Raw genomic sequence first — 72,089 nt, forward strand, 5'->3', positions numbered from 1 at the left:
TTGAAAATTTATAGTTTTCTTTATTTTTGGAGAAAGTTATAACCGGTTGATTTGAATTCCAAGTAAAATTTGAAGCGATTTGATTACGAATTAAAAATTTGAGCGAATTGGAAACTAGATTAGAAACTAGCAATAAAATTTTAAGAAATAACAATATAATCGCACGAATTAATTTTATGAAATGTTATGAGCTATAGATTAAAATTGATTTGCTAATTTTTTTTTAAGAATAAACAGAAAAAAGATTAAGAAGAAGAAATTGTGATGTAGAGGAAATATGAAGTATAAAAACAAAACAAAAGAGTAAAAAATTAAACATATAACACGCTGAGGAGACAAATAAAGATGGAGAATTAACCGGTTTTCCGACGGCTCTGAGCCGGTTTTAGTCCGGTTCCGGATTTGACCGGGCCGATTTCGGACCGGTTCACGGGCTGACCCAGCCCACCTCTAAAGTGGATGCTCTTAATCAAATTGTTCCAAACTTGATTTCCTACAAAAAAAAATGTCAAATGAACTTGAAAATACCTTTAATAACAATTCATTACCGGATTTAAACATTTCCTAATACCCAATGATCTTCCTTACTTAAACATTCCTTGTTAACAAATACCAAACAATAGATTAGATTTAAATATTCCATTTGAACAACTACATAGTGACAATGAAAGATATCATAATACCATGATAATGCACCACTTGAAGCTGATCCCTAAAATATTATTCACAATGGTACATCACAAAAGTGTTTGACGACTACTCGACGCAATATTATTTTTCAATCTCTACTTGTGAAGAGTGATAATGGAATCGTAAAAAGGGAGTGATATCTCTAGTAGCATCACAATTTTTTGATAATAAATGTGTAACATTTGGTGGAAGGGTGAAAGTTGCATGGAAAATGGATTGATGGTTGATGTTTGTGAGAACCTTTTAGCACGCTCTAAACAAGTTGTATTAGAATTTGATTAAATTTTTCAATTCCGCTTCGAGATCGCACAATTATTCGGAGAATGTCAACTGATTTAAACATTTCAAAAACAACGCTTCATTAACGAATTAAAGAAGGTGAAATAAAAGCCCACTCCAATTTTTGAAGCCGTTTTTAACCGAAGACAATAAAAAGACGAGACTAAAATTTTATATTTACATGATTAATCAAGACACCATTAACTCAATGCTTTTATTCATTGGTATGTATGATTATGTGCATAATGATGAGAAATATTTTTACTTGACAAACGTTCTGCAAAAATATTACCTTTATCTTCATGAAATCGAACCACTACGTACTTGTAAAAGTAAAAGATTCATTACAAAGATTATGTTTTTAACTGTGGTTGCTCGACCGAACTTCAGAACATCAGACGAAATATTTTCTGGTAAGATTGGTATTTATCCTTTTATTTTTAAGGAACCGACAAAACGAAATAGCAAATATCAAATTGCTGGAACCTTAGAAACAAAGGCCATCGAAAATGTGAATAAAGATGTAATACATTACTGTTTGATTGAGAAAGTTTTGCCTGCAATTCGAACAAAATGGCATGTAGATAGATCAAGGGTCATATACATTTAACAAGACAACGCAAGACCTAATATAAAGTCCAATGAGGATAAATTTCTTCAAGAAGCTCGAAAGGATGGTTTTGATATTCAATTACGTTTTCAACCTCTTAATAGTCCTAATTTGCATATATTGGTTCTTGTTTTTTTAGATCAATTCAATCTCTTCAACAAGAATTAACTTATAAAAATTTAAATTCTATTTTATTTGATATTGCAAGGTTGCATGATTGAGATAATAAAACTCAGAGGAGGAATTAATTATTATATTCCACATATGAGTAAAGAAAGATTAAGGCGAGCGTGTCAATTCATTTCACTTACTATATTAATTTATGAAGTTACTTTGAATTTTAAACTAAAATTCATATCATTTGCCATATTAATTCATTTATAGTTGATGGTCCTGAATCCTTTTTGCCACGGTTGAATAGTAACAACTTTAATTGCAATTTTATTATATATTATTTGATCAGAAATTATTAGACCAACAATCTCTAAATTTTCATAAGTTTTTTAAGTATGAAAGAAGTTAAAAGATTCAAAAGAACCACAAATTTTGAATTAATTTATTAATTTTGCCATATTGTTCAATGGAGTTGCATAAGCAGTTTCGTGCTCGAACTTGTTCACATCTCGTTACTAAAATTATATAGACTATTTTCGATAAATACCGACAAATATAACTAAAAATCAGTAAAGATAATAGTAACAATAAATTAAATAAAAATCTAAACATTATATTTATTTAAATATTAATACTACTATACCATAACAATATTTAGTATCACTTGCATAATATTAGACATAATCTTCTTACATTTGACAACACGCTGACCATTGAGTCTCATTTGAAAGTTTTTGGCATATGTATCTTCAGCATCTTAATGATAACCGGGTCATGTTTTTGAGCAAGATATATAAATGAAACCATCTTCTCTAAGTGGATGATTTAAATCAATCATTAGCTTTTTCATATCATTCTTTGACATGTTTATCTCTGCCTTTTGAGTTTCATTCGTTGCTATGTTCATTTTAATTTTTGTTAAATACGAATGTTTTTTTATTCTTACTTAATAAGACAAGTAGAAAACTATTTATAAGGTTACATAATGATTTGGAACCACAAATAATAATAAATCAAAAACATTGTAAATTGAATTTTTATTTAATGTATTTGAAGATTTTTAAAAGGGTAAAAATGAGAGTTCAATGTAAATTAACACGGAAAAAACGATATGGCTTTTTTATATGGGACGTCCAAAAATATAATATGTCCCTTTTTAGACGGGACAAAGGAGTAAGTTAATTTATGTTTCTTTAACTCTTAAATATTAACATTACAAAAATTAAAATATGACTTCTTACATCACATTATATAATTATTATGCCATGAACTAATTTATACAAAATTCAATAGATATTGATAAAAGGTAAGTATTGTTATAATGCCACTTAGAATTGGGGCTTAATAATCCAGAAATATCTCATCTTTTATTCTTTTCATTTATAACCCCACCTTTCAAAATCTTCAATTTAGCCTATTTTTTATTTTTCAATTTCAATTCTAGCCAATTGTTTAAATTAGAATGGAAAAAAGTTCACATATACTCTTTATATTTCTTTATGTTTAATCATTCATGATATTTTAATCCGTCAAGATCCATGGCTTCCAACCGCTTACCCTTTCTCGGTATCTTCTTCAGCAAACATTTCAGGTCACATTTATAGAATTGTTGATCTCATTAATTCGCTAATACATTTGTGGAATCCGGATCTGGTAAAATATGATTTTTTCCTTCAAAAAGCCAACACCATTTTAACTCTCCCACTTAGTTTTGCAGGGGCATAAGACAAGTTAATTTAGAACTACATTAAGGCCGAAAACTTCTCTGTCAAGTCGGCTTACCATCTCTCAAGTTTACTCCTAGTTTTATATCCATCAAGCAATCTTAGTCATCAATTTAAGAATTCAAACTCCATCAAATGAAATTCAATTTGAAAACTGAAATTGCCTCCTATTATTAGAGTTTTTGCTCGGAAAGTTCTTAATAACAATATTGTGTCAAATGGTAACATTCATGTTCGATTACTAGAGAAGTCTGAGCTTTGCCCCTGCTGTAACAATATGGAATCCACGGTCCATATATTCCTTTTATGTCCTTTTGCGGAAGCAGTCTGAGCTTTGTTTTAGGATGAAGATACTGATCCTCTAGTAGTTACGCAAAGCGTTGAGAGATGCAATAATATTTTTCAATGTCCCAGCCGCAATGTACTCGAGTTGTTCAGCAAGGTAATACCATCGTGAATCATTCATATATTACTCATTGGTTTCCTCCTTTGACCAATAAATTCAAGATTATTTTGATGGAGCTTATCATGCGGAATCAAAGACAGGAGCTAATGGTTCTTGAACTGCCGGTCTGAGTTTGATCCAACCTACAAAAGGAAATAGGTTAGAAGGATTCGAGCCGGTGTTGGCTCGAATACCCTCCGATGCCTAAGTCAGATAGCTTGGAGTAGTGTTGAGAGTGAATATGAGTGAAATTAGGTTTACCTGACTTAGGGCTTGGTTTATATACACCATAGTCATTGTGATGTACTAGGAGTCTTCTCCTTTATTCTGATCTCATCTTCTAGATATGATGAGACGTTCTTCGTCATTATCCCTGATCTTCAGGGAAGCTTGACTTATCCGAGCTATTAGTTAGTTACTGTTAAGTACTGGGTCAAGGACCTGCGACTGGTCCTATCCGTTCTGGATCTGCGTCATGTCGTTGTCTTCTGGTACTGTTTCGGGTGTGATATCCATCATTAATCCCTCCCTAAAGATTGTGTCTCTCAAGTATTTATGCTTGTTGGTCCGGGCCATTCGTTTGGGCCTGTTTCTCGTGGTACGCCTTTGCTTTTTTGCCCGTTAGGAGTAACTGCTTCCTCCCTTGTCTTTTCAATTTCGTTTTTCAAAATTTAAACTGCCATCATTTCATGTTCCTGAATGTCCGCCACGTTTGTATCCTAGTAACTGCTGTCACGGTTACCTAGGTCTTCTTTAAATTTCCTTTTTTTCTTTTCGTTTTCTTCTATCTTGTTCTTTGCTGATTGCTTCTGAAATTTTCTTGCTTTTCTTCGCTGCCATTATTACTTTTCTTCCTTGTGGTTTCCAGGTAAGCTTCGTCTACTTTCTTGATTTTCCATACTAGGTATGACTCGTACTAGGTCTTCTGTGTCTCTCCCTTCATCCGGCGCTGCCGTTGATTATCGTAATTCTTTAAGTTCGTTCGTCACTAATATTGATAGAGAGTCTTTGGGTGAAATTCGTGATGATTTTGGTATTCCGGTGGCTTATTCTCTTTCAGTCTGCGGTGCTCGTATGAGTGCTAATGAGAATGTGGGAGATGGCAAGGTAATCGTTTATAAGGAGCAATTCCGTTGTGGGCTACGTTTCCCTTTAGATCCTTTGATTGAGTCTTTTGTTAAAGACTATGGGATTCCTTTATTGTGTTGCTTTATTGAGTTAGTCTGTGACAAAGGCCTGTCTCCTTCTTTGGGTATGTTGAATGAGCTTTTCTTTATAACGCGTAGGAGTAATGAATTTTATCATCGTTTGGCTGCTCATCGAGGCAAGCGTCTGATTGACGCTCTGCCAAAGATTACTAAGCGTTGGCAACGTTCTTTCTTTGTTGTGGGTCACGACAGTGCTTTTGCTAACTTCCCCTGTGATTGGGTGGATGAGTCTGAGTCCCTATCTTTTTCTCCCCTATGCGTTACTGACTCAGAAGCCCTAGATTCTTTAGTGGATGATGCCCAGTCTCAGTTATTTGATTGTTGTGACTTAGTGGATAGGTACTTGTACCGTAAGTTTCCTCATATTGAGTTGCCTCCTCGTACTGTGGTTGAGGGGCCTCTTGAAAGTGATGGTACCCTGTCCCAGTCTTGCCGTTCTCCCTCACCTCTATCTTTTGTAGATTTGACGTCTGCGTCTCAGGGTATGCTTCTTGTTAGTCCTTGTTTTGCTTTTATTATATTTGGATGTTTATTTATGCGTGTTGCCTTGTGCAGGAATGGGGGAGGACTTTCTTGATGCCTTGACTTTGACTTTTGATGATGATTCTGCTGTCATTACTGGGTCTCGTCCTGCGTCCTTGCCTCCTCGTCCCTCTGTCAAGATTGAGAAGGGCGTTGAGACTGGACTGCCGGCTTCTTCTAGCAAGAAAGGGCGTGATATCCGTGAACGAACCAGACAGGGGCTTGCGAAACGCCTTAAGAAGAATTTAGATGCCTGCCCCAATCCTAGAGAGTGGTTGGAGCAGAATGTTGAGGGGCTGTCAGCTTCTTCTTCTGAGGTGGGTGCTTTGTTTTCTCAATTTGTGCAATTTCCGAAGGATATGGAAGTTTGGGACAGTTGTACTGGGTCAGGTGCTTGTGACCGGATTGATTCTGCCTTGTTGCAGGTATTCATTTCTTCTGGTTTCTTTTCTTTGTGACCTTTTAGTGTCTTCTCTTTCCTCATCCCTTATTTTCTTGTTTTCAGCTTATTCAAGGAAATGTCGTAGTCCGTCGCAAGGTGGAGGAGACTGCGGCGTTGGAGTTGAGGCATGAGAAAGAGATGGCTTCATTACGGGACTCTATGTTCGCGGAGAGGACGAAGCTGAACAAGCAGCATCAAACAGCCCTGGATCGCGTCAAGATCCTAGAGAAGAAAGTTTCTGACCGTGAAGCTACTTTGTTGCAGCTTCAGGCTACATGTGAGAGGTTGTCTCAAGAGCAGCAGAACAACAAAAGGGATGCAAATATTTATGTGAGTGGGTGCTTGACTGACTTTTGTGCCACAGTGATCAAGATAGTACGTGAAGACTATCCAGATTATGACATCAACAAGTTTCTGTCAATTGACCTCCGGGCTCTGGGTCAACGCGTTGCGGCTAAGGTAGCTGCCAAGAAAGCTGGGTTGTCTGTGTCACCGGTGCTTCCTTCTGATGTTATCAGCGAAGGTGTGAAAGATGCTGTAGATCCTCCTGAGAAATTATCGGGTTCTGACCCAGATGCTGGTAGTGACAAGGGTCCTCTGGGTCAATCCTCTGCGTCAGAGACGGCCTTGGTATTAGTCCCAGACTCTCATCTTTCTGATGCTCAGGATCAAGATCCCTTAGCTTCTGATGTAATCGAGGAAACTTTGGAGGACAAGATTCCGGAAGATACGATTGGTCCAAAGGAGGGAGCGACCCGTCCAGAGGAAGAGTGATTGGCCGTTTGTTGGGCCGTTTAGCTAGCTTTCTAATTTCTGTACTACTTTTGCTGTAGCACTTCTGTTCTTTTATTTCTTTTGCTCGGAGGGTTTCATGGGAAACTCTCCTTTTTCTGTCATTTCTGAACATTTTCGATACTTTATGAATATTGTTTCTGTTTGCTTTTTGTTGCGTCTATTCACTGAGTCATGGTCATGCATGATAATTTAGAGGATATGTTAAAAATGGAAAAAATACGAGATGCAACTTTATTCATTATTCGTTTGTTACATCTTTCACTGGAAATATTTCTTCAAATTCTCGATATTACAGGTTCTAGGCAATGGTGTGCCTTCTAACTGAGCTATTCTATACGCTCCTTTTCCTACGACTTCCGTGACTCGGTAAGGACCGTCCCAGTTGGGCTCGAGTTTTCCTACTCCTGCCGCTCCTTTCCCTATTTCTGCTTTTCGAAGGACTAAGTCTCCTTCTGACAGACTTCGTTCTTTGACTCTGGCATTGTGATACCTAGTCATTTGTCTGCGATAAGCTTCTGCGCGTATGGCTGCTTGGTGCCTTCTCTCTTCTAGTAGATCCAGGCACAGCTTCAATGTTTCTTCATTGCGCTCTTCGTCTATGACTTGTACCCTTAGTGTGGGCATTCCCATTTCTACGGGGAGGACAGCCTCTGTTCCGTAAGTGAGTCGGAAAGGTGTTTCCCCTGTGGCCCTTCTGGGAGTTGTTCTATAAGCCCATATGACATGGTATAGTTCGTCTACCCATCTCCCTTTCAAGTCTCCGAGTCTCTTCTTGATTCCAGACAGGATAGTGCGGTTAGTTACTTCTGTGAGTCCGTTGGTTTGCGGGTGTGCTACTGAAGTGAATTTCAAGTTGATCCCTAGCTCGGCGCAGTATTCCCTGAACTTTGCGCAATCGAACTGTTTCCCGTTGTCTGTGACTAGGGTGTGTGGTGTCCCAAACCTGCTCATGACTTCGTTTGAAAGCCAATTGATGATCTTCTATGACGTTATGGTGCTCATTGGTTGTACTTCCATCCACTTGGTGAAATGGTCCACCGCCACCACAATAAACTTGACTTGTCCCCTGGCTGGGGTGAATGGTCCCAGTATGTCCACTCCCCATGTCATGAAAGGCCATGGACTTCCAATTGCTGATTGGTGGGCTGCTGGAGTTCTTATGATAGTGCCAAATCTTTGACACTTGTCGCATTTTTTCACCATTGTTTCTGCGTCTTTCTTCATGGTTGGCCAATAGTATCCCATGAGTAATGCTTTTCTGCTCAGAGAGGCTGCTCCCTCATGCGCTCCACAATCTCCTTCATGGATTTCCTTCAGTACATAGGCTCCCTCCTCTACTGAAATGCATTTGGACCATGGGTGTGTGACTGAGGTCCGGTACAAGGTACCTTCTATCATGGAGTAGGCGGCCGATATTCGCACTAGTTTGGCTGCTTCTGCTCTCCCTTCTGGGACTGTTCCGTCATTCAAGTATGCAACTATGGGTTGCATCCAGGAATCCATCTCTGTGATCGGTAAAATTTCTTCCTCGTCTATTATGGGATTCATCCTCTCCTCTTTCATGTAGAGTGAGAGATACAGGGGGCTTTTTGCCGCAGCTGCCTTTGCCAGGGCGTCTGCCCGTGTGTTTCTTTCTCTGGGTATTGGGATTATCTCCCATTGCCCGCCATGCCTTTCTATTTCCTTTAGCATCCCCTTCGCTTTTTCCATGTATTTCGCCATATTTGCATCTTTCGTCTGGAATTGGCCCAAGATCTGACTTGTGACCAGCTGGGAGTCACTGTGGATCCTCAGCTTTTCTGCTTTTACTTCTCTTGCCAATGTGAGTCCTGTTAGAAAGGCCTCATATTCTGCTACATCATCAGGCAGACATGAGCGTCTAAGTAATTATATGCAAGGAAAAAATATTTGCGTGTTAGCGTACCTGCCACATTGTTAGTAGCTCGAAACTTCAAATGCACTGCATGCTCAACAACTATCTTCTGAGGTCCGAGTAACACTATTCCTGCTCCCGCGCCTTGTTCACTGGAGGCTCCGTCTACGAACAGGTTCCAGGTTATGTCCTCTGAGACTGCGTCAGGGGGTTTCTCAGTCATTTCCGCGACGAAATCTGCCAGTGCTTGTGCCTTCAGCGTCTTTCTTGGCTCGTACCTTATATCGTGCTCTCCCAACTGTACCGACCAGCTTACTAGCCTTCCAGATGTTTCTGGACGATGGAGAGCTTTGCGTAAAGGTTGGTTTGTCCGGACGATGACTGTGTGCCCTTGGAAGTACGGTTTGAGCTTCTTTGTCGTAACCACTACTGCTAATGCCAACTTGTCGATGGTTGGGTAGTTGAGCTCTGCGCCTTTAAGTGTCCTGCTTACATAATAGATAGGTTGCTGTTCTTCCCCTTCTTCTCGGACTAGGACAGATGCGATTGTCTCCTTCCCTACTGAGAGGTATAGGTATAGCGTCTCTCCTGCGATGGGTCTGCTCAGTAGTGGTGGTTGGGTCAAGAAAGACTTCAGATTTTCAAATGCTCTCTGGCACTCTTCGTCCCAAGTGAATTTTTTCATATTCCTTAGTTGCTTAAAAAATGGTAAACATTTTTTAGCCGATGAAGAGATGAAGCGTCCCAGAGCTGTGACACGGCCATTCAACTTCTGCACTTCTCTGATGCTCTGCGGAGCCTTCATGTTTGCTATAGCTTGGATTTTTTCGGGGTTAGCTTCTATGCCTCGTTGGCTGATCAGGTATCCTAGGAATTTACCTGCTCTGACCCCGAAGGCGCATTTGGCTGGGTTGAGCTTCATTCTGAATTTGTTTAAGACTGAGAAGGTTTCTTCTAGATCTTGGGCGTGTGTCTCCTCCGTAAGGCTCTTCACAATTATGTCATCCACGTAGGCTTCTACATTCCTTCCTGATTGATCTTTGAACATGAAGTTGACCAATCTTTGGTACGTTGCTCCGGCATTCTTCAGTCCAAAGGGCATGACGTTGTAGCAGTACGTCCCCTGGTCTGTTACAAAGGAGGTCTTCTCCTGATCCTCTTTGTCCATGGGTATCTGGTGGTATCCTTGCGCTGCGTCTACGAAACTGTACAAGAGGTAGCACGCGGTTGAGTCTACTAACTGGTCTATGCTTGGGAGCGGGTAACTGTCTTTTGGACAAGCCTTGTTCAAGTCAGTGAAATCCACGCACATTCGGTATTTCCATTTGACTTCTTGACTAGGACAACATTCGCTAACCAGTCTGGGTAAAACACTTCTCGGATGAAACCAGCTGCTTCCAATGTTCTAACTTTGTCTGCGATGACCTTTTGTCTTTCTTCTGTGAATCGCCGTTTCTTCTGCACCACAGGTCTGCTCCCTGGTTTTATGTTTAGCTTGTGTGAAGCCACTTCTGGGTCGACTCCTTTGATTTCTATTGGCTCTGTGGCGAATGACTCTGAGTTGTTCTTTAGGACGGACTGTATTTTTTCTTTTACTTCTTTTGGGACCTCTGTCCCTATCTTCACTATCTTGGTTGCAATTATTTTGAAGTCCTCCATGTCTCCGACTGGTTCTGCGCCTTCTACTTCTTCTTTGTCTACGACTATCCCTGGGAAAGTGGCAATTGGTAGGCTTTCTCTATCTTTCGTTGTTATCATGCAGCATTCCCTGGCCATTTCTTGGCTTCCCCTTACTACCACTGTTCCCTCTGGGGTAGGCATCTTTAAGGTCAGTAACCTAATACTGGTTACCGCGCTTGATTGGTACAAGAAAGGTCTGCCAAAGATTCCATTGTATGCTAGAGGTAGATCCACCACGTTGAACTGGGCATGCAGTTTCTTGAGTGGCCCTTCGGTCTTCTCCCCTAGCTCTACATACAGGTTCACAGTTCCTTCTGGCCGTATCGGCTTTCCTCCGAGTCCGATGAGTGGGACAGACGCTTTTCGTAAATCAGTAACTGATCCTTTCATCTCCTTGAAGGCCTCTAGGGTTAGTAAGTTCACCGAACTTCCTTCATCTATCAAGATACGTTTAACCATGTGGTTTCTTATGACCGCCTCTATCACCAATGCGTCATTATGAGGTCCTCGCACATGTCCGCCATCTTCTGGGCCGAATGAGACTTCTTGTGTTACTTCCCTTTCGATTGCGAAGATCGTCGCAGAGCCTCTTCGGTTCCTCTTCTTCTTTTGGGAGTTGCTATAAGGGTCTCCTCCATCGATGACATGTATTACCCCTGCGACTTCTTTGGCTTTCTTCGTCTGTTCTTCTTTTTCTATGGCGTCTCCTTTCCTTTTTTCTCCTGTCTTTTCATGGGCGAATTTTCTTAGCACGCCGGATTGGATTAGCTGTTCTATTTCTCTTTTAAGGTCCCAGCAACGATCTGTGTCATGGCCGTAACCTTCATGAAAACGACAATACTTGCTCTTGTCCCGTTCTTTGTCTGGGTCCATTCTTCTGGGGGTATTGAACAGTACTCGATTTTGTTTCATCCAGTTGAGTATATAGACTGGGGCTCGGTTCAATGGCGTGAAATCGTAAGGTCTGCTCAGTCCTCCAAATCTCTGTGTCCGAGGTCTCTCTTCTTCCTTCTTTCCTCGGTACTTGGGGCTGTCTTGCTTCGTTGTCTCCGACTGCTTTGTTAGGGTTCTCCTTGCTTCGTCTAGTTCCACATATTTGTGTGCTATCAGCATCAAGTCCTGGAAGGTCGTTGGCTTTTTCATCAGGATTTTGTCTCGGAGTTCTTCGAATCGGGTTCCCATCTTCATAGCCTCTATTGCTGTGTCGTGGTTGAGATTCTCGATCTGGACTGCCTCTTTATTGAATCTTTCGACGAAGTTCTTCAGTGTTTCTTGGTCTCCTTGTTTGCACTTTCACAAGTCACTGGAATTTTTCTGCAAGGGAATGTTAGTCCGGAAACGTGCTTTGAATCCTGTGGCCAAATCAGAGAAGCAACCGATTGAGCCAGCTTTGAGGTGTGAGTACCACTTCTGTGCCGAACCCTGCAGCGTTGCTGGGAACACTCTACAGAGCATTGGGTCTGTCACGTCTTGTAGCATCATAATTGTTTTGAACTTAGAGATGTGGCTCTTCGGGTCTCCTGTTCCATCAAAAGAGTCAAATGTTGGTAATTTAAATCTCGAAGTGAACCGTACCAGTTGAATTTCAGATTTGAGGGGTGAGTCTTCGTCCTCCTTGTCTTCGTCTCCTCCCTTTCCTTCCTCTCGAAATTTTCTCATTGCGTTATTGATCTTTTCCTCGATGTCTATTTGCTCCTCTGCTCCTCTTCTCTTGTTTGAGGAGTGGCTTTCTCTGTCTTTCTCTCCGGCCTTCTTCTTTTTCTGCGCTGATACGGCCTCCTTGGACACGCGATCATCGTCAAGGTAGATCCGATTGCTCTTTGTTTTCTCTGCGCCTGCATCCTTCTCTTTGTTCCCCAATTCTCCTTCTTTGTTCTGTGGACGGGCATCCGCCTTATCTTTGTCTGCGTCTTTTCGCTGAGGCACTGGTTCAGATCGCCCTCTCCTCGCTCCTTCTTTCGCTCCTCTACCTTGCGTCTGGGCTTCGAGTCTGCGTCTCTCCACTGGGATCGTAGGTTGTGCTTCCTTCCCTGCATGTCATTCTGCTGACTGGTTGGCTAGTCCCACCAAGTAATCCTGAAAATCATTAACACTTTTCATTACTGCTTCATGGTACAATGGAGGCAATGGTACGCCTTGCGGTACATATGGCGGAACAGTTGTAGTTGATGTCACCGTCCCTTCTGTGTCTAACGACGGGAACGGAATTGGTTGGACTGGTCTTTGGTATCCTTGGTAACTGGGATAACTCCAAGGAGGATATCCTGGGTACCATCCTGATTGCGGATACGACAGAGGTGCTTGATACTGGGGGTGTAATAACCCCATGGGGACTGCGTCTGTCCCGAAATTCCCCTTCTTAGGGGCGGTGGAGTAATGTCGTACGGTACTCCTGTTGTTGGGGGAGTGAGGTTGACTCCTAGTGCAATTCTTCCTCCGGTGCTAGCTATAGGGGGAAGAATTGGGCCGCTGCTTATGGGAAGAGCTCCCGTCGTTACCACCACTCCTGGTGGCGGTGGTTCTTCCTCGTTATTCATTCTCTCGGCAAGAAACCAAAATTAAGAATTTTTAAGTACGTAGAAAACGAACTGATCGTTCCCGCGGACGGCGCCAAATAATGGTTCTTGAACTGCCGGTCTGAGTTTGATCCAACCTACAAAAGGAAATAGGTTAGAAGGATTCGAGCCGGTGTTGGCTCGAATACCCTCCGATGCCTAAGTCAGATAGCTTGGAGTAGTGTTGAGAGTGAATATGAGTGAAATTAGGTTTACCTGACTTAGGGCTTGGTTTATATACACCATAGTCATTGTGATGTACTAGGAGTCTTCTCCTTTATTCTGATCTCATCTTCTAGATATGATGAGACGTTCTTCGTCATTATCCCTGATCTTCAGGGAAGCTTGACTTATCCGAGCTATTAGTTAGTTACTGTTAAGTACTGGGTCAAGGACCTGCGACTGGTCCTATCCGTTCTGGATCTGCGTCATGTCGTTGTCTTCTGGTACTGTTTCGGGTGTGATATCCATCAGGAGCAAATGCTTGTGTATCCAGAAATCAATTTGGGGAAGTCATTGGTTCAATAGCCCGTCGGTTTCTTCATGTGTCTTCCCCTGCTATAATGGAAGCTTTGACACTAGGGGAGGCAATCACTTTAGCTGCTAGATTGAAGCTTTAGAATCCTATTTTTGAGGACGATGTAAAAGGATTAATAGACGTTATGATCATGGGAACGGCGGTAGATATCTATCCTCCACGATTGTCAGATTTTATTGTAATAGTATTCCTTCCCACTCGTTTTGTTTTATTTTTCGCTCTTGTAATTGGGTGACACAATCTATAGCCAAAAAAGTCTTAGAGATTTTGAATTTCATTGTAATTCTCTAGCTCAGATGTTGTGGATAGATTTGAGACTCTCGTATCCGGGTCTAATTTTATTGAAATGTTATCTTTTATTAAAAAAAAAAACTTATTCCCGCTTTAAATACAATTGAAATTGAAAGTTGAGAAATGGGATAAAATTGAAAATTTTAAAAGGTTGGGGCTATAAATAAAAAAAGTCGAAAAGATGATGTATGTTTTGATAGTTAAACCTAGAATATGTATGCCTTTAAACTCTAACTAGCAAAATGGTCAAGCGTTGCTTTGATTTTTATTAATTGTAAGAAAATCAGTATCGAATTAACAGAATTGAATTAATATACATTCTCTAGCAAAACATTTTTTAGTACAATAATTTTCTTAACATTTATATAATGTTAATTTTATCGTATATAGTTCTATTAAAATTTAATATCTTAATGATGCGTATTTTGTAATTTTATTAATTTAATACATGAATCATCATTTTTTTAACTTGATTTTAAATTTTTAATTTTTCAAGCTATTAGTTTACGTTTTTTTCAATCCATAATCAACAAATAAAATAAAAGTGTTCGTGTGAAAAAAGTCATTTAAAAATAAATATTAGTCATTGTAGTAATAAATTAATAAGATATTCTAATTTAACAAATTAATTTATTTTTAAAGAAACAATTAAATCATTATAAAATAAAAGTTAAAGATCAAAAGTGTAACTCTTATACATATATAAGGTGCATAAAGATTACTTTTTCATTTTATTTGACTTTATTAGGCGGCACAATTATACATGTACAGTAACTTGCAATCCTGTACACATTACTTCTTGTCGTTTGCTGCACTTTTATACTTTCAGAATATGACTTTGCTCTATTCGTCATGTCGTTTGATTGTCATGTCGTATGACTCTTAGCTTTAATGTATAGTATAATAGATACAACTTGATCTTTAAAGACTTAATCACCAAAAAGTCCTTAACCTTTTAACCCGTTTTCAGTTTCATCTTAACGTTTGAATTTTGTCTAATTCTTTCAAATTCGCACCTTTGGTTTCTAATTCCACCCTAATAAACTAAATTGACTCTTTTTTTACTTGAAAAAATTCCAGTTTTATCCTTTAATTTTTAATATTATTTAAAAAAAACACTTAATATTATGAAAAGAACACAACACCCTCTTTCCCAAAAATTAAAAAAATTAATATTGAAAATTTATTTTAATATTTAGGAGGAAGAAGGCTTTATCGCAAATTAACTCTAACTAACTAATTTTTTTATTTTTGTAAAAATAAAACCTTTTCTATCTTTACGGGACGGACCCGTAAAGTGTATTATTTTTTGCAATTAACACTTTTTTAGAAATGGCATTTTGTAGATTCTTTCAAAAGTTGATCCTCTTTCCGTTCCAAATTTAACTAAACTATATAAACCCCCCAACCAAAACATGAAATAAAAAATAATCAACACTCACTGCTGCACAAGATATTTTATTCTTCTGCATCTTGTTCACATGAATTGCCTCCATTATCTTCCCAGGTTATTCATTTTGTTCTAAATCAATTACTAATACTCTTATTCATCTTCATTACTCTCATTGTTAATATTATTTTGTTAGTATTTGATTTTGATTTTGATTTTGATTTGTTTGTTCTAAATCACTTGCTAATTCTCTTATTGATCTTTATTATTATTATAATTCTATTAATGTTGATTTTAACTTTGATTTGTTTGTACTGTGAAAAACAAAATGCAGATGTTCTGTTTTACCTTTACAAGGATCCAAATGTCACCACATCAGGAAGTTTTCTTTTAATCCAGTGGTGCTGAAATTGATCCTGATCCTGATTTGATTATTTTAATTTAAAATTTCAGCTAAAATGTTTTGTAATTTTTGGTTGTTGCAGGGAATCATGAGTCGGATTCATCTTCGTCCGACAACTATTACTGTAAAGGTAGCTACTAAAAATGGATTATTGAATGTATAAAGTCTGTTCTTAATTTGAACAGTGGAATTATTAGATATTTTTGGGAATATTCTTTGCTTTTTGTTTTTTTCTTGTTAGTTTGCTTTTTTAGTCTTTTTAGTTTCATGCTTTCTTAGGCATTTTGGCTCATATTTTGTGATTCTAGGCATTTTCAATGAAAAGCTTCACCGAGAATGCTGTAGTTGGCTTTTATCTGACTTTGGGTTTTTACTTTTCAGATAAAAAAGTTGATCTTTAATGAAAATTTAGCAAAACATGAAATGACTCCCATTGTATTATTTATGTAATTTTAACATCATAATTGTTTTATATCTGGTCAGAGATAGCCTGATCAGGTGGTTTATTATGGTGATCGAAACAGCCATATATAGTTTCAAGCTCTTAGAAACCATTCTGCTTTATTTTGTTCAATTCTTTTTTTGGCTTCTGATACGAGTTAATTTGATGCTGTGGCTTGTAGGCAATTTCTGGGTCTGCGTCTAGTGCTGACACAAGCGATGCAGATGTAAAGGATGAGGAGGAGAAGTCAGAGGTCTACAGTCATAACATGACAGAAGCTATGGGTGCTGGTATATCCAATATGTTTTATGAGCATTTAGTATGATCAAACTTCAAACAAATGCAAATTTATGTTGAAATGGTTTTGTTCAACCTTAGTGGGGCTTGGTTTTATTCAGTTGAAGGGTTAGCTTGAATTTTAAATGGTTTAACCTTATAAGCATGCTTTCTAGGAATTCCTCATTTATGACATGCCATTTGTTATTCAACTTTAAGCCATCATTTACTAATCAGTTGTATTATAGTTTTGACCTATAGGCATGAACTAGGAATGAACTACAACTTTATTCGTCCAGATTTGATTGTTGGGTCATGCCTACAGGTGATTCTTGTTTCCTAATTGCAAATATCGTGGATATTTAGATTTTCTCCTCACTGGTTATCTCTAATGATTCATTTTCCAATTTCATTTTTATAATTCTTTTTGTTTTTATGTCATTGCTAGTCTCCTGAAGATGTTGACAAGCTGCGGAAAATAGGAGTAAAAACCATATTTTGCTTGCAACAAGATTCAGACTTGGAGTATCCAAAACCAGTTCCTATTAGTATTATTTGAGGTTATGACTCGGCGAGAAGAAAAAAAGTCTTCCCATTTCTTGCATCAGTCATACGGTCTTCATTTGGCTCATATTCTTTTGTTGAGTATTTGGGATATCAATTGTTTTTAGTATATGAAGAAAAAAATGCTACATTTCCCTTGACTATTATTTCTAGATATTTTGGGGTAGATATCAATGCCATTCGGGATTATGCTGAAAAATGTGGCGACATTCAACATGTGCGTGCAGAGATCAGGTTAGCCATGATAAACCATTCTTTCTCTTCTTGCTATGCTCTGCTGCACAATTGACTCCACGCAACAAAGAATAAATAAAGAAAACAGTGGTAAATAGTCGGCTGAATCCTGCAGTTCAACTTGTTGCTACTGAATTCTCAAAAAAAAAAAATGTTGCTACTGAAAAGTAATCTTTCATGTAAGCTGTATATTTGCGATGATATTGCATTGTGGTATTTATCTTTTATTTATCACATTATGGCACTTCAGTTATCGGTGAAATTATTTTCTACTATTTAGACTTCTGTTATAGTATCCAGTTGTTCCGGTGTGAAAAGACTTCTTTAACAAACAAAAAAAATCTTTCGTTGAATTAGTATCTAATAATTTCAGCTACAGTGTGAGAAATGAGGTGAACATGGATGTACATTTGTCCTTGCTAGTAGTTCTGTAGATGCAATGTTTCTCCTGAATCAGAGGCTACTTTTTTACATGGCAGGGATTTTGATGCATTTGATTTACGTATACGACTTCCAGCAGTAATTAGTATATTGAACAGAGCCATAAATAAAAATGGAGGTGTAACATATATACATTGCACTGCTGGACTTGGAAGAGCTCCTGCTGCTGCGGTATGAATTTAAGTTTCATCATTGAAATATGTGTTTGTTCTTTCCATGTCTTTTTGCCCACATCTTATAATTTGTTGCTATTACTGTCTTTGAAATCATCATGCTCTAGAGAAGTTATTGAAACCTTCTGTCCTCTTATCCAGAGTTTTGCATGTCCGGTATATTCTCTCTAAAGATTTTTTTTTTCATGCACCTGGCAAGCTATAGAGCTCTCTTTCTCTCCTGAGTTATATTCATTTATATTACTGCAATGCAATGCTTCACATTCTAGATGTTTGAGCAGTTGCATTTTATCTCTTAAATTAGATATCCTGAGCATCATGAGATATAGTCATGGTTGGACAAAAGTTTTTAAATATTTTGACTTGTAATTCTGTGTGATACAATCTGCCTGTTCTTTAAACATGAAAATGCATTGTCAGAGTCGTTTCATCCTGTTTTATGATCTCCTAGCTCTTATGACAGCATAGAGAATGCTTTGAAACAAGCCATGTGTTCTCTTATCATAAGAATCAAATGTTTTGTACAAAGATGTTGCTTTAAAATAATTTCTATTGGAGAAAACTCATCCGAGGCCCACATTTGAAATCAATTAAGATTTAACTGCGAAAGCATAGGCACAAGTCAGTGCTCGAGCACAATGTCAATTAAATGGATTAAGTCATCATTTTATCCAAAATTGTCCATTACAAATAAGGACACTCGAACACAGGCATTAGTCTTTGATATCTCAAATTAGGAGAGTTTGTGACATCTGGAAAATAGGCAAACAAAAGTAAAGATCTAACATGTAATTCTGTTAGATACATGTATGCAGTTCCTGGCTGTCCATTAAGATCTGCCTGGAAATAGAGCTGAGATTGATGAGACTAGGAGTCACTCTCAAGTCTCAACTCTAGGGGGAAATTTGCGAGGAAAATAACTGCAGTGCTAAATTGTTCAAGTTCCTTATAATAAACAACAAAAATAATATAGAAATTCAGTTTTGCGCAACTAAATAGTTAGTCTTACATTCCCACACTTTAGATGGACAAGTAGTTTCTATCTTGTAGAAGTCTAATGATGGAATGTCTCAAGTCTCTGTAACTTCATTGGTTGATTCTGGCTAGCAGCTGCATTTTGCAGTGAATTGTCAACGTTTTTTTATTTATTGGTGATATGTACTACTCTATAAAGTGGCGATCGAATTAAATAAGACCATGTGAAATATGTTCTCAAATAAAAATAAATCAATAAATGCATTTAACTGTTGATCACTGTATACTTTTAGAATCAGAGTAATTTATAACTACGCACTGCAGCATTTTTTTTCTGTAAGGTTGAATAAGCACATGATGTTGCTTTCCCTTGATTGTTGATTGATTTCTCCTTCATAGTTCTAAGCGTTTGTTTTGTATCACAGTTGGCATATATGTTCTGGGTTCAGGGCTACAAACTTAGTGATGCACGTGATTTGCTTCTGGTAACTATTTTTTTCCTAATTTATGTAGTTTCAACATAACTAAAAGCTACATTGATGATGGCTTCCAAAATAATTGTAGAAGGTCCATGTATTTTTTTTGTTAAACTAGAGGTGACTCTAATGTTGAAGATTCCTTGATATTGATTGGTCAAGTGCTAGGCTACCATTGTGCATTTTACACATGCAAAATCAAGGAACATAATGGAAGCCATTTCGTATATGAGTCAATGTTAAATCACTTAACCAAATTTGGTATTTATGGAGTTCGTGAGTATTAAGTTTATGGTACTGAGTAGTTGATTAGTATCTTTTATCTTATTTTTTATAAGCTAGCGGATTAGCATCTTAATTTAGCTCATCACTGTATTCTGTGCAGAGCAAGCGACCTTGCTTCCCTAAGCTTGATGCTATAAAAAGTGCAACTGCTGATATAGTGAGTTCTTACGCCTTTTACATACCGCCATTGTTGTGGAATCTTGAATCTTGATTTCTTTTACATATTCAAATCAAATTCATGTTCACTGTCTTCTTGTGCTGCACGTAATTAGATGTTGGAAGACTTTTCAGTGTATGATGATGGTAGATTATTGTTTTCTTCCATGTAGTTTCCACACTTATTGTTCAAGTACATTGTTTGGTATATGAAGCATTGGAAATGCCCTGCATTTTTTGAAGTTGCATCTAGAATTTACTAATAATTATCATGTTTTGATCATTATGTTGCTCTATGACCTGGCTTTATGTTATCTTGTTAGTTTTCATACTTCTAATATCTCTTAGAAATCTGTCAATTCTTTTGACAGCCTAACTTTCAGTGATGTTTAGCTGCCCTGGTCTATCTCCATTATAAGTAATGCTTCATAAGTTCTGTTTGTTCTTTTAGCTCTTGGGAATTCATATGAAAGAATTAAAAAAGTCTACCAGGAACAAAAACTATAATTCCTTGTTTCATTAACAAATTTCTTTTGAAAGAATTATAGCAATCGAGTGTTGAGATGGGGACATTTATTAGATTTGTGATAAACCAACTTTCCTTAATTTAGAGAATTATTTACTTTAATTTTTGTATTTTCCGTAAAGCTTTTTCCTTCCTTGGAGAAATAAAGTGTGAAATAATTGATGATAATTCCTTCTGAAAGTCATTTATTTGTGGCACATTTAACCTGTATGCCATATGGCTAGTAGTGAATGAAATTCGTAACAATGAAGAGTCAAAAGATAAAGAACTTACGGCTTTTGCTTCTATTTGCCTCCTTTTTTTCCAGCAGTTTATGTCATCACTCTATGGAAAATGACTAAAATGAACTTGAGTATGAGAGTTAGAGGTCTTTATAATGTCATTTAGTTACTAATAGAAAGACGGGCTTTATGAGTAATGTCTTCGGTCTTATGATTGTTACCCATTGTAAACTAATTTTTATCATTGCTGTTATTTGAAAGCTTACAGGTCTCAGGAGGAGGCTTGTTACTCTTACATGGAAAGATGTCAAATGCTCCACAGTAGAAATTTCTGGACTTGATATTGGATGGGGTCAGGTAATTATTGCATATCTTATTCAGGAAGCTCCGATGAGTTATAAAATAGTCTGTGTGGTGACTGGTTGTTACTGATAAGCTATGGACAGTATGGAATATGATGCTATAAAACGTGTCAATACTTAGGGGGCGTTTGGTTGGTTACAAGATAAGGATGGAATGAGAATGGCTCTCCGGACATGGTAATCATAAGAATGCGATTACCCTTTAATGGAAGTCACTCATTTCCCCTTTCACCCGTACGAATAAAAAACTGACTAAATATTTTATAAAATAAAAAATTATATATAATTAATAAAAAATAATTTTTAAAACATATTTTATAAAAAAATAACTTAAAAATTAAGGGTGTATTTTTTTAATTTTTATATAATTTATTTAATATTAAATATTAATAAAAAAATATAAAATATTAAAGTTGATTCTCATCTATGGAAGTGTACTTTTGGTTCAAAATCGAACTGAATCAAAAAAAAAAAAAATTGTAATCGTACCATAAGTTTAAGGATTTAAATTTTTTCAAGTAAAGCCGGATCGTTCGTTTTGGTCGATTATTTTGAATCAGTTTGATGATTTTGGTTCAGTTTAAATTGGAATGTAACTCAAAATAATTGATGTCTAAAACCGAATTGAACCCGAAAATCACTTTTTAAAAATATCTAACCGAGACGAAATGTTTAACTTTTTTCAAAATCAATCCGGATTGAAATTGTAAGGATGTAAATTTTCCAAATTGAATCGTACCCATCGGTTCGTTTTGGTTTTTGGTTAGGTCGATTACTTTGGTTTGGTTTATTTTAGAACTTAAATTGAAAAAGTTATGTCCAAAAACCAAACTGAACTGAAAATTCGATTTTTATAATATCAAACCGAACCAAATTTAGGTTTGGTTTTTAGGTTTGATACGATTTTTTTGGGTTGGTTTAGATTAGAACTTGACTAAAAGATTTATGTCCAAAACCAAACTAAACCAAAAGTCTAAGTTTTTTAATATTAATTTGAACCGAACCAAATCTTTTTATTTATTTTTCAGAATAAAATCGAATCGAACCCAAAATTTTCTATTTTGTTCAATAATGATCTGAACCAAAATTATAAGGATAATTTTTTTTCATACCGAACCAGGCCCATGGGTCCATTTATTAAATTTTAATAAAACAATTATGTATAAAACCAAACCAAAATGAAAAATCAATTTTTTTTTCAAAATATTAAACCCGACCGAATTAGGCTCTTTTTTTATACTCGTTTTCATTCGTACACTAATTTATTGAACCAAACAACATATGAAAAACAACCACTGCCATTCCCATTTCCATTTCTAACCTTGAACCAAACACTCCTTAGTGAATGCGTATGTCTCCAGCCATTATGCATGTGTATTTTGCTTTAATAGATTTTGCCATTATGCAATATGGAGTGAATGGAACTCTAGGTTATTAAAAGAAGTGAAAATTAAATAATGAGAGGAGAAAATATTCTAAAAAATTGAGATAGATTTCATTTTCATTTATTTTATTTTTGTGTTTTTAGAGAATACCTTTAAAATTTGACGAGGAACAGGCTTCATGGATACTGAGGAGGGAAATAATGGTAAGCCAAATCCTTTTTTCCCTTCCCTATATGATAATTACTTACTGCAAAATCTACATGAGGGCATTGTCTTTAAGTTTGTTTTTGTTTGTCGCTCTTCTGTTCTTATGATGGCATTTTGCCTTTATGTTTGTGTCCACTGCTCTTTTCAAAAGTTTTCAGCTAGGCTTGCTTTGTACTTGACTTCATGCGATTTATTTTTTACAATTTGCACACTTTTGGAACCATGCAAGTCTCTTTGACTAAGTCACTATTATATTTTATATGCTTCTAACACCAAAACGTTCTATTATGCTCCTCATTTGCAACATTATTATGGTTTATGTATTTCAAGTGCAAGAACTAAATGTTTTACTCACCTTTATAACCTAAAAAGAAAAGGAAAGAAAATATAACCACAGTTCTTCGAAAGAAAAATAAACATCTAACCGCAATCATTTGTCCTGACCGTTTATATTTATATATGTGACTTATAGGTTTACTTCTTAATTAAGCTAAGTTGTTACCTAAATGTATTTATAATGAACTCCAAATATGACACGGAGTATGTTAATTAAAATGGAATCCTCAGCAGTACATTGACCTATTATGGAAATCGATGTTTCTGTAATTTAGGCATTTAAGTTTAACTAAAATGGTGTGTCAACTTGCACATTAACAGGAAGGCCGCTATGAATACAAATACATTATAGACGGGGAATGGACATATAATGAACATGAACCAGTTACCTCTCCCAACAAAGATGGGCATGTCAACAATTTTGTTCAGGTTTAATTCTGTTCTCTATGCTTTCCCTTCTTTGTGCCTACTATATGCTTTGCAGCGATGTTCTTATGGATGGGAGAAAGCTTCTTTATTTTTTCCTTTTTTAGGTCTTTATTTAAAATATCGTTCTAGGATCAAAATTTGAAATTGCAGAATTTGCAATGTGCAATTTGGAGCTTTGTAGATGGTGGATAATGGTGATCCGTTTTTTTTTTATAACATGAGATTTCTCGTATTAGTATCTTTAATGACACACTCGACTATAAGCACGTTTTGGTTTGCTGATGGTCTGCTCATCAACCAGGTTCTGAGTGATGACACAGACAGTATTAGCACAGCTATACGTACAAGATTGACCGGTGAGGACCCAAATCTAACCAGCGATGAACGGTTGAAAATAAGAGAATTTCTTGAAACCTCTCCAGAAGATGCTCTGTAAACTGGAAAGGTAAGGCATAGAAGTTTGTATGTAAAATGTAATGAATTTGTTGTTAAAGTCCATATATTATTCATTATGAAATCACAGGTAATAATAGATAGGTAAACCGGTAAATGGCTAAATCCGTTTTCAATAAGCTAACATCATGATATTTGACTCAACTCGGCTTTTGCTGTACTATTATTATCTCTTACTTTTCCATTTGTACTATATTTTTTAAAGGGAAAGGGGTCAAATATGCTTTCTATATTTAGCCCATTGATCAAGTTGGCTCTCCATGTATGGAAAGGTGCTGGAAACACACTTAATGTCTTTAAAAACAGCTCAAATAAGCCTCTCCTAACACCGTTAGAAAAATTGCCGAATGTCCTCTATGTTTTATCCGTGGTTCAAGTGATTTTCATGTATGAAAAAGTTCAAATATACCTTTTATGCATGAAAAAAATATAAATACACTTTTCATGTTAGAAGTTCAAATATTTATGGAGTTTCTGTGTACATAACAATTTATTATGATATTTTTTAGTGAACATATTAAATACTTGGGCACATAGTGATCTGTCAAATAAACTTGTCGTACTTTTGGGTTTGTTAATTAGTTAAATATGTCATGTTTGAGTTGGGAAGTATGTATATTTTTTAAATGGGCAAACAATAGGCGATTTCCAACACAAATAATAGAGGAAGGTCCAAGAACCTCAGTTTTGGGTTTTTCTGCTGCTCTGATGCTTAAGCCAATACTTTGGCCAGAGGTGAGCACGGTTCGGAGGAATCCGGAGATTGGCAAATCTCCGAAACCAAACCAAAAACCGGGGATATCAATTCGGTTTGAGATTTTATTTTTTGGTACGGTTCGGTACGGGGATTCGGTCCTAATGGTTTGGTACGGTTCGGTACGGATATCATTAGAACCACAGATATTGTTTTATTTAAAATATGATCTCTACTATATTATAATATATTATTTTGACTTTTAAAATTAAGAGAAAATTACGCATAAATTACAAAAGCGCTGTTAATTTTCTTAAATACCCACGATGCTTCAACTTTTCACGAGTACCAACAATCTTTTACTGTAATTAGCTGAGTTGAGCACTTTATTTCTTTTTCTACCCACTCATCCTCCTGCTTCCACGTGTTAAACTAAAAACAGAAGCAAATTGCTTCATCTTCTTCAATTTTCAACTCCTTTTCCTTCTTTATGCACCATATTCTCTACAATCTTTTGGTCAGGTGAATATCTATTTATTTTACTAAATTTTGTTTCTTGGTTTATGGGTTTGGAAGGACTATCATAGTATTTAAGTGGGTCCGAGTCTGATATTTGATTTGGATTCAATTTTATAATGAATGAATTAGTTATTGGGTTTTCAATTTGTTCTTTAGGGTTTTTACAGTTGATTTTTATGTTGTAATTTGGCCATTAAAACTATAGCCATTAGAATTCAATAAATTTAAAATGAACATGTGTAATTGGTGTTTTTGAATTTAGAAGTTAGAGCTGAGTGCTCTGTAATACTTTCTTGCAATTCGATTTTGTAGTTTCAGGTAGCACTTTACATGTATAATTGGTGCCTTTAATTTCAAGTGCTTTAGCATTGTTATCATACTCATTTGAAGAACCATCATTGCTCAACAGCAAGATAAAATGTATTGTAGATACATCGCCGATATATCATGGATACACCACCAATACAGATCAGATACATAAAATGTATTGTAGATACATCGCCGATATATCATGGATACACCACCAATACAGATCAGATACATCTTTGATACACCATCGATACATCGTAAATACATATATATTATAAATATATTTCGAATACATACATGTACACTGTAAAGATAGTCTAAATATGTTTTGAAGATGTATGTAAAATGTATTCTCAAATATATATATATATATATATATTTCAGATACATTTAAAATTGAAATGTTTCGTATACAGTGCAAATACGTCATAGATACATCGCTCATACATTGTGAATACATCGCCGATACATTGCAAATACATCACTGATACATCTTTATCACACGACTACCATCTATTCGCTTCGATCATGTGACTCCATTCTCTTTGTCCAGACATGTCCCTTTTATTCTATAATGTTACATCTAGTTGCAGATACATTGATGATACATGTTTAAATTTTTTGGATTATTTTAACGAAATAAATTTTGAAATGACCTATACATTATCGATAAATCGTAATACATTACCGATACATCATAAATAAACCATCGATACATCATAGATATATGTATAATATATTTTAAATATAGAGGAGAATAATTAATAATAAAATTTTAATACATTACCGATGTATCATCTATATCTTGCAATACACTGTAAATACATGGATGATACATCGTAAATACATTATAAATATAAAAAAAATTGAGCTAAAAGCAAAACCTAGTGTAACATGGGAAAAAAAGGACGGAGCAAACTTTCAAATATTTAATTGGAAGACACATTTTTTAAATACATGTATCGAATACATATTAGAAGCAATATATATATATATATATTTCTAATGTAATTTATGCGTTTTTATAGGTGAGATTAAATTGAAAAAACGTATAAAGTTGATGAATTTTTATGACATCAACTCTAAATTTAATGAAGACATTGAATAGTTATTGGTTCAATTTTGTATGAATATATATGTCGGATATATCAACGATACATCGTATATACACCACTAATACATTGTAGATAAAACATCGATGTATTATAAATACATCGTTGATACATCGTAGATACATATTCTTATCATTTTTTATTATTTTAACGAAATACTTTTTTTGAATACACCATTGATTATAATTTTTAAAATCCATCTCCAACTCAGAATGGTTATTTTGAACAAAATAAATTTCAAAATGAATGATATATTATATATACATTGTAATACATTGCTGATATGTTTTTAAAAATAGATTGTTTATAAATATATTACATTGTTATTCTTTTAGTTTGTTCATGTATATATCACATATATACATATTGGACGCATCATAGATACGACATCGATATATCGTAGATACATATTCTTATCTTTTTTAATTATTTTAACGAAATAAATATATCATTGATTATAATAATTTCTGGAATTAGTCTCCAACTCACAATTTTCAATAAAATAAATTTCAAAATGACTGATACATTGTCAATACATCGTAATACATTACTGATATATCATAAATACACCACTGATACACCATAGATATAGAGAAGCAAAATCAATAATAAAATTTTACAAACATATATAGTTGTTTTTGTTTTTAGAAATATGAGAAAATGTAGCTGTGATACATTCCAGATACATAACAGATATATATATGATACATGTTGATATTAAATTGACATGCTGACACGTGCTGACATGTGACAGCCGTGCGTGTCAGACGCGTTTCTGACGCGCGTTAGACGCATTTCTGACGCGCGTCAGACGCTTTTTTGACCAAAAATCACACGTTTTTGACCCTTTCTTTTGGCTTTGAGTGTGACACATGTCTCCTATTTAGTGGTTTGGTTAGAATATGTAAACTTTTATCTTTTTTTGGTATCAATGTAAATTATTAGGTTGATGTGTATTTTTATTATTTTCTATTTAAATATGAATATTTTTGTGGTTTTCTCTAAAATTAATTAGCTACTCATTCATTCATTTTTTTATATTTTCAACTATCACAAGTAAATAATCATCAATAAAATAAAAAGGCACAATATCTATGTTATCGTTCGATTTAACATTAATTTTTTTATTATTTGATAAAGGTACTTTTATCTATTCTCAAATCTACAACTATATCATTTTTGTTAAAACTATATAATTTGGTCAATGAATATGTAAATTGTTCATATCAATTTAAAAAAATACTTTTAATAATTATCAAATATTTAAAAAATTCATATAATTTTCATTGAAATATATAAGTAATTTTATTTTTGTGTAAATTGATAATTTATATATATATATATAGACGAAATTTTTTTAATATATATTTTTTTTAATTTTATAAAGCAATTTTAATGTTTAGTAATATAAAGTTTACGAATATAATAATCAAATTAAAAATAGAATAATATATATATATATATATATATATATATATAATCTCGGTTCTTCGGGTATAAGTTCGGTATTTCGGTTCGGTACGGTTCGGTTCTCGGTACGGGTATTTATAAAAGATCCAGAACCGTACCAATAAAATTTTTGGTACGGTTCGGTTCGGGGAAAGTCAATGGTCAACGGATATTTTTCGGTCCTGGATATTTTCGGTCCGGTTTTCGGTTCGATTTTGGAGATATCCAGGATCCGTGCTCACCCCTAACTTTGGCCATGTTTGATTTATGGAATGAAATAGCATGAAATAAAATAGCTATTTCATAAGAAATGGAGTAGCCATTCTTTAGTATTTAAGAGGAGTACTTATTTCACAGAATTATGAAATAGCAATTCCATGGAATACCTATTCCATGAACCAAAGTGGAAAATTGTTATTTTATACAGAATAGCTATTCCATTCCGCACCTATTCCATGAACCAAACATGGTGTTTGTGGAGCAGTTTTTGTGGTGATATTGAACTTTTTTCACACATGAAGGGTGCATTTGAACATTTTTAAACCTTTTTAGACATGAAGATTTTCATAAATGAAAGACATATTTGAGATTTTTTTATACATAAGGGACAAACTTGGACCACAAGCTATGTATGATTATATTTGACCCTTTTTTCCATATTAAATTATGATGTGCACATTCATTTATCAGGGATATTTACAAACCTACCCTACTTTTTAACAATAAATACAAAAGTAATGTAAATAAAGCTTAATTTTAAAACTAACTAAAAGAAAAAATATTTATAGAAATGCGGCATGTTAGCAAATCAACCGAGAGTTACCGAGGAAGTCCGAGCGCCGTAGTCTAGTGTAGATTTTGGTGAGTTTAATATTACTGTATTTAAATAATATCACAATTTTTATTTTATTGTGAATACGAAGGATTCTAATAGTGAATTTGACGCATTTTGATAGGATATGATGTGCATTTTAGTGCATTTTGGTGGATCTTAATAATATATATATGTGATGATGTGAATTCTAAGTGGATCTAACGTGAATTTTAGATGGATTTAGATAAATTTTATATTGTTGCATCGTCTAATCAATAGTTTCAGGTGATATTTAATGAATTTCATAGTAATATGAGAGTTGATCTAAGCTTGATGCAATAAAATTTGGTCAACTGGTCAAGTTGTAATATTCATCAAAAATCCACTTAAACTCCACCTATGTATAGTAAATATCCATGTTTGGTCAACAATCAACCGTTAATTGGCAACGGTCAACAGACCACCGCAGACCGCCTATATCCGACCAAAATTCCGACTATATTTTGGCGATCGGTCGTTGGATTCCAGCAACCGACCATCCTCTGCATCCTACTGCTGCCGGACTGCTGGTCCTTCCATTTTCAATATAAGTGTAAGTAAAAAATAAACTATATGAATGTTCGCCATCATTTATAAACTCAAATGTCTCATTACGGCGCTAAATTTTGCATAAAGAATTCTTGCAACAGAAAGTGTTCCAACAATTAACTACCATTTTATCTTTAGTAACAACCGTTCCCGTAATTATTACAAGATGAAGAAACTAGTTTGATGTGCACAAAAAACTCAATATCAATACCATATAGAATGCAGTCACTTGATATAAAACATCATATTACTGTAATTTGTAGCTTTGAAGAACTCATCACTTGTCCGAAAATGAAATTGTAAGAAAAATATGTTCAAAACAGCAAGAAATTAACAGCCCATTAATTTGTTGGGTTTGAGGTTATTAGATTTGTCAGCAACAATACCATCATTCCCAGCAAGTGCTCTATACTTATCTTTTCTAGTAAATTGAGTGCACTCGTATGATAAAGTAGCAGCAATCACCCTCTGAATATAATTAGCCACTTCATGGCTCGACTTACTTGAACTGCAAGTTAACTCCTTCGGCAATTTACTCAAGAAAGTCACTTCATAAGCCGGACTAGGGTTCATGAAAAAGTAGAATGGATCCATCCCTTTCCATCCTCTCGCCGTAGTTCCGTGGAACATACTCATTCTATTTACCATAGCCACCGGAACAATTTCGTCGGTCAGCTCGGCGAATAATGCCGAGAATCTTAAAAGAAACGGTTCCCTACAAGTAGTCCCTTCCGGACAAATTGCTAAGTCACCTTCTACTAATAACTTCTTGATCATGGCTGCATCGGCTGCGCGATCGCGGCTGAGCCTCACGGTTTTGATGGGCGATATGATTTCGGAGAGACGAGAAACGGAGTATGTCACGGCTGCTATAGGGCGGCCAAGCGCCGTGGAGAGGAAAATGGGGTCGAGGAGAGTTCTGTGAGAGCAGACGAATAGGACACCGGATTGGCCGGTTGATTTCTTCGGGGGAGGAGGGGGAGTGCCTTTAACGGTGACTCGAACACCGAGTGCTAAGAATGCATAGTAGACGATTGGCATTGGCAGAAGGGATCCTGCTGCAATTCTCAGGCAGCCTAGAATAAATCCTATTGGAATCCATAATATGATGAGTAGTGCCATCAATGGTGTTGGCTTCTGGACTAGCCTGCCATCGTGGAACACGATCGGTTTCGGAAGTTTTTCGGTCGTTACCGCCCTCACTTTCGGATTCGGGGACACTAGGTAACTCTCCTGCATTATTACACCAAACTAATTCCATTATTAACTTCAACTAAATATTACTACAATTTGACTCAATAGATATATATTTTTTAAAAAATAGAGGTAGCTTTAATGAATTCAGAGTTAGATGGAGATTAAACCCGAACTAACGGAAAATCAAAAGTGAAATATAAATTAAGTTCGAGCCGGAAAAAATTCATGGATCCGCTACTGCATGGAAGGTGGGTGCAAAAGCTAACCTTGCACAAAGACATAAATGGCGCATCTGTATGCCTATCTCCAAGCCCAATTTCAGGCTTTGTATCTCCAAAAGTCTTTTGAAGGGCATTTGCCTTGTTACTACCTACAAGAACACCAGGACTCTTAACAAAACCTGTAGCTCTACCTTTATAGCTTGATATTTCAGTACCCAACACTAAATCAGCTCCCAAGAAATCCTTCAAAAATGCCTCCACCATTATCCTCGGATTCGCAGTCAACACGCAGCGCTTCCCGCAGGACGAGAACACACGCCATGACTCCGGATGAAGATCACCCGAATAGAATTTCGGCAGCACTGCACGCGCTACGGATTCTATATCGGATATTTTCATACCCGCAAATGAGGTAAAAATAAGTAGTTGAATCCCGGCAGATTCCGAAACAAAGTAGTAAAGAAGCGCGGCCAAGGGCGACGCTAGAAGCAAGAAAAGAAGCCTGAAAAAGCCGCCTGCTTCGAAAGCTATGAGCGCGAAATACGGGAAGGAGCTACGGCCGATGAGTAAGGTGCCATCCATGTCAGCAACCACCGTGTGCTTTTCTCTGCCTATGGATGCACATTTGCTAACTGATGGGAACTTGCTCAGCATAACCATTTTGAGTATTATTATTGAGTAAAGTTAGTTGTTTGATTGAGCAATCTTACACTAAGTTGGTCATTTTTATATAGGGGAAAAAGGACAGGAAATGGGATGTTTTGTGATGAAAACCAGGAGAATTGATAAGTTTTTTGGTCCAATACATGTGAAGAAGTGAAATAACCAAAGTTTTTGGAGAAGAAATAGACATGGTGAATGGTTATAATAATTGGAAAAATGCATTGTAAATATCACTTTTGTTGTCATCATTTATACCTTGTAAACTTTGCAATCTATGTCACCATAATAGTATTGTCAAAAATATTCTGCTATATATTATATTATTTACTATTTAAAATAAAATCATATACTTCTGTAATAAAAAATCAATCTTAATTTTTAAATTTGTTGTAATAATATTATTAAAAACAATAAATATATTATTGTTTCTAGAAAATAAATACAATGTGTATGTAAATGAAAAAGTTTCAAATTTACTATAATGCTTTTATATATAAACTTGATAGAAGTATGCATAAAGGTTTTTGGCTTAATTTTTAATAGGCCAAATGAACAAAAAAGGCCAAATCTTTTATGAAAGTTTCATAAAAGTCAACACTTTCAATTTTATCAAATTTGTCATAAAACATGTGATTTTATTTCAATAATGTCTAACTATGTAATTTTGCTCATGCGTTTCAAGACAAATTGGATGAAACTGAAAGGTTTGAACTGTTGTGAAGCTTCCTTCAAATATTTTTCCTTTTTTGATTATTTGTCCAAGGTCTAATTAAGTTATTGAATTCGGATTAAATGATAAATGCCCTTAAAAATGGCAAAAAGGCTTATTCGGTTCCTAGAAGTATCAAAAAAAGCTTCGAGGGTCACAAGTGTTTAGGTATGGTCAATTTAGTCTGTCAAAACTGCAAATTCGCCCATAAACTTTTAAGGCATTTTAATTTATCCAATTTTTTAGACTTCTATCATAATCCATTGTGATTTTTATAGGCTATTTGCGGCTAATTACGCTTCGATCCTTCAAATTCGCCACTGTGTGCTAATCTAGTCCGCTTGAATTCAGACATACAGATTGCTAGCTCGTCACGGTGACGAGTTTCTCTGAAAATCATCATTGGACGCTTCAGTCCCTTATCACTTTTTTACTTTCCGAAAAATAGGTGTCTACACCTCTCTTGTCCAAACTAAAATTTGAAATTTAAAGTCCAAAGATAGGAATGGTTCTATTTGTTAATCTTTTCTTTCTAATGTTTTCTTATTTGTAATTTCTTGATGAATTTTTATTTTTTATTCATTTTGTCTTGACTTATTTCACATGTCGTCCTTGATTCTCGGGCTTTTTATTACTAATGTCTCTAAATTTCATTTTCGGTCTGTAAACCTTCTAAGTTTCATTGTGACAATAAGCAAACTCCTTCCTTCCAATTTTTAGTTGATGCCGTTAACAAATACTAATATGGCACTCAAAAAATAAAAATAAATATTTAAATACATTCCACATCATTTGACACGCCATCAAAAGATCCTAAAAATAATACCTAAAATGCCCCTAAACTTCAGCTACCACCGGTCGATCCTGATGGGTTCATCTTCTTCAATGAACTCTAATAGAGTTCGTTGGACGAACCCATACAGGGTTCGTCTTCCTAGATAGGAGTTTTTCTTCTCTGCGATTCGTATGAGAAGACGAATTAGACATTCTCAATTTGTCTGAGAGGAGGCAATCGATGACTAGGAGTGGGGGTGACAGCGGCGGTGACAGGAGTTGGGATGGCAGCAGCGGCTAGGGTTAATTAGCTTTTAGGTCTTTTTTTTAGAATTTTAACGGCATTTTGGTATTTTGTTTTTTATAATGTTTTGTTGACGTGTTAAATGATGTGTTAATCGTATGAACGATAGATGAAAATAAGCCGTTTTTCTTACGTAAATGAATTTGGATAAATTCAAAGATAGTATGGAAAAATCTAACGTTTCGAAGAAACGCAAGAAGAGTTCCACTATCCATATTCAATATGCTAGAATTGTTATATCTTTGCCAGGAGATCGGTTTGCTCGTGGCATTCCTCCATCTCCACGGCCACAAAGTCTGCATTCCAATTTGTGCCCTACTAGTCTTGAGATATGGAGTCGCAAGTCCTGTAAATTTATAATTGTTGATGATGGCAATTCATCTTTGCCTAAAAGGTCGCGGTTATTGGTGTTGGTTCTGTATATGCTTACACATGCAGTTTATTCAAGTTTCGAGAGTGAATTCACTTATAGTAGAGGTGGCCATGGACCGGGTTGAACCGTGAACCGGCTCGGTCAAACCCAGCCTAAAACCAGTCAAACCCTGAACCATGTCTGAACCGACCTAGAACAGCCGAGAGAAAGCCGGGTTTGGGACGGTACAACATTTCTTAGAACCGAAATCGTCAATTACGGTTCCGAACCATGCATTTTTTAAAGGCTTAAATGTACCAAAAAATCACCAACTTTCGCGTGTTTTTGGTATTTAACATAATCTTTTAATTTTGGCATATCTAACATGAACTTTCCATTTTTTTGCAATTAAGACCACCCTTTGAAAATAGTGTAATTTTAGATCCAAAACGACGTCGTTTTAATCTAAAACGGTGTCGTTTCACATCCAAAATGATGTTGTGTCTTTAATTGCAAAATTTTGAAAGTTCATGTACTTTTTTGCCAAAATTAAAAAATTATGTTAAATACCAAAAACACGCGAAAAATGGTGATTTTTTGTGCATTTAAGCCTTTTTAAAAAATATATATTGGCTAATCCCTTAAAAACCCTCCACCTTTAACCTTCAATTCGTTTGCACCCTCAAATTGTAAAATCTGCAATTTTGCCCAAATTTCCACCTTTCGTCTTTTAATTGCACCTTCAAAGTACTAAATTTACCTCTTTTTAAGGAAAAAAAATCTTCACTAAAATTTTAAAAGTTAATGAATTTCACATTAAATATAAATCAATTAAAATATCTTTTTAAATATAAAATTAAATTTAAATTTGAATCGAACTATATCTCACCGCCTTTACTCTGCAAAATTAATTTAATTAAATTTTATATTATTTTTAATTTAAATTTAATTAAAAAAATCCATATCCTACTATTTTAAACTGAACCAAAATATCTTTTAAAAAAATTTAAAAGACCGCCACCACAAACCGATCGCCGGAAACTTCTCCGAAGCTATTCTTCAAGAAAGAACAACCCTCTGTTTTTTAAAATGAAGAACAGCCATGGATGTTCTTCATTTTGAAGAACAGCCATGGCTATTCTTCAAAATAAAGCCATGGCTGATCTTCAAAATGAAGAACAGCAATAGCCATGGTTGTTCTTTATTTTGAATAACAGCTCCGGCTATTCTTTCCTGATTTAAAAAAAAAATTAATTTTTTATAAAAAATTATTAACTGTGTTTGTTAAAAAAATCATTTGATTGAATAAAAGTAGATGTGAAATTTATTAATTTTGAAATATTTTTTTAAGAAAAATGATCTTATTGTTGAAATTTTAGCATCCAGTACTATTTAAAATATGTGTTAAATATAAAATATTAATTTGAATCTTTTTCAAGTGAAAAGAAGTCAATTTAGTACTTAAAAGGTGCAATTGAAAGACTAAAAGGTGGAAATTTGGGAAAAATTGAAAATTTTGCAAGGTGATGAAGCAAACGAATTGGGTTAAAAGGTGGATTTTTTTTGGCCTAATCACTTAAAACCCCCTCGCCTTTAGCCCCTTTTGTAAATATACCCCGACGTAGGAATTTCTCCAATTTTATCCTAATTTACCCTTTTATGTTTCAATTTTACCCTAAAGCATTAAATTGATCTCTTTTCACTTAAAAATAGTTTAAAATAATCCTCCATTTTTATCCTATATTTAAATTACACCCTAATATTATTAATAATTTAAAAAATAAAAGATTATTTCAAACTTTTTATAAGTGAAAAAGGTCAATTTGATGCTTTTGGGGTACAATTGAAACATAAAAGGGCAAATTAGGATATAATTGGAAAAATTCCTACGTCAGGGTATATTTGCAAAAGAAGATAAAGGTTGGGGGTTCAAGTGATTAAGCCATTTTTTTTCAAAGAATAAGCCATATATATTTTAAATTATTTATTATACATATGATTGATTATTAATATATCATACTAAAATAATATATATAATTTTATAAATATTATTTATCTATTTTCAATATATTTTAATTTTTTATTTCTTTTAAATACAAACCATTAACTGTATTTTATTTTTATAGCAATATATGATTATGTCAACCATACGTAAATATTTATTTATCAAAATTTATGGTAAATTAAATGGATTTTTTTATTTTAAGTATAATTAATCATTTGTATTACGTTAAATTTCAAATTTCAAATTTAACTTGATTTAAAATATCATAGAATGCATCTTTTTAATTTTTTGAACCGTCAAAATCAAAACCGACCAGCTTCGAACCGGAATGGAACCGCCTAAGGGGTGGTTCAGGTCCGGTTAAAGAATTTCTTGAATCGTGACCGGGCGATTTCAAACCGGAACCACCGATTTATGAACCGTGGCGATGCCTAACTTATATGACCACTCATTCGACCCACGGCCAAAGGCGGACCTAGAAAGAGCTTATGGTGGGCAGTTGACCACCTTATTATTTCGAATCTTTGAAAAATATGAATATACACGTTAGTAGTATAGTTTTCGGCCTTAAAATTTATTTATAAAAAGGAAAAACCAACTCAACGAAAGACAAAAAGTACAAATACAAAGGCCTGAGAATGAATTTTGTTCAAAATTCTGTATAGCTATTCAAATACGACTTTTTAAGATTTTTTAAGCAATTCTAACAATTATCTTTTAAATTTATGATCACTCTATTAAATATGTGGATAAATTTACAAAGTTAATATTGTGCCTTCAAAATTGTATGTTCTTTGTAATAAATCAATATATCAAGTAACTAAGGCATATTATAATAGATAGAGTTATAATTTAGATAAAAAAACACTTCTAATATTAGCAATTTTGCTCAGATCTAAATTCAGTATTGATTCGAAGAAAAAACAATCATTTAATTGGACTTTTCTTGGCCATGGTCATGGAGATTATGGTAAGGAGCAGTACATGCTAATTTGCCAAAAATGAATGAAAGAATTCTTATTCCCAACAAAATTTTCTCTACACTATTTGAAGAATGTACAAGAATGAAAGAATATAAAGCTCTGCTATATGTTGAATGGTGAGAAAGAATCTGAATCAATGATGGGCAGTGTAGTCCATTTGGTTAAAAATCTTTTGTCCAAAAACACCTCGACTTCCTGAATCTTTAGCTGCAATCTTCAGAAGCTACTGTTCTTCCCCTCCATTCCATTCCATACGAGGCGTATTCGGCAAAAACTCACTGAAGGAAATGTCGAAGCTCGGTAATATTTTCCTTTCCATTCCAGAGTTGAGCAAAAGAAGGTTTAGTCGTTCTGTTAGGTGTCGAAGATTCCAGAATTGTACCAAGAATTGTTAGACTTTTCGCTTTGCCAATGGTTTTTGTCGATATCCGGATTTCAGCCTTTCGTATAGTTTCTCCTTTGTTTTCCTCTTTTTATCCATCTTTTGCCTGTATCTTTCTTCCCTTTCTCTTTCATAAATCCCTTGCCAATGCACTTCTCCGGTTAGCGGCCACAACCATCGCTCCCTTGGATAATCACCGTCGTCTGCAGACTCTGCAAGATCCTCATCCATACTCTTTAACAATGTGACATTAAAGTACTTTGACCATATAATTTCTTTTCTTTGTTCAATTGGATGCTGTTCTTCTAGATAACCAGTTCGTGGATTTACGTAAACCATTTTCCGTGCACTGTGGTAAGCCCAGACATTGACAAGGAGTTCCAGTATTCGACAATAGCAGTGTTTTTCCTGCTGACATAAATCGAAATCAAGAGCGTTTAAGATACACAATTTTGGTCTCTAAACAACTATAATAAGCACTGCAGGATGCACATAGGGCTGAGCAAAAACCGAACTAGACCAAACTGAAGTTCACTCCGATCGATTAAAATGATTGGTTTGAATGTGAATGAATAGAAAGATTGATTTTTCAGATTTGGTTTGATTTCTTCAATTGGTTAACCAAACCAACAAAATAATAGAACTTCAAAACAATGTTGTTTTTGATAAATATATTTATATGAGGTGCTTTCTATGGTCACTTTGTTTTTACAAAATAGATTTTACTTTGTTCCCCTCTCACCATTGGATAAATTATTATCATTTGTATCCAATGGTGAAATTAACAAAGTATACAAACAAACAAAGTAATTGTAGACAAAGCCATATATGTGTGTGTAAAGACCATATGAATTAATACTCCCTCCATTCTTTTTTAGTTGTCCATTTAGCAATATATATTTATCTATATTTACTTGTCCACTTAGATTTCAAGATGGTTTTAATCTTTATCTTCCAAATTTACCCATCCCTAATAAATGACTATGTTTTAATTTAAAAAGCATTTATTAACTAATAGGGCTATATTAGTATTTCTCCTTATAAGTTAATTAAGACAAAAAAGGCAATACCTTGGTATATGTACAATTTTGGCTTAATGGACAACTAAAAAAGACGGAGGGAGTACATATTAACCGAATAGAACTAACCCAAAAAAATTACTTAACTGAACCAACTATTTATATAAATATTTGGTATTATTTTGTTTCATTATATCCCTAACAGGATGGTTTGATTTTAGATTTTGTTGAACCGAACCGAAGCAAACTGAACTGTGCACACTTAGATGCGAACACCTTACCTCGAGAGCTGAAGAACTCAACAAACAAAAGTTCGCATGGGTAGAATTGGCATGCAAAGCATCAAGGGAATCAACAAACATCCTGCAATTAGAAATATAGAAGGCAAACTGCAGTTATAGAAACAGTTGCAATCACCGTTACTTTCATCACTCGACATGAGAAAGAAAATGTTGTACAACTTACCGAGAAAACATAATAAACTCTAGAAAGGAAGGAGTTGGCATCACCCAGCTATGCAAGGCAGACCAGTGACCTCCATCTTCTGGCATAGGGGGAAGAAATTCAAGATGGGGTGGCAAGGCATACATCTGTCGGAAGGCAGCTTCAAAAGCAGTTCTGTATGCATTTGAAAACCAAACGCAGCTAAAATTTAGACCACATTTCATCTTCAGGTAATAGAAGAAAAGCAAACAATCCAAGAGTATGATAAACTTTTAAAAATGTCCAATGACATAGCTTCTATCCGAAACACATTTCTCAGTGATTTTTGGTCTTTTTGCAAATGTAAGTCTTCAGAAACAAGTCAGAGCACAAATTTCCAGGTAGACTTTCAGTGACAACATAAATGCCATTGGTTCCTGAATTTGGCTTAAAGCAGGCTAGGCAATGGTTTTGGCGAGGATGGAATGAAGATTGGACCACCATCATCATATTCATAAATTATAGGTCACATCCATGTTTTATACCCCGAATTTAACACTTCAGTCATTTACACACCTCAACTTTCACGGATACTGAATTCACACTTAAATTCGACATCATTTACGTTCAAATACACCATACGTGAGACCCACTTACTTGCATGAAAAAAAATTGATTAGCTCTATAACTTCAAAAAAGTTGATGAACTTTAATATTTTTTTGTCAAATTAATCTGTATAATTTTTTTTGATAAATTTAATTATTTTATTTTTTATTATTTTTAATTGTATCTTACACCTATAATGATTCAACAAATTCTTTTGTATTTACAAATAAATAAATTTACTGCTTTTTATTTCAAATTATAAATAAAAAATTATTTAAATTTTAAAGTTCAGTAATAATATAAAATAAAAATAACTTCGACATCGATAACTATTTGCATTAACTTGTTATAAACTACATTATATTTTAAAAATTACAAAAAAATAATATTAGATTTAATAAAAAGTTATAAGTCTAATTATTTCACTGATTTTTGTAAAATTTTAAATTATTTTGAGTTTCAAAATAAATATTGAATTTCTCTTAGAGATGTAATCCCTCCGTCCCAATAGAATTGTCCACTTTTGAACACTTTCATCCTAATTTAGTCAGAGCAATAAATATTGAATTTTTTTGTCCCAAAACTCTTGCCCATTCTTAATAAATAACAATCCTTAAAATTAATTTCTTACATTGCCCTTATTTAAATTCCACTAATGAGCTAGTATTTATTGCTATGACTATATTAAATAAGGGTATATTAGAAAAAAATAGAGAAAAATTTGTAGAAATTCATGATATTAATGGTCTTTTTATTGACTAGACCGAAAAGTGTTAAAACGTAAGAAAATTATTAATTTTAAATGTTAAAACGATTTCACCAAAAGTCTTAATGGGCAAGCTAACAAATATGCATTTAGCCTAAATTATACCAGGAAGTCGGGAACCTCTACATCAATGACATTCTAAATATTTAAAGCATGCAACATGAATTAACTAAGACATCAGCAACAATCTGATAAAAAAGATCTTTTTAAAATATGCAACTAATATTTAAAACAATATACCTGCAGTGTCCTCCATTTAAGATGTCACACATGGACCAAAAAGTTAGTTCATTATTGTTTCCTGTCACTCCACTATCCACGTCCAAACGTGCCCAAAAGTACATTACATCTCCTTTGTTTTCTCTTTGTATCTTTTCTTCCAAAACCTTTTCGGCCTCAACAGACAATGAAACCTGCATTAAAAAAAAGGCCATGCACAAACATCAAAAGCTAAATCAACTTATTATTACATCTTAATACAATCTAAGCAGGAATATCAATCTTGTTTAACCTCTTAGGAATCATACTGAGACATCAATTTTATTTTTTTTTGTAAATTTGATGTTAAAGGAAGCAAAATCAGCCTAGATGCAAATAGTTACAGATACAAGTAAAATCGCCCAATTTAATTATGTTTCAACAAGATGTGATTATCAAGCTATAGCTTAACTATGAAAAAGTTCCAATTACTTCAAATGGTATCAAGTATAATTTTTTCTAATCCAACACTACAATGAAAAAAAGCCTATTGAGTTCCTAAATTAAACAACACATAATATTCTGCTAAACTACTGCAAAGGAAATTAAAAGGCAATAGTGATCTAACTGAAGTAAAATCAAAATAGAGTGACTTGCTTATAAAAACTGAAGTTCATCGAATCCATCAAAATTCAGTGACAAGTACAATATCCATGAGCTAAGTTCAAAAAATGCCAACACTTAAGATATAAACAAAAAAATTCCACCAGCATAAAAGATACCTTCCTACCAGCAGCACGCCATGATTGAAACCCAATCCAAGGTCTCTTGTGAATATTGTCCACCTTATTTGCAACAGAAAACATCCCTCCAATCTCACAAAGTAGATTACGATAATAAGTGTCGTTTAAGATGGGAAGCCGAGCAACTGCATTCACATCATCTGATCTTGATCTCCGTGATATTGTAGACTGAAATTTACAGATGCAGCATGGCTAAGAAATAATGTTGAATTACTTAAACTTTACAAAGTAGCCTAGTTAAAAACATTTGGAAATCACCAATAGACGAGGTTCCTTTTACCGTCACCAATAATTATAAGCTTAACAAAAAAATGTGCAATCTAAATTAGATAATAGTTATACTATTTTATCCGAAAAAATTCATAAGTTAGTTTTCACTTCTTTTTTGTTAATTTGCCTTTCCAAAGAATACAAGGGAATATTAACTGCCACAATAACCAAATGCATCGACTACATGGCATGTGCAGGTTCATGGCAATGAAAGGGGAAAAAAATAATATGCAGACGTGCATCTTCTTGCTTATACATATCGGACAGACTTTTGAACACTTTCGTGTAAGCATTTTCATGCCAAGTGCTTTTTGATGCATGTTTATAAAATTAAAATATTATATCGCATGGCGAAAAACATTATACCACTACAAAGAAAAGCAACTAAACTATCATATCCCTCTTCCTCGGACGTTTAAACATTTGAAGGGCAAAAAGTACTCATGCCAATCTAGATAATGCATTAATGCAGGTACAATGTAAGACCTTAAGTCAATTGGTCAATTTCATAAACATCTAATACTGTTGCTGACAGGTAGATTGTCGTTTTTTAATCATCAAGAATGTGGCTAAAAGAAACTTACAAGACTTAGCCCACGGTACAAAGAGCCATGATGCAAAAATGGCCAGGCCCCAGGTCCATAATATATCTCATAAATACATACTGGTTGGCCATTCCTTTCAAGCTCTCCCTCATCCCTTTCATTTGCTTCAAACTTAAGTTTCTCAGATTTCCGAGCATTGCGATATATGTCATCCCAGACACCAGGGATTCTATCCATTCTTTCATCAAGCTACAAATCAGTAAACAACTCCACATTTCAGCCAACATAAAGTTTGGGTGACAGGAAATGTGAAGTCACATACAAGACCCTGTAAAATATTGTAATATCAAGTAAATCACATACCTCCTCCGACTCTACCCTCTCATATTCTTCTAAGCTATCTATTTCCCTTAAGACATCCCAATCTGACTCAGTAGGGACATCTGGAACTAATGTTTCAGTCCCATTTCCAGAAATATTAGTTAGATCCATTTGATTGGTCAACTCTTCCTCAAGTGAAAATACAATGCTAGATCTTCTGAAAGAAGAATTCCTGCCCTCCATGCCTAACACGTCAGCCGTTTCTGGTACTATTTCGTTCCAGAGCAAATTCCATTCCCATACCTTCTGTTGAAGCTGGGATGATTGACCTGGCAACAAGGCTTCTGAAGGAAAACTGAGAACATTCTCCAATAGCATTGCATAACCTGTTATACATTCTAATGCAAGCATGTTCTTAGCAAGCAGTCTTCCAGATGAAGCAACAGATTTACCAAATCTAGAAAGTTTTCCATCAGATATCAAACGAGAGAAAGCTCTCATCAAACCATCAGGGTTGTATTTTTTAAAAAGTAACCCATGAACTCCATCAACAACCTGAAATTTGAGTAACGATTTTGTCAATGACTGAAACAGCTAAAAGAATAAAAGAACAAACAATTACAGGAATTAAAGGTAGTTACATATTTCATTATGATAGGAATATCAGGAGCAATGACAGGAATCCCAAACGTCATGGCTCGGATAACTAAAGGAGGAAAGCCTTGGTCATCCTGGGAAGAGCCGTAAATAACAATATCTGCCATAAGTAGAACACTATTGACATCGCCATCCAAGCCAAAATGCCTTACAGAACCATGAACAAGCCCCAGGCGAGAAGCAATATCCTATTCAAAAAGAAGTCCAATGAATTGAGCAAAATCCTGACACAACATAGTCTGGAATGAAAATGTTTTCAACAGTAAGTTACAGAACATATATTGCATTATGTGGGTATCCATTTTCATACTGTAGTTTATTCCTGCAATACATCTTTTCCAGCTATTTCTATCTAAAACAGCCACTTGCTTAAGTTCACTTCTTTTGAATTCTAGATAGAAATAGCAAGTCCAAGCACGTGACTCTTCAAAAGTAATAGATAGCAAGAACAACAAATTATATATTTTGATTAAAAAGTGATAAATGTCAAAAGTTTGCAAACCCTTATAGTTAATTAGTAATTAACTATAATTTTGATTATGAATTCACAGTTTACAGATAGCAGTTCTTTTATTAAATATATTAAAACAAAATCTCAATGCGGAAAAAATGTCTGAAGTTTGCTTACTTGAGCTACTCCTTATGAAGAGAGAAAGCAAGAAAGGAAAACAAAATGCTTGAATCTAGATACAGTATGGTAAGAGTCTGCTAATTTTCACCTATGAGTAGACTACGAGTAATATTGTGAAGTGTGCAGCAAAGTCTATTACTGCAGTTTTTGATAGTTCCTTATGCTTATAAATACTATGAAGCGAGTATGTCCAGAAAGAAAGAAAGAAAAAAAAGACTTTCTTGGCTGTCATGAGGCTATGGTTTGAGAATCAGAATTGTAAATTTTATTTGGTATTCAGTAGAGAATCTGGACATCATGCCCACAGATATAGCCTAAAGAAGAAGGTGAGCTAATTGCCATACTCTATTATTATAAGAATTGCTACTTTCATGCAAAGTAGCAGAAAATAAGCAAGGAGCAGTTCAGTACCTTCAAAGCATCACCATCAGAAGAATTACCACACAAGAAAACAAATTTAAAGGATCCTTCTGCATTTCTTCTAGCATATTTGACTAAAAGAGGTCCTAAAGAATGCATGGCAACAGCATAGTCCCATGACAGCTCGTCATAAAAGAAAGAACTCCCAACTACTAGAACCACCATATCATCCTCATGGAATTCATTGTGTGCCCTTAATTGATGCTTGGTGTGCGTCTTCCTGTAGCTCTCAGCAGCCCATACATCTATTGGTGATCCAGGAATCACAAAAAAGTTTCCTGTGTCAAGCACACTATATAGCATCTGATACAAGGAGCATCAATAGGGTACAGCATAAGAACATCCATCGTACAGCTGACTAAACGTATGTTGCATAATCATAAGAATAAGTCATAATTACCGGCATAGTGAAATCTGGAAATACAACAACATTAGCCCTCTTAAAAGCTTTTTTCCAATGTGAAATAAGATATTCCCAGCCCATTTCCTCATACACAGAAAGACGATTTGCGAGGGTATCTTCTTGGATTATCCATATGACCGGTACTGAACAAAAAGGCTCCTGCATAAGGCTGCAAAAATATAAAACTCACTGATCATAGCATCTCATACTAAAACAACAGACAGAGTTCCATGACATTCACCAAATTGCACCATAATTTATCATCAATCATTGATAATATTCACTTGAGTTCAATATCAACTATATTCGTTACACAACCACCTTCAAATTTTCAATAAATGTAACCACGCTTATTTTCCTTAAGTGCTCTATTAATTTTGCAGTAATCAAAAATTCTTCTAAAAGACCACCAAATTCTAATCGTGAATTTCCACGATCTGCAAACCCTTAATCCAAGTTTTAGTAGTTATAACCAATTTACATCAAAAGTAAAGACAGAAAACGTTTTGTAAGGCCTAAATAACCACATATTGATGACTCGTTTATTTAAAAGATGCTTAAAAAGTAGATTACAGATGATAGATTTGAATTCAAAAAAAAAGATAGATTTTACACCACAGCCAAGCAGTTGAAACATAGGGACTCTTGTATAACATCAGAAGCCTAATACAGAGCTAACTAACTGGACCTACCTTGAAAGGGCCTCTTTGGCTTCAAGTGAATCAACAACAACACCTTCAAAACTGCAGAAGAAATATATGTTAAATAACCAAAACTAGTAACTTATCGAACAGAGACTATTGTTATTCATACATAAATATAATTGCAAGAACTAAGAGAAGAGATAAATTTCAAAACAGTCCACTACATATATCAAACAGAAAACATACATGGTCCAATCAATACGAGCATATTGCTCTGGTCGTAAAATTGATACATGGCCACCTATTTGCTCCCATACTGGTTGCAATTTCCCATTCTCTACAGCATAAATCTGTCAAGGGCATATCACATGCATAAGCTTTTCCAAGCTAGCAGCTGAGAATACTAAAGTAAAATGGCTTGACCTCCTTCCATCCATACATATATATATGTGTGTGTGTGTGTGTGTGTGTGTGTGTGTATATGTGTGTATATGTGTGTATATGTGTGTATATGTGTGTGTGTATATATATATGTGTGTATATGTGTGTGTACATGTGTATATGTATATATATATGTGTATATGTGTCTCTATATATATGTATATGTGTCTATATATATATATATATATATATATCTGTCTCTCTCTCTCTCTCTCTCTCTCTCTCTCTCTCTATATATATATATATATATATATATGTATATATATATATATATATGTCTCTCTCTCTATATATATATATGTATATGTATATATATATATATGTATATGTATATATATATATGTATATGTATATATATATATGTATATGTATATATCATGTTTCTTTTTGAAAATAAGCTACAATATACTAGTTGTAGAGATGATATAGAGAAACAGAGTTATTACAGAGAAATAACATATAGAATTGCTGGAGCAACTCACCTTAAGCACATAGCCTAGTTTCTGCAAATTCTTCATAACAGTAATGAGCATTAACGATTGTGGATCTCTTTTCATGTTTCCTAAAATCTGCCAACAACCAGAAAAGGCACACTTGAATTTCGAAGAAAAAAAAACTTAATGATTAACCTCTGAATGCTTCAATGCTTGAAACTATGTAAAAAACAAAACAGTTGATGTTTTTCATTGCAGTCCTTCTCACATAAATGATAGATTATAGGTCCAACCCATACTGCAATACATGCAGACAATCAGAATTTCTTCATTAAACTGAAATAGGTAAGACTTGACCAGCAACAGTCTATTAATGAACATAAAAATACAAACCACAATTCTCTATGTCCACATGTTCCTCTATTAAGTGAAGTTACAAATGATACAAGGTTTTTACAAATGTGAAGATAAACTTTCTTCCTAGCAAAGATAACAAAAGGCTCATTCTAGTGCCCCATCAATTGAAACAGAATAAAGCTGACAGATGTTACTTTTGTACCAAAATCCAATTAAATTATACCAGTAATTTTCAAGTGTCAGATGATTTACAATTAAAAGTGGGATTCCTGTAGATAATTCCACCCAACTTGCCTTCAGTTGTTAAAAGGCTGGTACCTTGTAAGGAAAATACTCTAGAGAATACCATAAACCCACCAAAATCCATTTAGATATATTTGAAAAAAAATCACATATATCAATTGGATTATATATATATCATTCAATATTCAGAAACAGCAGGATAAGGTAACAGAAATAAAATCTATCTACAGCCCACATTTACATTCTAAGCGCATGTGCACCTCACAACAAAGAAAAAGATTACAAAATAATTTCTGCTCAAAACCGGCCAAGCTTTAACAGGCCAACTCCTGCTTCAGAAAATCGGAGGAGTCTTTTAAATATTAAGCTTTTCATTCTCCTCAATTTCTCACAACAGCTATCTATAATTTGTTCATATTTCCAGTAATAGAAAATACATTGATGGCACAATAAATAATTTATTGACATATCTCTCTTCCACATTGTAGATATAAAGCTTCCAATAAAATTCTACTTCATGGACAGGGTGTTTTCATTTCTCTTCCAATTCAAAGCAAATTAAAAAGTATATTCAAAGTATTATCGAGATTTTTTTATCCTCCAATCCTAACACCCCTACAACTCTCTATCAATTTGGAGACTCATAAAAAAGGCACGGAAAATAACATAATCCAGAGAGTGGTGATTCATCCTAAGCAACCTACTAAGTTAAAACTAATTACTACGATACTGTAGAACACAAAGCTTTCTAACTATAATTTCTCTATACATCGCAACTAAGAAAAACAGGTCAACCAAACTTTCCAGAAACTATCACTAGAAATTTATCAAGACTTGAACTATTCTGCAGATTTTAAATACTAAACAAAATAAAATTCCAATCCGATTCCATTCCTTCTTCTTTTCTACTATATTCACTAGGATAATTCACAACTCAGTTTAGCTACCAACAATTGCAAAACTTAAACTAATAACAATTAAGCACAACACAATTGAAAATGTCAACATAAACAACTAAACACTTACAATAGCAAGCTTCGGAGCTCGAAGCCCCACTCTATTCCCAAACAATCTGACATGATCAAGACCTTCATCGCGGCGCCAATGCTGCAATGGAAAGAATTTCAAAGTACTACCTAAACTAATACTAGATCTCCACCGATTATTATTATAAAAAGGATTATTATCACCCCATCCTCCTCTACTAAACACAAACCTAGTAATCGAACTCTGTAAAATCATCGATGCCAATGCGAATCCGAAAACCGCAAAAAATATCAAAAAGTAAAGCAAATACACTCCTCTAAACGGAAACCAGCCCTTACGGTTGCTAATTCTGTTAGCATTATGATGAGTGTGAGTATTATTATTACTATTATGCCATCTGCTGCTGGTGGTCCGTTGATCCAGTGAAGATTGTGAGGTTCTGTTAGGGTTTCGTTTGAAGATAATTCGGTCGCGGATCGAGTGAAACACTTGATCCGTGCTGGCATTGCCGGCGTTAATGGCGGCGTCTGTGGTGGAGGTGGTGGGAGTGGAATCGTCGAGTTCGGGGAGAGTAGGGATTCGGCCCATGGGAAAAGGGAAGAGGATTTTATTTTCCCGGGAAAGTGAAGGAAAATTTGAGAGAGAAATGAATGTACATTATAGATGAGGGAGTGTATGTGTATGCGCGTTTGGTTTTTCAACTTAGAAATGTGAAGGCGATTTAGTATTATTATAAAAGGTTTAAAGATTTGATTGATTTTAGTAATTGATTTTGTTTGTTGTGTTTGTCCGGCTTCAGGATGGATGACGTTCACGCGCCAAGTCGAAAAAGGACCTTTATCTTATTTTTGTTTTTGTTCTTTTACAACAAGGACCTTTATTTTGATGTTAGTAGACATGTTTATGGGGTTGGGTATTTGACCCGCCTCCAGATCTATCTCTCTTGGACCGGGTTTGGACGCTAATTTTATGGAGAAAATTAGGGAAAATACTATATTTTCTAAATTAATAGTAAATTATACCTCAACAAAGAAAAAATAGAGAAAATACCTCATTTTTTTAGCACTTTTATTTTTTTACTCTAACATCTTCTTTTATTATAATAATACTTTTTTTTTATTATTTTTTACTCTAACCATTTTATTTTTACTCTAACATGAGTATCTTCCTTTTTTTCTCAGATTTTCTACTCTCTCTCTCTCTCTCTCTCTCTCTTTTTTTCTCTTTCTTCTTCTTCTTCTCTATTTTTTCTTTTTTTCGTTTATTTTTTTATTCTTTATCACGCCGCCGTCGTTCCTTCAACGATCCGCCGTTGCTCCGCCTTCGTCCCGCCTTCGCTTTGTTTTCACGTCGCCGTTGATTTGCCGTTCTTCTACATTTTAGCGATTTTTTTCTTAACTCGTGGTGATTATTACGATTTATTTTAACTCTCAGATCTAAAAAAATTGTTCTTGAATTTTTTCAGTTTAAGATCTGAAAATCTGCATTAAAACGATTTTATGATGAAAGAAAACAATTTTTTGCAGAAAAAACGATTTTCTGCAGAAAACAGCTCCTGGTTATCATATCGTTATCACTATGACGTTATCATATCATTATCATAACACTGCAGAGAAAAATATTTTTCTAAAAAAAACAGTTTCTGATTATCATATGAGTATCACTGTATTATCATGTAGTTATCATAATATTGCAGGAAAAAAAGATTGTTTATAGAAAATAATATTTGATTATCATATATTGTTATCATAACATTATCATGTTGTTATCATAGCATTATCATATGATACCGAGATGATAATATTTATGGTACCTATATGATAATGTTATGATAATATCTATGATTATGTTATGATAAAACAATATTTGATTATCATGTCAGTATCAGTATATTATCATGTTGTTATCATAACACTGCAGTAAGATAACTAGATGATAATGAAATATGATAATGTTATGATAATATCTATGATTATGTTATGATAAAACAGTATCTGATTATCATCTCAGTATCAGTATATTATCATGTTGTTATCATAACACTGTAGTAAGATAACTAGATGATAATGAAATATGATAAGATTATGATAATTGGATGATAACGTGCGCAAAAGTATAATTACAGAAGGATTTATGATAACCAGATGATAACGGAGTAAAATCATAAATATTTTTAAACCCAGAGTAAAAACATAAATCTGAAAAAAACGTGAGGTATTTTCTGCAACTTTTCCATGTTGAGGTAAAATGTGCAAATATTTTCATTTTTGGAGTAAATACCTAAACTTCCCAATTTTATGTTGGGTAATCTACACAAATCCCCTAAAAATGGTCATGTCTATTGTTTGAATAATTATACAACACAACGGTTGCACCACGTCATTCGTGCAACAAACCAATAAAGCGTTAGGCATGTGCAAATATTTAATGATAAAAAATATAAGAAATAAATAAAGATTCTCTATCGCAAATGCTTATTGGCTTGTTGTAAAAATGATGTGGCACATCCGTTGTGTGGGATAAACACTCTTATTGTTTTTACCTCAGGTTTTTTATTTTTACAGTAATCTTTCAACTAAATCAAAAAAATTTCACAAATCCCTCAATAATCCAAAATGAACCAAAATCAAAATAAAATAAGACACTTATAACCTTCAACCAAATCAACATCTGTAACAATTTTAACATCACACAATGGTTCACACAATTTCATTTTATCGATGTGGCATTCTGGCGGAGCTACGACGACGATTGGGCGGAGGGATGGCGGTCAGATGGCAGTTCGATGGCGGTCCGGTGGAGGTATGGCTGATCACCTGTCATCTCCTTATTTTTGGATCTACAATTATTCTACCTATTATAACTAGATCTATATCCATCATCGACTACTACCTGACTTCGTCGGCTATTTATGGATCGCGCAAACGTTCTTCGACTCTCACATCGGTTTCATGGTCTCCAGTAACACAATTTCACCAAATTTGATCATCAATCAGTAGGATATTAAGAAAACTTAAGCAATCAAAGATGAGTAAAGGAGGCGCGGAGGCGCGGAGGCCGGAACAATTGAGGTAAAGAAGAAAGGAGCAATTTTCGCAATAGAAGCTGAAGAATGCTGAGAAAGAAGCAGAGGAATTACTGAGAGAAGGATTTGAAATGACAGAGTAATAACTTGAAATGGTGGAGAAAGAGATAGTTACAGTGAAGAAAAGGCTCAAAACGGAAAAGGAAGGGATTGAAACGGCAGAGTGAAAGAGTGAAGAGGTGGTTAAATTTGAAGGATTGCCACAACCTGATGTCATGGTTGTAGTGGAAATTGTTGGTTCCTATTTTAATTGTTAATTGAATTTTAATATCTGAAGTCAAACATCTTAATTATTTTTTTAATTTGTTTTATTTATATTATGTGTATCATAAATTATTTGGTAATTTGAATCGGTGTTTTATTTAGGTAATCATCCACTAAATGAAAATTTCTTTAAGTTAATGTCACTTCTAAGTTTTAATTATTTGTAAGTTTTGTCTTATATTTTTTATTTTATAGACTATCAATTACATTTCACTTAAAAACAGTTATTCAATTGTTATAATAGATTTTATCTTAAAATTCTATATATATATATATAAAAAAATCAGATAAGATTGTAAAGAGTAGTAAGATAATTTTTCTAAAAAAAATGAATTAAAATAGTTCAGTTGATATAGGTTCATATGAGGTTCACATTAGGTTGACTTTCGATTTTATTAGTGTTTCATCCACATTAGCGTTGTGAAAATTGTTTTGTTTCTAAATTTGTTGTCGTATTGCTAAGAATTTTATTCAATTTTAATTTTCAAGTATTTGGTGAATCTTTACTTGCAGAAGGATAATGATCTATTTTCGTCTGATTTATTAATTTGAGTTCTAAATTTTTGTTTTCAGGGAAGTTAAATCGAAAATAATTGAGAAAAAAAAAACAACGGAAGGAAGAAAAAGGGATCTTGAGTGAGATAATTTATTGGTCTCTGTTCCCTCATAGAATTCGTGTTTGCTCAAATATGTATATATAATCTATCACCCAAAATTTCGTATACGGTTCACATCAAGTTGTTTTTCAATTTTATAGACTATCGATTACATTTTACTTAAAAACAGTTATCCAGATCTTATAATAGACTATATCTCAAAATTTTATCTATATAAAATATCAGATACGATTGTAAAGAGCAGTAAAACAAATTTTGTAAAAAATTGAATTAAGATAGTTCGGTTGATACAGGTTCACATCAGGTTCACATAAGGTTCATTTTCGGTGTTATGGACTATCATATGCATTTCACTTAAAAGAAATATTCAATTTGTATATCATTTAAGATTGTAAATAACAGTAAGACAAATTTGATTTAAAATTGAATTAATTAGTTCAGTTGATATAGGTTCACATCAGGTTCACATTAGGTTGATTTTCGATTTTATAGTCTGTCAAATACATTTCACTTAAAAAAGATATTCAATTAGTATATTAAACCAAATTTTAAAATTCTCTCTATATAAAATGTCATTTAAGATTGTAAAGAGCAGCAAGTTAAATTTGATTAAAAATTGAGCTAAAATAGTTCAGTTAATATAGGTTCACATTAGGTTCACATCAGGTTGATTTTTATTTTTATAGTCTGTCAAATGTGTTTCACTTAAAAGAGATGTTCAATTACTGTATTATACTAAATCTCAAAATTTTCTCCATTTAAAATATCATTTAAGATTGTAAAGAGCAGCAGGATAAATTTGATTAAAATTGAATTAAAGTAGTTCACTTGAATAGGTTCACATCAGGTTCACATCAGGTTGATTTTCGGTTTTATAAATTATCAAATATTTCATAAAAGAGTTATATAATAAAAAAATTCTAAACATTCACCAATCTAAATATAAATTTTTTTCTAAACATTCAATAAAACTAAAATATTAAATTTAGATCACCAGTCTAAATATAAAACTAATAAACTAAAGTTAACAACGAGTCGATTTATGGTTACATAATCACACAATAAACTAATAAATATATTTAAAATCGTAACTTGACAATTAATCAATTTGTAGTTACTATAAAATAATGAGAATCACATTTACACACTATAGTATCAATGATTGTTATAACATTACAAAACTAATTAAATACTGAATCGTCATTCCAAATTTACTTCAATAGAGCTTCTAAATTCAAAAAGACAGCCAATCAAATTCTGATCCTTCGTTAATCTTTTAACAATTACACAACAGTATCACCATGATATGGAATTCAAACTTGAAGATTAAAATAGTACATAGCTACCTTGCATAAATACTATACAAGTTCTTCAAATCCACCTTGCATAAAAAAAAAACAAAAACGTCAACATTCTTTCCTTTAGTTCTATATAACCAAGAAAGAAAACAAATTTACAAAACTAAAAGATCAAATAGCCACTTAATGATTCTTCTCATTCATAACATAATAATCACAATATCCAAAAGCTGCTGTGGAAGAGACTCGCCATAAAGATATCAAATTTACCTTGCATATACCCACAAATATATTAAATTTATCTAGCAACCCAACAATCAATGATGGGGTCATTTTTCCTACATATACCCACAAAGATATTAAATTTAAAGAAAATATAGATCTCTGCTATCAACTAATTATAGATGATTGCAAGAATTATGAAAAAAAATTCCCTCATAATTCAATTACCTATACTCTTGCACATGATTCATTACAATCAAGCAAAAATAAACATTATAAAGAAACAATTCAAGATAAACAGAAACTATTTCTATTATCGCCAAACAAAACCATCTCAGATTTGAAGATCCACAAAACATCAAAAACAGTCGCAATCATAAGATTTATAGAGTCATTAAGTAGATGAAACATTAAAAAGAGAAGATTAGATATACCGTTCGGCAAGCTGGTAATTGACCAGATAACGTTGGCTGAATCTGACGGCCGCCGAGCTCTGGTTTATTTAGATCGAAGCGATTGCAATATGAACAAACCATTTCCGTTAGTAAGCTATCTATGCAACTTTCTCACACTTCTCTTCCATTTTTCAGCATAATGATTCGAGTAGGTAACGAATAAACCAACCAGAAGCTCAGAGACGTACAGACCACCGTTGTTTTCCGACCATCTTTATTGCGCCGTTGCTCCGGTTGTCCGGCCATAACGAATCGACCACCAACCAAACACTCTAACCCCTTGTTTTAAACTCTATCTTTAGGTGAGGTTATAAATGTAATAAAGTCAAAATGAGGTATGCTGTGAAAACAAATTTTAAAAAATGAGTGATTTCTGCAAAAAGTAAAAAGTTGGGTCACTAACATAAAGATTTGAAATTTTGAGGGATTTTGTGTAATTTTCTCTTTTATGTTCCAAATTCTGCCCGAGTCCGAATTTAAAAAAAGTTTGCTATTTTACGGGCGAATTCGCACTTTCATTTTTTACACTTTCTCATATAAGCTAGCTCGAGCCGCCATTATAGAGTGCAATAGCCGGATTTGAGTAGAAAATATGAAGTTTTGGCCGGGCTTGAACTTACACAAAATTAGTAAAACCCGTCAAGCCCGGCCCGGTCCTGGCACATGAACAAGTCTAATAATCACTCACTGTCTCTAACTTTCGAGCCTTTTGTTAGAGACATCTATAAGCTTCAATTTCACCTTGTAAACTCCCTAAAAGTCGATTTGTAAACTAGTAAACTTCTTGTGAGCAAAGCGGGATTAGGAGGGCCGCTCGCCCATGCTTATGTCTGACTTCAGATCTGCAAAGATTTAAAAAATGTAGTCACCACCTAACTCAGCTAGAAAATGTCTTTTATCCCGACTAGATAATTTCACTCGCTTATGGTTGAGATTATCGTGCAGCTGACCAAATGACCGGGTTTGTGGACATTTTATCAAAACTCTTATACTTTGGCTTATCGATTAAATTTTATTTACTGGGCATATTCAGTTATTTCTCATCTCGACGTTCATGCAATTCATGTGATAATCTACTAGCAAGTAAATACGTATGAAAGCAATTAAGGAAAGAAATAAATCATGTTTGACGCACATATAATTCGATATGGATTGACATGTGAAGCAAGTAGCGGGCACTCATAAGCTGTAATACCCCGCACTTTTAGAAGAATCAAGTAGAGTGCCACAAGGCATAATATTGAGGATTAAAAATTAAGAATGTTGGATTAAGGTCAAATAATAAAGATTTAGATCAAAGCGAGTCTATTGGAATTATCCTAAAATAATAATTTAAGTGAGAAATTATTATTCTATAAATTGAATTTGAGCGGGATTAAAAAATGAAAATAAAGTAAAAATATATAAATTGGTAAATCCCGAGCTAATAATTTTCATGCCAAGATCCGTGAAATATTATTAACAAATTATCATCAAGCTTTCGTAAATTTATGAAATCATTTTAAATTGGACGTGACGATTAATTAAGAAATTGGGTTAAGTATGAATTGAGCTACTTGAACTCAGTTGTAAATTAACCAAGCTATAAATAACCCTATCATCATCTTCTTTATTCATTTTCTTAAGATACAAAAATCCCAAACCCTCATTTTGCTCTCAAATGGCCGAACCCTAACTCCATCTCTTAGGTGATAAACTATGTATTTTGGAGCTATGATTGTGGAATTTTGATGATCATTCATGGAGGGAAATTGTCACGACCCAATCTCATGGGCCGAGACCAGCGCTAGGGAATGTAGTGGTTGCTCTGAAACCCGTAGAAAGCCTAAAAACGTACGTTAATTTTTCGCAAATACCAAATGCCATGCATGACAAACACATACACGTGTCATGCTACAAAACATGCCAGGTATACATATCCTCTGGCAATCACAATCACAAACATTAAATAAAGCAGCAGGCGTAAAACATTTATACTCTAAAATATAAAGTTATATTTACAGAAAACCACTTGATACAAAACATCTATCTACTGCAACTCTAAGAGTAAAGTACTGTTTCTTTACATACTTTTAAAAATTACAGACTTCTGGATCAAGGATAGAAGTCTGTTGCTTCAAAAGCGTCTTTCACCTGAAAGGAAATATGTGAGGGGGTCAGTATATGAGAATATACTGAGTGAGTTTGCACAGTTACTAATAAGCATTTAAATAAAACATAAAATCGATAATGTAAACGATTTGATCAAATACAGCCGAGTAGCTGATACGGATGAAACCATATTCTCTAATATCTATTGATATACGATAATAATCAATTCGATCGATCCAATTGGTAGGGTCCCGAGATAATTCAACCGAGTTCAACCTCTACCGTCACTTATCCCAAGTTGTGGATCCCGAGATAGTTCAACTGAGTTAAGCCCACTGGATACGGGTCCCGAAATAGTTCAACCGAGTTAAACCTCATATCTTATTCGATATATATATTCCAACTTCGTTACGATACGATATTCGATGTTCGATAATATGGGCCCTTTTTATAATTTCTTTAATCAAAACTGGTGATCACACAGTCCTATTACCGCCAAATAGGAAGGCACGTTTCATCGGATTTATACTGGTTTCAAATTCAAGTATGAATGCAATTCCATATAAACATTCACGATATAAGAAAATGCGATGTAAATAAATGATATGAAGCATTTACGATATAAAAACGATATACTTTTTAAATACTTGAAAAGTAAACAAAAAAACTCACTGAAAACGCTTATCCAAAAATACGTCGGGGCTTAAAAACATCAAACTTCTCGAGCTCCTGGTCCAGCTGTTTCTTGCCTCGCCGGATCTAAAACAATTTTAAAACATTTGACTTACATTAGAATCCTATTCTAGGATTGACTCTAGACTCGAGACACGACATACTACTCTTATTAACTGTTGTGCTTCTCACGCGTATATTCCGATAAACTGTATCTAACTCGTTTACAGATCGAATATCATTTCACGTTTAACCTCGTTAGGTTAACTATTCAAATTAATCGATCGAATACTATTCGATTTCAAATCTCGATATGCGAATACAAAACAGGCATCAAAACAAACAATCGGGGAAAAAGGATCTAATGCACGTTCGTGCCTTGATTGTGCACCTCTTGGTGGTGCACGTTCGTGCACCTTGGTGCACAGTCGTGCACCTTGTGTGCACGGTCTCCGAAATCGTTTTCCGGGGCATTCCGACGTGCTACTAGCGTAAAAACGCTCTAAACACGCTGATAACGCTTAATCTAAGCTCAAAACATCCAAATCTGATTCTAAAACCATTAAAACGATTAAATCGTTTCGTGGCCTAAAACTTTAATTCCTTTATATCCAGAAATTCATCCATCCAAACGATAAAACGTCAAGCTTACCGTGATTCGCCACTGAAATACGATCGTTTCGAGCTATAGAACGTCGAAAACAGACGAGAAACGAAGATCGAACGACGGAACGTAATTGATCGTCAAAAGAGGAAGGAAACTGATGAAGAAGAGGAAGGCTCTGGTTCCTTCTTTCCCTTCATTTCATTTTATATATAAATGGTTAAAGTACGGTTTAGTCCTTGAAATTTTTAAAAGTTTCAATTTAGTTCAAAACCTCTCCGCGTCCAAATTTTAAACAGTCTCCGATTGACTCGAAACTTTTACCATAAATACTACAAAATATTTCGCGGACTTTGGCGAAATAAATTCCGTCACGGGATTTTTTACTTAATTCCCGTAAAACCGCTTAATAAAAATCATTATAAATTCTCGATATAATTAAATTAAATCCTTCTTAATTTAATTTATCGGAATTCACGACATGTGGCACGACTTAATTATCTTAAAATATTTTGGGGTATTACAGAAATGGTTCAAATATGAGGTCAATTCATCAAACTCAAGGTAAATTTTGAACTTTGGTAATTTGTGATGACTGGGATTGGTTTTGTAGAGGTTTAAGTTGGTTTTGTGGATGTTTGGTTGTTATGTAAACTGTTTTTGAACATGTTGAGGATCTGATTTTGAGCAACATTTTGGATGGTTTAGAGTCAGTTTAATTGTCGGAAAATTGGTGATGGCAAGTGTCGGTGTCAGACTAAGTTGTGGCAGTGGTGGTTCTGCTCTAGTGAGTAGAACTAGTCTGCTCTGGTGAGCAAAACAGTGAGCAGGCACTACACTTTACTAAGCAGAGTATTCTGCCTAGTAGCAGGGCAGCCCATGGGGGTTGTTTCGGCAGCTCCCAACCGCTCGTAGGTCCATCGATTTTCGTTCGTACCTCGACGAAAGTTGTAGACAGGATGTCCGAGAGTACGAATGCATAATTTGATCATCCATTGGACGGTTTATTAGGCCAAAGTCGACTAGTTAGTCACTTTGAAATTTAACTAAAATGTTAAATTTTAAGGAAGAATGGCGAGATAAATAAATTGGATTGACGGAGTTATAAAATATTAATTATCAAAGTTAAAAAGGATATAAACTTTGTAAAAGACGGATTAAAAATGGATTAGACGTATTTGAATTAAGCAAACACTTTTTTATAAGTAGTGTTCGAGCTAAGTTTGTGGACGGTTTTGGAAGTTGCCTTAGGCGTTTTTCTTATTGGGAATTGTGCGTATGGCTTGCGAGTGCGTGTCGGACTAAACCCCGACCAACTCGATTCTTCCCCACGAGGCAGAATGTGCCCTACACCACAAGTCAAAGTAGGCTTGTTGGGCAGTTTTGAGGGCTGGCAGCAATCCCCAAAACTGCTTAGGATGGGCAGTTCGAGTGCATTTTCTGATCCCCTACACGTATCAGATTAAGTTCAAACCTCAATTAAATTTGTAGAAATGTTGCATAGAATAAATATGAACAATTTTATCAAGGTTTTGATGCTTTAAGATAAGTGATTTTGAAGCTAAAAAATGGATGAAAAACATGAATTAAATAGAACAAGTTTTGAAGCTAACTTAAAGGAAAGTTTTGGAGACTATAGAGGTGTCGAATGAAGTTCGAGTCGAAATGAAAGTCGTAGACGATGTTACTATGGAAAAGTCCAGTTTGTTTAGTGAATGTGCTATTTTAAATGAGCGGTTACGATAGTCGGAGTTGGCTAGAAACCCAGTTTTGGATAAATTAATTGTAGCTAGAACTCTATTAATTCGTACTATTATCGATTTTGCGTAGACCCGGCGAGGCGGCTACCAGCGGCACTTGGAACGTAAAGAACACGATATCGCTTTGCTAATTCTCGAGGTTTATAGATAACAAGTCTTGAGTAACACGTTACTTTTGTTACGCTATATATATTTTATGATACTATATATGGATAAGTATTAAACTGCATCGCATATTATATTATTTTATCGTTATATATATGAATTTTGTGTATCAAATTATCGAATATATAGTTTGTGAAAACTAGTATAGGATCAAACAAGATATCAATTAATGAAGAGAATTCTTTATTCGATTGTTGGAGAAGGACAGTCTATCGGTTTATCTCGGTCTTGTAGTAAAAAGACTTTGCTTATTGTTGCTGAGAGAAAGACCGTCATCGTAGAGTAAATTTTGACGGTAAAAATTAGCCACGTAGGATCACTCTAACGGAGTGTGGGAAGCAATGAGACGGTGTTAAACTTGGGCATAACTGTTCATTTTTCAAATGTTAGGGGCGTAAGTGAACCTTTTTCAAACGTTGAGGGCATAAGTGAACCTTCTTCAAACGTTGAGGGCTCATTTGATCCTGGACCCAAACCTTAGGGGCATAAATGATCCTTTTATCTTTGTCACGTAGGATCATACTAACGGAGTCTTAGGAGCAATGAAACGGCGTTAAACCAAGGGGCCGATTGTTCATTTTTAGAAATGTTGGGGGCATTGGGTGAACCTTTCCGGACGTTGAGGGCTTACTTGATCAAGACCCCAAACCTTAGAGGCATGAATGACCTTTTTCCCTATAATAAATAATTAATTATTGTTTTGAAGTCATAAAATGATGAATACATTAGATATGCAATTTTATGCACTCCGGAATAAGGATAACAATATAGATTTATTAAAAACAATTCAAATTCAAATAATATAAGTACATACAGGGAAGTATAAACGCCATTTCATATAAGCCTAACAGTACATTCAAATTGTATTATATTCTCCATCTATACTTTTACATCCATTTATGGAAAACCTTATACGGGTGTCGATAGTAGATACGCCCCTAATTAAGGTAATGTTCACCCACAATCCCTCACACTTCGTCTCTCTCCCACGAAATTCCTTTAATTTCAATTTGTATCATAAAATTCCCTAATGTTCCATCGACTTATCATCAAAGTCCTTTCCGTTAGTTTTAAGGGCACATCACACATTGTTTAATCTAATTATTTTAATTAAATATCTTAATCAAACTTAATTGATCTAATTATTTTAATTAAATATTTAAATCTAAACCACCAAAACCACCTTTGGAAACCTCAACCCGAGCCCACATTCTGTTGGAAACCACTCCTTAAACGAGCAGCATCTGCTCGTGTAAAAGGCAAATCTGCTCCAAGCAACAGATCTGTTGCTCCTCAGGGGAGGAGCAGCAACTCCTTGTCTCAGGAGGTGGCGGGGATGACATCGACGGTGGGTGTATATGGTGGTAGACGGTCGTCGGAAAAATAAGAAGAAGAAGAGAAGAAAGTGAAAGGGAAGAAAGAGAGGAAAAGTTTGAGGAAGTCCTTTATCTTTTATTAAAAAAATAAATTATTGAATTTTTAAAAATTAAAAGATGTAATTGAAAATTCAAAATTATTGAGAATTAATTTAAGAGATAAATAAAATATTGAGGGTCTTATTAAACGTTTTTCATTTTTTTTACGAAGAGTGTGGCACACTTGCTTGGGTGAGCGTGAGGGAGGGATTTTTTAAGCTAAAAAACACAAGTTTTGGGGTTGTTTGTCAAAAGCGACGAGAATGACTCATTTGATTTCGTGCCAAGTTGAGGGGGGCGATTTGATCCTTTCTTAAAAACACATGGTATACTAGTAAACAAATATTTAAAATCTAAAATTGATAAATAATCGATTCATGATTATAAAAAACACATGATAAACTACTAATGTATATTTAAAATCCAAAGTTGAGAATGAGTTAATTCATAGTAAAAAAAACGCATGATAAACTAATGAATGTATATTTAAAATGTATAGCTACTTGTTCAAGGTTACAAGAACACTATCAACGTATATTCTACTATTGACATAAGTTGATTAATGGTTAGACTATACATGATAAAATTAAAAATATATATTTAAAATTTAAAGTTGACAACGAGTTGATTAATGGTTACACAAACCTTCGACTTCTTTTTACTTTATAATTTTATTTTTAATATTATAGTTTATAAATAAATCATTAAAGTTAGATTTAAAATCTAAAATTCACTAAAAGCCAATTCATGATTATATAAATACATGATAAAATTAAAAATGTATATTTAAAATGTAAAGTTGACGACGATTTGATTAATGGTTACATAGACTTCAATTTTTTCTTTTACTTTAGATCATTTCAAGTAATCTATTTTTTTTTTAATTTATTATCAATGTTTAAAAAATTGCTTTTAATTTATTTACAGTTTATTTATGGTTAACAATAGGTTTACTTTTTAGCATTATAGATTACAAATAAATTGTTAAATTTATATTTAAATTCTAAAGTTCACTAAAAGCCGATTTATGATTATATAAATACATGATAAAATTAAAAGTGTATATTTAAGATCTAAAGTTGACGACGATTTTATTAATGGTTACATAAATCTTCAATTTTTTTACTTTAAATTATTTCAAGTAAACTAATTTTTTTTTTAAATTTTATAGTCAATGTGTAAAAAAATTGCTTTTAATTTATATACAAATTTATGGTTGACAATAGGTTTATTTTTAATATTATAGATTACAAATAAATTATTAAATTTATATTTAAAATTTAAAATTCACTAAAGCCGATTCATGATTATATAAATACATGATAAAATTAAAAATGTATATTTAAAATTTAAAGTTGACTGCGATCTGATTAATGGTTACATAAACCTTCAATTTTATTTTCTTTATATTATTTCAAGCAAACTAAATTTTTTAAACTGTATAGTCAATGTATAAAAAATTGCTTTTAATTTATATACAGTTTAATTATGGTTGACAATAAGTTTATTTTTAATATTATAGATTACAAATAAATTATTAAACTTATATTTCAAATCTAAAGTTCACTAAAAACCGAGTTATGATTATATAAATACATGATAAAATTAAAAATGTATATTATTGATAATGGTTACATAAATCTTCAATTTGTTTTTAGGGAAAAATATTATTTATGCCCTTAAAGTTTGCCTTCAAAATCAAGTAGCACTCAATGTCCGAAAAGGTCCAAATATACCCTTAACGTCTTAAATAAATGAACAATCAGCCCCCTCAATTTTGACAACTAAGCCCCCCACGTCTCATTTATAAGTCAAAATAGGGATCTGATTGTTCCTTTTTAAGACGTTAGGGGCATATTTGAATCTTTCAGAATATTGAGTGCTTATTTGATCCTGGAGTTAAACTTTAGGAGCATAAATGACCCTTTTTCCTCTTTTTCTTTTTACTTTAGAATATTTCAAGTAAACTAAATTTTTAAAATTTATAGTCAATGTATAAAAAATTGTTATTAGTTTATATACATTTTATTTGTGGTTGACAATAGGTTTACATTTAATTTAGATGTACTCTTCTATTTTATTAAAAAATAAATGTATATCTATTCTATACTATATATAAAAGAACGGATGGGGGGGCATGCAAATTTACTGAATAATCCTTTTCAGTTTACTATTAAATAAAGGTTTTATAGTCATTAATTGATTAGTTATTTAATTAATCACTATTATAATTAAAGTTCTAATTAGAATAGGTAGCTAAATTATCTCCAATTTAGTTTTTATTATGTAAATAATAACTAAATTGTTTCCAAATTAGTAGAAATACCTATCTTTTAGTTTGATTGAACTACAAAATTAAAATATTTTATTTGGTCAGTATATTATTATTTAAATTTCTATCTTATTATTTTTAAAGATATTACTAATAAAATTAATTTAATTATTTAATTATGGTTAATATAAAATCAAAAGAAATATAAATTCAATATGAAAAAAAAATTTAATAACCGAATATATTATATTTACTTTTATAAATAAAAAGTTGATATAATTATAATAAATTTATTAATATGTTCATTGACGAGTTACGTTATGAGCCACGTGCATAACACGTAATGCGAAACAAGTATTATAAAAAATAATTAATGACAACAACTAGGTCTTACTTTCGTGGTAAGGCACATGAACAATGCATGGGAGAGATCCTGGATTCAAATCCTGTAATAACCCGGAAATTTAAGGAATAAAATATAGCCACGTGTCTATTATTTTATTAGACGGGAGTAGGTAAATTACATTTAAAGATAAATTTAATTTACAAGTGTCCCTAAAATTTTAATATGGCTATAGGATTACAAATTTAAATTTTTAGAATTTAAATTTGATTTACTATATAGTTAACGATGACAATTTGGATTTATGAATTGGGTGCAGAATAATTCATAAGTCCCTAGCGAATATTTTTAGTGCTAATATTCGCGAAATATTTAAGGTTATCATGAAAATGTGATAAAATTTGGAAGCAGAAATTTTATCAAGCGCAGTTAATGCGAACTTAATAAATCAAAAATAATTTATTAAGAATAAAATATAAGTCGGATGGAATACAAATTATATTTTTATTCTTGTTATATTTTATTAGATTTTTGGTAAAATTTTCACGAAATTTGAAAATCGTTTCCGTTTAGGCTACGAACGACTAGTTTAGAAGTTGGTTTAAAGTGCATGATTGAGCTAGTAATAAAGCGCACTTTAACCAAATAAGTATATATATGTCGCTTGGGCTTTAAAATGAGTACAGATTACTCATTTCTTCATTTGCAAAGCAAATGAACACCTGCTTCCTCTCAACAGAGGATGTGAGCTAGGGTTTTGGGCGGTTTCGATTCGTTTCGTCTGTTTCTCGATTCTAACTCCATTTCTTCAACGGTTACTCAAGTAATCGAGGTATTAAACCCGTATTAAACGTTTATTTTGATATATTTCGATATATTTCGAATATATATTTATTTATAAACGGTTACCGTATCGAATCGAACGTAAACATATTATTTTTACGTTCCGAACGTGAATATGGATAGATTGGATTGTGTATACGTGTTAGGGGCGGAAAAACGGAGTTAAAGCACGTCGGAAAGCCCGGGAAATCAACTTTCCCGGGGCTGTGCACTCGGGTGCACGAACGTGCACCATGAGAGGACTGTGTGATCACTAGTGTTAATGAACTAGATGAGAGGTAAATATTATAAGCATACATATTGAGATTAGGTCTTAAGCCAGATACTTGCTAAGCGGCTTAAACCTATTGGGTAGTCCTGAGGTGGCAGTGATTTAAGTTCCGACCCAGCAACCCTATACAGAGTCAAGATGGATGTGATACATAAGTATACAGCTCATCCTGTATTAAACAAGGTAATATTTTTATATACCGATATTTTGTCTATACGCGATTTTGGTATTTAACTGTAAACCTATCTATTCACTCAGAAATATTTATATTTCTGACCCCGTTGTTATTTATCATTTTCAGGTATCTAGCTACCGGGTCTGGTCGAGGTTCCACCCTTTTCCATCAGGGAAGCTTATTTTGTTGTTATGTAAATAACACTTTAAACTCTTAGATGCTGCAATAGTGTATATAGGTTTGATATGCTTGTGGCCACGTCATGGTTCCTCTGTCTATATACTCTGATAGGAACCTGACTTTGTCTAACTCTAATAAGTGGCTACTTAATAGCATATGGTGTTTTATGGTGTCCCCTACGGGTGGGCCAAGTTTCGTGTCTTGGGTATGCAAAGACACTGTGTGTAGTTTAGCTGACCTTACGTTTGTGTGCTTGCTGTGCGTGTTTTTAATATGTTTGATATAACGCTTTGAAAGGAAAGTGTTCGATATATTTCATTAAACATATTGTTCGGGTGCGCGGTTTGAAACAGGGTTGCCTACGAGGCAAGGCATGTGAGCTAAGTCCCTGTACCACCACACAAGTTTTCAGAAATGCGCGTGGGTCAGAATATCTAGGGTTATTCAACCAGCATTTCTGAAAACGCGATTTCGCCTATATGAATATTTTCAAAATGTGTTTTCCACGTTAAACGGAAAAAATAATTATTTTAACGGCGTTTTCTGGAAACGGGTCGTACGCGAGGTACGATATAGATTTATGTTTGCGAAAAATTTATAAAGGTTTTAGACTTGCTACGGGTTTCGGAACAATCATTCCCATTCCCTAGCGCCGGTCTCGGCTCGAGTTTCGAGGGGGAAATCGGATCGTGACAAATCCCAATGAAAGAAAAGTGACATTTTATTGAATTATTCTAATATCTAACCGACCGCAGTTGACCGTTGAGCGTTGACCGGCCACCGTCTGGCGATCGGCCGTTGTCCTCCGGCTACCGTCCAGTCCAACTACTCCTGGCCGGTTAGACCATTTTTTGTCCAACCACCACCCAATCCCTTACTCATTTATTCTTGATAAAGGGTAAAATAGGTTTGAAAATGTTTTGTGGTTAAATGAAAAGTTTTGAGGTACAAATGTAAAGCTAATTGAGATATCTTTACACTAATTTTTTTTTAGAACTAATGTATATTTTTATAAAAATTGAGATATTTTTTTTGTCAAAGTTTAAACTTCATTGATTGAAGAATGATATATACAAATAGAAAATAACTCCTCAACAGTCAACACTAATGAGTAAGCCATTTCATAAGTTAATGATGATAACTGCAAATTAGTCATCCACAAGGGCTTTTTAGCCACCGAATGGCCACCCAATTAAAATTTAATTTTTCAAAATTTGAAATTAGATCGAGGATATAAATTAAGACTACTCTAACATCTTTGTCATCAGACGACGATGGTCTGAAATCAATAACTTCTCTATTGCTGTTCGTAGTCTTAATGTATCCATCATCATTGATTCTGTAATGCCAAAAAATCGTTGTGCCTATATCACAATTGAAAAAATAAAATAAAATGATTCGCCATTAAAATAAATCTACAATTATTTAATTTTCAAAAATAAATATTACTTTATCTATTTATTTCTATTATAGAATGCAATTTCTTCTAATTCTAATATCATTTTGAACGGGCCGTTAAAAATGAAAGTTATTGGCCCAAAATCGGCCGGTCCAAAGTTTCAAGAAGAGAAAAATTACCGACTACCCAAAACCCCCGTCCCGCCTTTCCCTGCAAATGAAACATTTCACTGTTATGTACATTTCTTACAGTTTGTCCGTTTAGGGTTTTAAATAATATTTTTCAAAACCCTTCCCATAACCCGAAAAGAACAAAACCTAATCTTCTTCTCTCTTTATTTCACTCTCCACAAGCAAAATCAGGTAACATTTCAAACTAAGAATGTCTCTCTTTTGATTTTACATTCTTTAATTCTGATAACCATCTGTTTAATCTGAGTTTAGCTTGAATTTAGCTCAATTATTATCTAAAATTGCTTCTATTCTCACTTTTTTTTGTGGGTTTATGTGTTGTTCAGCCTTTTGAGTTGTGTATGTTTGCTTCTACTGTTGCTGTTAATATTGTTTGTTCTGTGTGGTGGATTGTGTTGGTGTTGTTGGGTTGTAGGGAGTTGGAATTTTGAAATGTATGGTTTTGTTTTGTGTGTGTAGGTGTGAAAGATTTGAACTTTAAGCTTAAATTATGAGAATGATTCGCTCTCTTATTTTGTTGGAGTCGTCATTTTTATGGACAAGGAGAATTCTCTCTTTTCTTGCCTATTCTTTGTGTTTTTATTCTTTACCAGGTAGTTTGCGTAACGAGAGTTCATATTACACATCATTCACTGAAGTTCCAATAGAAACACTCACCCTTTTTTTTGCATTTTAAATCTTATGCATGGACATGAGTATCAATTTATCATGGGCCTATGGAGTTTTTATATTTCCACTATTGTGAGGTTGGTCTTTCCTTTATGTTTTAATCATAACATTTTGCAATTTGGAGATGGAAATAAATATGGAGACTGGAATCAGTGCATTGCCAAGTTCCAGGTAGCACAGACAAGGCAAAACGGTGTTATTTTAAGATTTCTTATGTAAAAAATGAAGTTTTCTGTCCCAAATGTCAAGTGTCTGCAATGTCAAGTGTCCGAAACATTTTCGAAAGTGGACATGTTAACTGAATGAAGTGTCCATGCTACCTAGGTCAAGTTCATAGTTTGACCCTTGATTGAAGTACTGGATTGGGAAGCAATATATGTGTTCTATCAGTGGCATACAGTTCCATTCATGAAATGTTTTTAACTTGTTCTTTGTTTGGATGCTCACAGCTGTGTTTTTAATTATAAATTTAATAGCTTTAGTAAGCTATTTGTTAATGATTATTTTTACAGTATTTGATATACGTCACTTTATATGCAGGGCTGCATGCTAAAAGGTAGTAGACATCAAAGTATCATGCATGCTGTAAAGGGTGGTTGGGTTGGCCAGACATTTGCCCTGTCAAAGCGCAATGAGTCTGGAGGAAGGAAGGCTCGCCTTCGAATTTCAAAGGGGGAGAGGAAGGAAATGATTGAATCTTTTATCAAGAAGTAATTTGCATGACATTTTACTTTCAGTGAATTTTTCCTGTTATGTTAATTTGTTTTGTTCCAAGGATAATGATCAGTTTTAATTGCATCAGTAATTGATTGCTGTTGCTCCATTTATTTTCTATAACTTCTTCTCATGTAAGCTTCTCATGTTGGAACTTGCATTACTTGTAGGTATATGTTCTTGAAATATACGATGACCGCTTGATAGATGATATTTATTTTAATATCTTACGGAAGTATATTTTTTTATGTAGTGAGAACATTTTGTTTGATCAGCTAAGTTTTTTTTTTTTTGGGTACGAATGGTTGGTTTGGTCTTATAGTCTATATAGGTATGCAGGATGTAAATTCAATATAACAGGTACTAATTAGGCTGTAGCATATGCTTTGACTGTATCATAATCATCTATGCTACAAAAATGATAGACATCAAAAAGCTTTAGAATGTTAGTATATGGAGATTTCTGTTGGTTAGATTGATGCTTTTTTGATACCTTTTCCCTACAAATTTTTCCGTTTATTTTAAGTAGGCATTAAGTAGTACTCACTGAAAAAGCATTCTTGCAGGCACCAGAGTTTAAACAATGGGAATTTCCCCTCTCTAAATCTCACGCATAAAGAAGTTGGTGGGTCCTTCTATACTATAAGAGAGATTGTAAGAGAAATTATCCAAGAAAATAGAGTGCTGGGTCCTGCTAAGTCCTCGCCAGAGGAGCAGGATCTTGACAAGTTATACACTCAGTATTCATTGGGCACAGTTTCATCAGAGCCTGAAGCCTCTGGTTCCATGCTACCAAATGGAAGTGCTTTTGCCTCCAGTCAACATCAGGATTTAACTGAAGAGGTTTACATAATGTCCAAGGAGCTTCAATACGGATTTGGCAATAGAAAAATCATCGATGTAAGTCTTTCACCTCTTAATAATAAAGAAAGTGACCAAAAGATAAGTGTGGAAGAAGGGGTTGTATCTAGGAGTGAATCACTAGAAAAAAATGCTGATATGGAAGAAATGATAGTCTCAAGGATTAAACCACTGGAAACAAGCAAAAATATGGATGAAGTGGTTGTAGATACAAGTGAACCACTGGAAACAAATAAACGTATAGGAGAAGCAATTGTTTCTAGGAATCAACCACTAGAAACGAAGAGAAGTGACAAAGAAGTGACTGTATCTACGAGCAAAGTAACTCAAATAGCAGATGTCATTGTAGAGGCCTTTCCATTGCAACCTGTTACTCAGCCTACTTGCATTTTGGACGAAAATTCTGATGAAGAAAGGGATTTGAACAGAAGCTTAGTAGAAAAAGATGTCGAAAAGGTGTTGCTGGAGCCAGTATCTGACACTTCTTTATCCAGTGGAACGGATCTGTTAGATAACTCTTTCAAGGTTGATGATAAAGCAGAAAAGCTAGCAGATTCGTCGCTTCAACAGGAGTCCAAATTGCCGGATGATAAAGAAGTGAAACACAGGACAGAATTTCAAATAGGAAACTCAAATTCTTTTGCCACCAAAGATGCCATCGCACATGATGCTCATGTTGGCATAGATGTTGAAATGAAGGCAACTCATAATGATATGAAAAGTTCTGAAGCTAAGGTGAGATTTTATTTATTTGAATACTTCTTTATGGATTCCATGGGAGGCTTCCTTTCAAAATATTATTCTCTCGGATATTGTTTTGTTATATATTTATTAAATCAGCATTATCAAATAGTTTGGTATCATAGGTATATGTATATTTATAACATGAATATATTGGAATGGGAAACAATTATACAAAATGGGCGAACCTGGTTCCTTGAGACATATCTATATTACAGGCTAACTTGAAGTTGAAGCTCAATTGGGATGATTTACCTTGGTAGTTCATGATAGTTGGGGTTTAAATGAGCAATTAATTTAATATTTAGAAAAGGAAAAATTTGATCTCTAATTATGTGAATTGACTATTTATTTTCAAAAAATATTGGAAGTCAATTGTTCACTTTTTATAGTCATGTATGCAATTGCTCTATTGGCATTATTTGATGCAACAAGATTATTAAATAGAAAAATAGAGCAGTCAGTATAAGTTTTTGTTGAAACCATTATAATTTATGGACATGGATGTTGTGTAATGTTATGGTTTTCCAATCCCTACATACTGTGCTGGTTCAAATTTTAATAACTGGCAACATATGGACAAAAATAAATTTATTTGGCGCTTTTTCGGCGATTTGGCTTATGCTTATGAGTGAAGTTGTGCATTTCTATTGAATTACATCTTACATGTTTTTTACCCCTTTTTTGTTTCTTTGAATTAATTGTGACCAAAGGGCCTGCTGTTTTAAATAAAATCTAAAATTAAGGTGTAACATCTAGCTTCTATTTTGAGGTACTGGTACTTTTTCCGCTAACTTCTTCCATTTTATAATTTGTGTGAGAAAATTAGCTTGGGGATTACACATTCAGTGAACTTTCATGACTCTTGCTGTTTCCAATGTACTAAACGGATGGATGTATATTAACTGGTCTAGTTGGACACATTCCACACGAGTAGGATCATTTAAATGCTTATAAAGAGAGAGAATCCTTGTAGCTTGCTGTCTTTTGGTCTTCAATAGCATATAGCAACCAAATGCTGCTAGAGAGAATGGTTTGGTGTTGAGTTGTTTGTGCTTGAAAAGGGTTGCTGCCGAGAAGTTTGTGCATGCAAAAGGCTTGCTGTATAGTTGTTTGTGCCTGCATCTAGTAAATAGTGTTTTATGGTATGTGATTCATGATACTCAAATAGACTTTTAAATTTTGTGAGTTAATTTATTTTTTCAAACTTGAGCCGTACCAAACTAAAAGGAGTTTAAAATATTTCAAACTAAACCGAACCGGTCGTTTGGTTGATTTTTTCAGTTCGGTTTGTTTTTCTGGTTTGGCTTATGTAAAAATTGAACTGATAATTTTTTTACTCTCAAAATCAAACCAAAAAGAATAACTGAATACTTTTATAGTGTCAAATTGAACCAAACCGAAATATTCAGTTTGGTTTAGTTTTTGCACACCCCTTCTTACTGGCATATGCTATTACTGCTTCCATAATTTGTGATCTGTCTGTCTGCGTCTATGTTTCTCTGTTACTTTACTTTTAATCAAGATCTTTGCATTAGCACGACGTAGGAAATGTGTATTTATGAATACAAATCTGTCTTGCATGAATTGAGTGGTTCATCTACTACGTTTTATTACTGGTATGTTCATTATAAAATTCCTGAGAAGTATAGGCATGGATGATATTTTCACAACTGGTAAATTAATTTTCATATTATTTTTGTAGGTTGTAAATGCAGCAAATGGCGCCCTCACCAAAACAATAGACAGACCGCATGCCACCAAGAACAGCATTGCGCCAATCACCCAACAGAAAGTTATTCAAAATAAATCTGATGCACAACATAGCAGCAACTCTCGGAAAGGGAGCACTCCGACTTTAGAGAGAATTAAGATGTAAGTATAAAAGACACCTTCAACTAGGAGTGCAAAAATTAAACCGAACTGAACTGATAAATTTGGTTCAGTTCAGTTTGACATTATAAAAAATTTCAGTTTTTCTGGTTTGGTTCAGTTTTGGAAGTAAAAAGAATTCTGTTAAATTTTTTGGTACAAACTTAACTGAATAATCAAACCTGACCAAAATAAACTGAACCAACTAGTTTGGTTCATTTTGAAAAATGTTAAATTCTTAAAAATTTGGTTCGGTTTGGTTTTTGAAGAAAATTACAAAATTCTATATTGAATTTTGTTAATTCATATTTTGGTGTATTTGTTACATGTCTAGACTCTTGTATTCATCTTTTGGTTGGTTTGTGGGCAGTGAATCATGGGAAGGAACATCTAAGAAATCAACAAAATCGGAAAGTAACCCGGTGGTGGCTGCTTTTAAATCTTTTGTAGCTTCCTTTGTAAAATTTTGGTCTGGATGAAGCTTGATTGTGGTAGTTTTATATGAAATTTTTGCATTATCAGCCAAACTAATGTGTAAACTTAGTAGAGCCATGATATGGGGAGGTTATTTCCAAATATTACGTGGGAGAAATACTTGCATATGATGAGGTAATGAGCTTGCATATACTCGCATCCCTTTGCTGTCGGTATGCTTAGCAGAAATATTTGTGTCGATTCTGACCAAGCTGTTGCCGAAAACGACTAATACTTTGTACGATCATGAGGAAGATATCCTGAAATTGACTGCGAATCGAAGCATTTCTTGTGAGTATGTTCTTGAATTCCAAATGTTATTGTCTCTGTATTCTGTTAATCGTGTCAATATTTATGTACCGTTGGATCTAGTTTCTTTAGAGGTGCATTGGTAAGTTTGGTCACTAAATCGAATCAAATTAACCGTGACCGAATTTGTTCAATTTTATCATAATCATAACTGTATCTCAATTACATATAATCAAACTGAAATAGTTATTCGATTTAGTTGGGTATTTTGGTAATACTTAAATTTTATTTGATATTAATTACTAAAAAGATAAAATAAAATAAATTGATTTTGGCATTTAAATTTAATTATATATAAAGTTAGAAGGTAAATTGATATCTAAGTTATTTAAAAATTATAAAAATACCTTAGATTTATAAAAAATTAAGAAAATACTTCCATATATATAATTTTGTTAATTCAGTTGGTTTGGTTAATTTGAAAATTTCATACCAAAATTTAAATCAAATTGAATCAACCAAAACTTTCAAAATTAATAATTTAAAGCGAGCTCAATTAACTGAAAACTGAACCAAATCCAAATTTGAATTTGATTCGATCAGTTAATTCGGTCAATACTTGAATAGTGCACACCCTAAAGTTTCTTACTCAGTGGTCTCTGCTATTCCCTCTTTCTCTCATTATCAAATTGTAGCCGTCTAAAATCAAACCCAGAAACAACAGCTGCAAACTAATAAGCATACATTTAATTTCCAATTTTGTTTTTATTTTAGGTCTGTTTTTGGCCCTTCAAGCTTGTGTAAATGATTATTATTCTTGTTTTTCTATCAAATGTTGCTGTCGTGTGAACCATTGCTTGTATTAAAGAACATAATGAGGTAATCCCCAAGTTGTTGGCGATTCTTGTGATCTCCCTCTTGCAGTGAGGTCCAAGATCCTAAAACGTCTTGGGCTCACATCCCTTAGAGATAAGATGGAGAAGATTATATGAAAATTCACGGAAGGGTATATAGAAAAGTTCCAAGTGTCAGAAGCGGCGGTTATGGCAGCCTTTCGTCATGATGGTGAGTTTCGTTGGTGATGCATTCAACGTAAACGGTGTGGATGGTGTGATTGGCGTAAAATTTGCACATAATTTTAAACACTAGTATATATCAATTGTTGTAAACGTAATTCTCCCTCCACTCTAAATTAATAGACACTATTTCAAATTTTTTCTTTTCAAATTATAGGCACTAGATATTTACTTTACTAATTAATTCTCAAATATATCCTTATTAATTATAGAAAATATCTTCGAAAGACAACAAAAAATCACAAAATGATAAAAGTTGTCATTATATTAAATGAGGGCAAGTATGGTTTTTATTAACTCATTTTAACTAGATAATTTAAATTGTTTAATATCCGTATTTTTTCTAATCTGCCTATCAATTTAGAAT

The 72,089-nt window shown here is 33.9% G+C and overlaps 5 protein-coding genes across 7 annotated transcripts; 3 read left to right on the forward strand and 2 right to left on the reverse strand.

The window, feature by feature from the left end:
* Nucleotides 1-4,337: 4,337 nt before the first annotated feature.
* Nucleotides 4,338-6,073, forward strand: LOC130014970 (uncharacterized). The gene is made up of 3 exons (XM_056104161.1): nt 4,338-4,482; nt 4,767-5,552; nt 5,626-6,073. The coding sequence occupies exons 1-3, from the start codon at nt 4,338-4,340 to the stop codon at nt 6,048-6,050; spliced, it is 1,356 nt and encodes a 451-aa protein (XP_055960136.1). The 3' UTR covers nt 6,051-6,073.
* Nucleotides 6,074-15,163: 9,090 nt separating this feature from the next.
* Nucleotides 15,164-23,732, forward strand: LOC126660617 (phosphoglucan phosphatase DSP4, amyloplastic). The gene is made up of 14 exons (XM_050354188.2): nt 15,164-15,273; nt 15,491-15,557; nt 15,642-15,689; nt 16,183-16,291; nt 16,526-16,602; nt 16,726-16,802; nt 16,995-17,075; nt 17,555-17,687; nt 19,090-19,149; nt 19,526-19,582; nt 20,590-20,685; nt 22,219-22,278; nt 22,940-23,047; nt 23,349-23,732. Exons 1-14 carry the CDS (start codon nt 15,248-15,250, stop codon nt 23,481-23,483), a joined length of 1,134 nt encoding a protein of 377 aa, XP_050210145.1. The 5' UTR covers nt 15,164-15,247; the 3' UTR covers nt 23,484-23,732.
* Nucleotides 22,384-31,159, reverse strand: LOC126660613 (glycerol-3-phosphate acyltransferase RAM2-like). Of its 2 annotated transcripts, XM_050354185.2 has the most exons (3): nt 30,449-31,159; nt 29,372-30,218; nt 22,384-22,400 (listed from the first exon to the last, which is right to left on the reverse strand). In XM_050354185.2, exons 1-3 carry the CDS (start codon nt 31,061-31,063, stop codon nt 22,384-22,386), a joined length of 1,479 nt encoding a protein of 492 aa, XP_050210142.1. In that variant the 5' UTR covers nt 31,064-31,159. The 2 variants fall into 2 exon arrangements, with proteins under 2 accessions (XP_050210142.1, XP_050210141.1); XM_050354184.2 differs by lacking the exon at nt 22,384-22,400 and having other exon boundaries at nt 29,278-30,218.
* Nucleotides 31,160-36,201: 5,042 nt separating this feature from the next.
* On the reverse strand, nt 36,202-47,472 carry LOC126660612 (uncharacterized). 2 transcript variants are annotated; one of them, XM_050354183.2, is made up of 14 exons: nt 46,784-47,472; nt 45,206-45,292; nt 44,529-44,632; nt 44,331-44,381; nt 43,636-43,807; nt 43,227-43,538; nt 42,169-42,372; nt 41,570-42,082; nt 41,246-41,455; nt 40,371-40,559; nt 39,631-39,803; nt 38,060-38,212; nt 37,876-37,957; nt 36,202-36,983 (listed from the first exon to the last, which is right to left on the reverse strand). In XM_050354183.2, exons 1-14 carry the CDS (start codon nt 47,330-47,332, stop codon nt 36,585-36,587), a joined length of 3,198 nt encoding a protein of 1,065 aa, XP_050210140.1. In that variant the 5' UTR covers nt 47,333-47,472; the 3' UTR covers nt 36,202-36,584. The 2 variants fall into 2 exon arrangements, with proteins under 2 accessions (XP_050210140.1, XP_050210139.1); XM_050354182.2 differs by having other exon boundaries at nt 36,202-36,986.
* A 17,622-nt stretch (nt 47,473-65,094) lies between these two features.
* On the forward strand, nt 65,095-70,695 carry LOC126661190 (uncharacterized). The gene is made up of 5 exons (XM_050355006.2): nt 65,095-65,237; nt 66,276-66,445; nt 67,016-68,045; nt 69,757-69,926; nt 70,294-70,695. Exons 2-5 carry the CDS (start codon nt 66,282-66,284, stop codon nt 70,400-70,402), a joined length of 1,473 nt encoding a protein of 490 aa, XP_050210963.1. The 5' UTR covers nt 65,095-65,237; nt 66,276-66,281; the 3' UTR covers nt 70,403-70,695.
* The last annotated feature ends 1,394 nt before the right edge of the window (nt 70,696-72,089 follow it).

The sequence above is a fragment of the Mercurialis annua genome, linkage group LG8 (genome assembly GCF_937616625.2).
Source record: "Mercurialis annua linkage group LG8, ddMerAnnu1.2, whole genome shotgun sequence".
NCBI lineage: Eukaryota > Viridiplantae > Streptophyta > Magnoliopsida > Malpighiales > Euphorbiaceae > Mercurialis > Mercurialis annua.

Bases quoted from the DNA above. Each gene is read 5' to 3' on its own strand.
- LOC130014970 (XM_056104161.1), top strand. From the start codon at position 4,338: ATGTCGTTGTCTTCTGGTACTGTTTCGGGTGTGATATCCATCATTAAT. The intron at 4,483-4,766 runs GTTAGGAGTAAC...TTTCCATACTAG, and splicing joins ACGCCTTTGCTTTTTTGCCC to GTATGACTCGTACTAGGTCT. The intron at 5,553-5,625 runs GTATGCTTCTTG...TGCCTTGTGCAG, and splicing joins TTTGACGTCTGCGTCTCAGG to GAATGGGGGAGGACTTTCTT.
- LOC126660617 (XM_050354188.2), top strand. From the start codon at position 15,248: ATGAATTGCCTCCATTATCTTCCCAG. The intron at 17,076-17,554 runs GTTAGCCATGAT...TTTACATGGCAG, and splicing joins CATGTGCGTGCAGAGATCAG to GGATTTTGATGCATTTGATT. The intron at 20,686-22,218 runs GTAATTATTGCA...TTGTGTTTTTAG, and splicing joins TTGATATTGGATGGGGTCAG to AGAATACCTTTAAAATTTGA.
- LOC126660613 (XM_050354184.2), bottom strand. From the start codon at position 31,063: ATGGTTATGCTGAGCAAGTTCCCATCAGTTAGCAAATGTGCATCCATA. The intron at 30,219-30,448 runs GTTAGCTTTTGC...GTAATAATGCAG, and splicing joins CATTTATGTCTTTGTGCAAG to GAGAGTTACCTAGTGTCCCC.
- LOC126660612 (XM_050354182.2), bottom strand. From the start codon at position 47,332: ATGGGCCGAATCCCTACTCTCCCCGAACTCGACGATTCCACTCCCACC. The intron at 40,560-41,245 runs GTAAGTTTCTTT...TGTAAATTTCAG, and splicing joins TGTACCGTGGGCTAAGTCTT to TCTACAATATCACGGAGATC. The intron at 39,804-40,370 runs GTATCTTTTATG...TTTTTAATGCAG, and splicing joins GGCGTGCTGCTGGTAGGAAG to GTTTCATTGTCTGTTGAGGC.
- LOC126661190 (XM_050355006.2), top strand. From the start codon at position 66,282: ATGCTAAAAGGTAGTAGACATCAAAGTATCATGCATGCTGTAAAGGGT. The intron at 66,446-67,015 runs GTAATTTGCATG...GCATTCTTGCAG, and splicing joins ATTGAATCTTTTATCAAGAA to GCACCAGAGTTTAAACAATG. The intron at 69,927-70,293 runs GTAAGTATAAAA...GTTTGTGGGCAG, and splicing joins ACTTTAGAGAGAATTAAGAT to TGAATCATGGGAAGGAACAT.